Raw genomic sequence first — 72,089 nt, forward strand, 5'->3', positions numbered from 1 at the left:
AGGGAGAAGGAAAAAATATATACAAGATTACATAGATAACACACAACTAGTGGGTGCAAACAGGGTTACACATATTTAATTGAGGAGTTGAATTAGCGAAGTAACTTGACTGTTCAGTTTTGCAGGAACAGTTTTTTGGTTGTTACAAGAGAGGATGCCATGCGGCAGTACATTTTAAATGTACGCCTAACGCATGGGATACGTCAGAAGCTTCAGCGGCCGAAGTTCACTTGCAGGCTTAGGGGCGAGCAGAGGAGGTGTTCCCACAGTTTACGCACACGGTGTCACCGGCTGGAGGACGGAGGAGATGGTCCAGTTTCCGCACCAAGTCAGACGGTCTAACTTCTTTATATCAACCTCAAAAAAGGTTTTCAGGCTAACTCATTGGTTTTAAGCAAAAGCTTTCGTAGTGGGACCGATGGCATCCTTAAAGAAAAAATAATACATTTCCCCATAAAGCCGTTGGTCAACCAAAAATCTCGGATTGTACCTCTGGGCAGACGGTGCGGGCGTGAAACCGAGATTCCAATGTGCCAAAGCGGTAATTTTGAAATCGCTAAATAGGAATGCTTCCAGATAAGACAATACACGTATCGATCATAAAAAATGAGTACAATAGTATACATTTATCTCACAAACCACGCGTCGGTATACATTTAGATCTTTAGTAGATTCCCTTACTGGTGCGCGAAAAATTGTTGTATGGGTTCGTTTTTCGTTTGCGACTTGGCTCTTTGAAGGTGGGACGATCGATTCGACGCAATTTCAGCGAAGGTTAGGTGCACTTTTAGCGAATGTGTTGACGCACTTTTGGTGCAGTTTTGGTATCAGAAAGCTTTCGGGCTTCTTTCAACTGTATTTAGGAAGAGGTGGGAACATTTTGGTAGCTGCCTTTAATGTCGTTTTTTTTTACATTTTCTTTCAGGGTGCAAAGTTGTTTAAGCGAGTTTGTCCGAATCTTTTTTGTTTGTTTATTTTGCTGCCGGTACGAGTATTATATTTCTTGATAAAACGTCATGGAGAGGACCTCAAATTGCGTCTACATGATCGCTTGGTGCGGTATTAGAAAATGGGTAGGTGCAAATGTGCTTCTTATCAATCAAGTCTTGTGCAGAACCCCCAGTCAGAGTAAATTTATGAATTTTTAGTTTAACGGGGTCACGTTTTCGTTAATGCACTGTCCAGTTACTCGTCCTTTAAGCCAAATAAGTGCATGAGTTTCGCGACACAAGAATTGAAAGACAGCCCCGTTGGCGCCATGCTCGACTTACCAAGCTTCTGTTTATAGGGCAAATACTTTTAAGAAAAACAAAAAACAAAGTGGCTCCAATCCACGCTGGGGAGGTGGCTGGACTGCGGAACTGTAAACATCCACAACGATTAGCCAAGGCGACGTCACTTGAATTCACACACGTGGCTCTACAAAGAGTAAAACCAGAGGCTCTGGTAGCCGTTGCCTGGATTTCGCGACGGCGGCGTCCGCGTAACGGAATGACTGAACACAGTAGGGACGGCAGAAAGAAAACCGAGTGGAGGGCATGGCGAAAGGTGAAGAGGGCGCACGCGTGGTCTCAATGCCTCCGCCTCGCTCTTGTTTCATGCGTCGCCACCAAGGAGCGCCTTCCCCACCCTTCCCTTCCCCAGACGCTGTTCCGTTCGCCGCTAATCCAAACCACGTGAACGCCGCTATCATACGTCATGCGGTTTACACTTCACATGAGGGCTGTGATTGAGCGCAGGTGGTAGACCCGTCTCAGTGCTCGTTGAGTACACCATTTGTCGCCCCGTCTCCTCGTGTGGGCGTTGCTTAGCCTGCAAGATAACGGGCTGTCGCTCCGTTTCTCTATTCGGATCCAGGTTCGATTCCTGGCGGTGCCAGTAATTATTCATTTAGACCGGCGTTTTCTGTTGCCGCGGACACGAAACCGAGCCGCCACCGTCACCGCCAGCCTTCGGCCGGCAGCCACCACCCGTTCCCAGCCAACTTGCTTGAAAATAAAGTGATTTATCTCTCTCTCTCTCTCTCTCTCTCTCCTTGGCTGGTAAAGCTATAGTGCTTCGCAGTAAAACATATATCACTCATCGAACCCGGAAAGTGACCGCCATCGCCAACACGAATGATACCAAAATCGCCGTTCCTGGCGCGAAGCTCTCTATAGCGCGAGGCGTCAGGAAATGAACGCCCTGGTGTGTGTGCTATTAGCACGCAGTCAACAACGTTTCACGCCATTTAAAACGTCACCACGTAATGCGCGGCACCCCAGGTCGGAATACAGCCAGGAGCCGCATTGTAGTCCTCCCCATTTACAGTGGAGCTTATATAGGCTATATACGTTCTGACCAAATCTGTGTGTGTCGACAGAGTGTGTAGAAAAAAAAGTCGCGTCGACAAAAAGTAATCTTGTGGCGAAGAGAACCTTCTGGTGAATGCTCTGTAACTTTCAATCTAATGTAGGTATCTTATGCACAATCACATTGTAATTGGCCGCTTGGACGACTGTGTCGTTGCACTGAGTTCGATTTACTTGCCGTAATTACACTTCACAGTGCATTGCGAACCGTACAGGATTCCCGGCCGCTTTCAATACAAGTCCTTCTACGAGAGGGAAACGGGCAGCCTTATGATTGTCCTCTTTAATAAATCTCTGGTCCATGCAAGATTTTCTCAACGCGTTAACTATATATGCTCCATTGAAGTTACAAACAATGTGTTTGTTCCGTGCACTTCTTGGTATGCGTCCCGGCTCCGCCGGGCGTATTCCTCTTTCCAGAGTGGGGGAGCACTGATTTTTTTTCCCCTCGGTCTTTCTGTTTCAACCCTGCCGCTCCAATGTCCATGTCCTCACTGTGTTTTTTTCCTTTCCTTCCACTTTTGTTGCGTCTTCCCTCCTCTCTTTTTTTCTCGAGAGGAGGTGCTCGGGGGGAGATGTTAGTCCCATTCATTCGCCGAGGTTGCAAAAATCTGACCGCTAACCCCTAATGGGTAGAAATGGTCAAAGCCGTCCAAGAGAAAAAAAAAAAGTGAGAACTCGATGGTTACACACCCACACACACACACACACACACACACACACACACACACACACACACACACACACAAAAAGGGCCGTAAAAGAGGTGAAAGAGGGGGAAGGTACTAAGGGAGGATTGTGGACGCGGAGAGTACATGCAGAACTTTCATCAAATAAAGCGTAAAGGGAAACGAGCGAGACAAAAACCAGTTTGGGACACATTAAGAGTAAGGGCAGGACAGTTGGTTCTACAAAAGCGGACGCTGACGAGGATGTAGAGGAAGGAAGTAGAAGGGCGACAAGTGAAGGACAGAGCAGGCGAAAAGTGCAGGGTAGACAGCGTGGAAGCGAACTGCGGTGGCCACAATGAAGGGATTGAAATAAGGAAGTGTCCTTAATGCGACTTGCAACTTGGGGCACAATGGCGAGCCATTCATGCAGCGCAGATTGCTTGGCCCAGTCGTCATATGACCTAGTACTAACTGCAGAGAGAGAATGGGAAAGGCAAGAAAGAAAGGTGGAGGGGAACTAAGTCGTCAAGCGAGTCTGCGGGCAACTGCGCAAAGCGTCTGGCAGGCGATGTCCGTGAGATTTAAGGACGAAAACTACACAATGAGGGAGGAGTACAAGGCGCGATCTAGGAAGTGAAACGTAGAAAAAAGGCAGCCAAACACACTAGTTTAGCTAAAACGGAGGTCATACAGAATAATAGGGGGCTTGTTCGTCCGAGTTCATTGCGGCTTTTCGCAGCTAAAGTGCTGTAAAGATAATTCTCCTGGGCAGAAGATGAGATGGACGCAGATAAGCGGACTTGATTTCGGTAGGGAGCTCCGGTGTCTCGTTATGCCCCCAATCAATAGGCTACTTGAAAGCAACGAGCGTGCCCCCACCCTTCTTCTCCTGGACTGCGAGGCCAGTAAGTCCAGTTGCGAATACCTTCTTCTTCTTCTTCCTTTCTTCTTTTTCCTTTCCTCATTTTCCTTTCTTCTTCTTCTTCTTCTTCTTCTTCTTCTTCTTCTTCTTCTTCTTCTTCTTCTTCTTCTTCTTCTTCTTCTTCTTCTACTACTACTACTCCTCCTCATCCTCCTCCTCCTCCTCCTCCTTGCCTCCTCCTTGCCTCCTCTTCTCTTGGCTTGGATTCTTTCGGTGGCGTGTCGTTGGCTAGCCGGATCAAGATCTTCTTTTTGAGTTTCGGTTTCGGTTTTCCACACCATCCTCGCTGAAAAACTAGAGCTTCAAAAAATACCAGCTTCAATGCAACTCTCTCTGTAATCTGTTAGCTATAGCAAGACTTGAATTTTTAGCTGTCCATGTTCTCCAACCATTCCTTTAGATTTAAAATAGACAGGGTGGGGGACAGTGATCTGCGGTTCTCGCGCAAAACAAAAGTCCACCGTGGCTAACGGAGTTTAATAGGGCACTGGTTTTAACGCGCCGAAGATACTCCTGGGCCAAGAGGAACGCAGTTGTGGAGAGCTCCGGAATGAATTTTACCACCTTGGGCTCTCTAACGTGCGCCGAAATTTCAACACACGGTCATCTTCGCTTTTCGCTCCAATATGAAAAGTAACCACCACAGCAGAGATCTAATCCGCGTCCTCGTGCTCAGCAGTACAACGCCTTAGCCACTGTGCCGCCTCGGCGGGTGTTAATAGGGTTTAAACCCTGAGCGTATCTAAAAATAACGATTTTTGCAATGCTGGAAAGTCGGCCGTGAAGTGATAACTACAAGCCGGGCGCTATCTATTGTTGCAGTTGGGGTGTCGTCGGTGTCATGCAACAACTTTTGTCAGTATTTGTTTGAAGTATAGTTTCCGCACCACCTGAACGTGTCTCCAGCCTCGACACTAATGCCCCTCCGCCTGTCGCCGCTGCGCAGTAATGTCGACATCTAATAAGTGGAACAGGTGAAGATACAGCCGCAAGCTAACAACTTCCACGCCGATAAGAACACGCGCCCAAATTAATTTACCTCGCACACCCAGTTGTCGTGAAAGTGTTGAACGACGTATCCCTCGCAAACACTGGGCGTTAGGCGAACAGCCGAACTCGGCGGGAAAGCGCCGAGCCCAACCGGGCTGATGACTCCTATCGGGTTACGTTCGCTTCGGCAAGCGCTTGGGGACGAACTATGAGTCGCATAAACAAATTACTCGACGAACATCGTTTCGTCTGCTGGAACTGCCAACACCTTTTCCGGACCTTTTGTTCCCCGCCCACTGGTAACGAGGAATGTCGGCGTCACACGGTGGCGCGCTTTTCCGTAGCGGATAAGCTGATAGGATTATTCATGAGTACGTTTTCCCGACAAAAGATCGCTTGTGCGCATTCGCAACTAGTTAAACCGGGACCGGAAGCAGGTGGACCACAGATCTATGCTACCCACGGCAATATTTACATAAAATAAAGTTGGCATTCCAATCCTACAACCGAAATCGATGGCTTGTTTCATGGTCATACGTTTCAACTAGGGGAAGAATACTAATTGCATATCCACATAACGGTGCTACTCGGCAATTCCCGGTTGTGGCAATACACCACTGGATATTATAATACAGTAGCCGACTGATTTGTCGGACCTGGAGGAGAACAAAAAAATAGTCTGAATAAAAATAGCAGTATGAAAAATGTGAGTCACAAAAACGAACTTTATTTAATTTCGATAGGACTGAATAAATCGCGAATGATTCATTGCGTTAAATTCCTCCTTCGTGTGGGAACGTCTGCTTGCATCTCTGCAAGCGTCCCGTTTTCTTCGTAAACATTGGGTAACCACGCGAAAGTGTTGGCAATGTCTTGTATTGACTGAAGCGCTGCATTACAATCCTTGTGATAGTACGCACAGTTCACAGGCGATGGGGTGAACCCCGTGAGCAGCGATCACCCCAATAGCTCCCGATCAAATAAAAGAACAGTGGGCTACAACTTGCACGACGCGCGAGAAACCTGGTGATGATGTTGGTTATAGCCAGCGTCACTTTGTGCCTAAAAAAAAAGTCTTGTAGAAAAAAAAAAACTGGCCACTTATGACCCGTTTCCGGATTTCAAGATTGCTTTCTCCGCAAACTACATGGAAAATTGCGGCCTCCAAGATGGATGTTTGCTACCCCGCAAAAGTCAGGCCAACACCCCCTTCCAATCCGAAGTTAGCCAGGTGGCTTGGTATTCGAAATGGCGTCGTTTTGGAGTCACCCCGTGGCTCGGTCGCGGAAAATTGTGTGCAAAAAATGAAACTTTTGGATTTATTTACTCCAATGCAACAACTGGGGGTTCCTCGAGAAAGTCCAGAATGTCCAGCCAGTCCGAATTTTTGGAGTCCGAAAAAACAGTCGGCTACTGTATTGAGTTATTCGTTGCTTGTAATGATTAGTTTACCATCGAGTCGTATACAATTTGGCATTTCCGCCTGCAATTAAGGCGTGGGATCGTACCAGTGGTCTGTGCTTATAGAAAATGGCCTGAGCAGGTGTTTTATTACAACGTTTCTGAAACAAACTGTACAGCTTTGGTGTGCTCAAACGACTGTGCTCTCAGTGGGTGTCATGCATAACTTTCTGCCGCAATTTCAACCGGCTCTCAATTTACAGTGGTGATCAATTTGAAGGTGATCGCTCGTGTGGCGAGAAATCAAGAAGCAGCACAAAGATCTGGGTTGTACCATGGTTCTATCATGGAAGAGACTACAAGGGGAAGAAGGCAGTGTTGTCATTATCTACAAATTTTAACACGAAAGTTTTTTATGCCCGGGTACACCAAGATCTGACCGACGTCATATCCGTCACGGAAATGACGTCGCCAGAAAAAGTTCCATTGACGCGGCTGCACCCAGAATCAAACCACCAACTCCCTCGCCACAACGGGAATTACCCCGCGCTCTGCTCACCACGCTACGAATTCAAGCGCAAGTCGGTCTACGAACACGCGTTATATCTTTCCCACTACTTTGTTCATTCAGATGCCGTCTAGGAGCGGCTGCCGTCTAGGAGGAGTGAAGCGAAGTAGTTCATCACGACACTAGTGAGCACCGACAGTTGGCGCCTCGATGCCAGCGTCTTCATTCATGTACGCGGGGCGCGGGTGAATTGAGGGGCCCTACGCCAACTACTGCTTTCGGGTTAGGCTTCGGTTCCGTTTTGTTCGCGCGGTTTTCAAGGGGCTGTGGTTTCAGTAGGATTTACGCAATGTTCCGGCGCGTGCAATCCAGTGTCTAACGCTGATGCGTTCAACGGTGCCACACCGACGTAATATAGCGATGTGCAAGTCCATAGGGATGCACAATAAATGCTCCTGTGAAGGCATATTCCCTTTCGTGTTTTACCGATTCCTATGAAAGAGGCATCAACCAAATTTTTTTGAAAGCTGCCGCTAAGCCGCTTGAAAGGCCCGCTAATGGATACTACCACTTTCACCTTCAAATTGATCGTCACTGTACATTAGAACCTACCTGAGAAGTGCAAAGTTTTCTAAGTAGGTGTCATGGATAACTATCGGTCCCAGTTTTAACGCAAACAACGTGCCACCTTATGGGATGCCTGTGAAAAATATTTCTCCGGATTTTTTATGCTGAGGATGCGACTTGACAGATGAAACACCTCGCGTTAAAGTGTCTATCCCTTTGGGGTACACGTCCAGGCTACATAAGGTGATACCGCCTTGTCTAGTACTACCTATCGGGTTAGTGATTGGCGAGTGTGGAAAATCACCGTCTCCTATGGGAAGCCGGAATCTCATTCAGCCACTAATTTGAAGGGCGTGAATCAGTATCCTCGGTTATTCTTTTGCACTTCAAATATTTCACTGTTTTGTAGTGATCCCATCCGGCCATCAACTGAGCTAGCTGTTGAGCTTATTCACAGCAGAAGCCAACTTAACACAGCAAAGCTAAATAAAAGAAAAAAACGAACCTAAAATGGGCGCAACAACCCCAATTGTAAAAACTAATGTACAAATGTTATTATAGCAGCTAGCTATGGCCTCTTCTGACCTACATGGAGAGTCGAAACCAACCTAAAGCGTACAAAACTGCCTAAATTAAAAAAAAAGCCAAGCAACGTTCACCAAACTCGGAAACAACGATGGCGTAAAAAAATATTTAGCAACAATAGCCGCAACCCAAAGAAAAAGACAAAAAAAATATTTAGCAACAATAGCCGCAACCCAAAGAAAAAGACAACTACAAGAACGTAAAAACATCCCTAGCTGAAACTAACGTAAGTTAAATGAAACTACCAGAAGGCCGATTTACAATGCACGAAAGTGTCAAATTTATTTCACACCTGATAAAAATATCAAACACAACAGAATATCAAAAAATACAAAATACAACGCTCACGAGGGCGGGAAATCGTCATGACAAGTTGGCTATCTAACTAAGTTTTGGGCGAGCGCATTCTGCTCGGACGAACCAGCTTGGGTTGCTTCAGGAGGCCATGAGGCCGACTGGGCTGCAGTGCACGGAGCCTGTGTAGTGTGGCTTGTCGTAGGAGGGGGGAAACGGACACTGCGCTGCTCGGCACATCCCCTCACTGGCTCGTCTTCCAAAACAGTACCACGCACAAAATAAAAATTGGTCACAGCCATGTCCTGCGGAGGTACACGTGAGCCTCTTGTGCCACCTTCGCTTTGGTCACGACAGAACCACGGGCGCCTTGATGGGCGCGTCCTGGTACTTGGCGATCTTGACCATTACGGTCTCGAGCGTCACCTCGCACAGTAGCACGGCGGGGGTGAACCCCTGCAGGCGGGACTTAAGATCGTCCAGGATGCCAGCCACTTCCATCCACGGCGGCATCCGGTCGACTCCGTACTCGAAGAAGCGTGCCAGCTGGCCTGCGAATGCAGCCGTGGGAAAGGCCGCCTTCACCGAGCCGTCCACCGCTGTGCACGCAGCTGGCTTTCCGTAAGCATCGGGCTTGAGCTGCAAAGAGCAGTCGCAGAAGGGCCTTGTTACTTCGATCCCACTTGACCGCTTCAAAGAAAAGGAATCTGGCCTGTGAGGCGTGTCGCAAGAATGCAGACAACTTTAAAACGCGCGAGGATGCAGGGCCTAGAAAAAAAATAGAAAAAAGTGGCTATAATGATTGTTTTTAGATCGTATGCATTTGAACAACTGACAGGGGGCTGCTCCCATGCCACTCATTGTCGCTGAGGGATAAACTAAAGGGATTTATCATAGCACTTGGCTCTGGAGATAGACCATATCACATTGCGGTTGACGAGGCTAGGTGATGGTATGGTTATACATGTGGCGTCCTTTATGTAGTAAACGACTTATGTCACGAAACCCTCGGTTCCAGGTATCTGTACCTTCTTTGTCAAAGGTTCCTAGACATCTGCCACTTGGACAGTGTAGCCCCAAGATTATCACGTTTCCTACAGTAATGAACAGGGCGAGACACTGGCACCGGACACTAGTGACTGTCGCCTGTGGGTACTGATATGCCTCCCAAATTAGGCCTAAGTGCACACACCAGCGGGATTTTATACACACCGTTGTCCTACAGGGCTCAACAATGCACTTAGTTTATTTGTTATCTTAAATAGCAAGATTACAGGCGGCCTGTAAAGCCGACCTCAGTCGCCACCTGTGTACGCGGTATGTTATACGGTTCAAGCGCCAAATAGGCTCGGAATGGCCCTTGTTTTATTGTCCTTTGTTCAGTGATAAAGCAATTAACAAAAAAGAAGGCTTTCGTAAATTGTGTTTAAAAAGCACTAACCAAGCTACTAACTGTGTTTAAAAAGCATGACGCTACAAGAAAACGCATTCGTGATATTCATGGCACTTTGAAATCACCTTGATTCTGATAATGAACCCTCGATAAAACCTTGCCCGTAGCTCGTCGAGGGTGCGAACGCAGCGCAGTCGGCCGCTCACTATGGTGGACATCCGGTCTAACATGACCACCGCGTTGCAGAGGCTTGTGGTCACCAGCAGCACAGCCGACTTGTCCAGGCGCCGCAGAAGGTTCACCGTCTTGTAGATGGTGCGCTTGGCAAGCACCTACAGGCCGGCGGCCGGGTCGTCCATCAGCAGCACGGGAGGCAGCCCAACGATGGCCACGGCCAAGGCAAGATTCCGCCGGCCACTCGCGCTGCACTGACAAGCGAAGAGGTGGCATGTCCGGCTGCGCACCATGCTCACTGCCCGAGGGGACAATAGTTCGTGTGGGACATCAGCGAGACGTTGTAGTGTAAACAGTTATCGAAAATATTAAAATTACATCTACTGTGCATATAGCGGCCACTCATCGCACACCGAGGTGAAACACAAAAACTCAGAAATGGCATCAACCTGTGATGACACTCAGGCGGGAAGTCGCCATGAGTAACTAAGTACCCTGAAAATCTCAAACATACGTCTTAAGCGACTTAAATTTGGGTGTTCACTACAGAGCTCACTGCGGCCTCGCCTAAGCCACACATCTTAAACAAAAACGCAGAATTAAACCTGCTTCAAACAAAATACATTCACATCTACCCCATATACAGCGTATCAAAGTTCCGTACACAGATGTGGTGTAGGGTTAAATAAATGGTATGTAAACCACAAGAGTACATGATTGCGAGCAACGGTATTCAAAGAGTGAGAAACGCGGGGAAATATTAAAAAAAAAAGAGCGTGATGAGAACAACTAGCGCGAATGAATGGATGACAGCGATGCCAGCGTGTGACTCAAGCGCACCTTAATATCTGTAGTCGTCGAAATTCAAGGAGTAAAATCCCCCTGAAAGATTTTTGAAAAAGCAGACGCAATCAGTTTTATGCGAGTATGACACAACGTTAGTGTTCGTCGCGTTCACATTAGCGGGCTCTTTCGCTACGGTGAATAAGAGATAAAGTTTCTCTGCAGGTACCTACAGACAATAAGACCGGGCAATTCCTTGAAGATGTTGTCATCAGTATTAAGAAAATAAATGCTTTAAAGCGGACGACACATCATTACAAGTGGCTCATGTTTAACAGCGCACCTTGCGCTGGTATGGCACCACAGATTGTTACTATAATCGCATGCTGGGAATCGTAATTCATCAAATCCGCACGTGTGGCCATGCTGATTGCTCATTCTGAAGCGTTGTGGTGAAGCCCACCTGTGGCGATTTCTTAGAGGGAAGAATGTACAGGTGCAGTTAGAAGTGATTGGAACACGGTCTAGTAAATTTACAGGAATTTATCCTTCCGAAAACTGCCCTGCTGCATTGGTGTGCGTTTAAAGGAGTCCTTCCCTTAAAAAAGCCTCTTGTAAACCGGTATTGCTGTCATAAAGCCAGTAAGACAAATAATAAAAAATATTGTGTGATATTCACGCATCCTTGTACCAGCTATGACAACACCTGTACGGTCCTGCAAATAGCCAGAGCCGACAGGCTTACACGATACAGTGCGTATTGCAATATTAAATAGGTTTATTGCGCTTCTGTGCGTTGTTTTTTTTTTTCCAGCCAACGTCGCGCTGACAAACATACCCTAAATTTCCCTCGACAGATTACCGTACAATGTGCATGCCCCTTCATCACAGGGGAGCACATCAGGAGAATCCAATTAAAAAAGATTCGCAAATCAAGATTTCAAGAACATTGGGGACGAAACGAGAAGCTTGAAATCCGTGCATTAAATTTCACCTGTCGATCCAGTTAGATGGTACATATCAAGGAAATAGTATGCCGCTTGAAACCATGTCTTGTTTCAAGCAAAAACAACGCCAGAGGTGCCACGGCAATTTGTTTTCATTCGTTTTTTGTAAAAACTGTTAGATTGTACAGCTTGCTCACTTTTAGGGAGCTAACTTCAGATATATCGATTTAGCTATGCCAATGTTAACTGTTGTAGGATACCGTGCCGTTGCCTACAGTTGCGAATGGTTTCAGATTCAAGTGGAGCATCCGCCCGAGCAGAGTAGTCCCGAACGTGCGACAATGCTTAATGCTAAATATTTGTATATTATCTAGACGAAAATATAGAAGTTAAACTCATCTGGCACATTTTCAAAGAGCAGATTCGAACAGCTTCAGACACGTGACTTCATCTGCTCACTGTTCAAATAAGCGGTTGTGGCTAAATAGACGTCAGTCGCAGAAAACAATTTTTTATGCCGAGGTACCGTCACAGTACGAAAGTAATGGTGCAATGCGCTGGACCCTTTCCCCTTCCTCATGGGTGAAGATAATTAGTTGCACCCCCCCCCCCCCCCCGGGTTCCCTCCCCACCTCGTCCCGTATTCCTCCAGAGCGGTTTTCACATTTTACGCCATTCCATACTAGCCCCCCCAAGGAACGTTCCCTGTGTTTGTCGCTGGTTAAAGCGCAGAACCACGCCCAGCTCACCTGTGGTTCGCAGCGAATTCTTCTCTGGAGGATCGGACACGGCTTGGAGAGTTCGGGTGCAGAGCTAATGGCGTCGGCGGTCGTTCTTTGCGTGGCGCGTGGCACCGATGCTCGAGACCAACTGACCGTGCTGGCACGGGATGAGAGCGTGACATAACCACGCGGCTCGTGCTGCGCGGAATGCGGCAGTAGCTCGTGTTGTTCCTCGTCTTACGGCTCATACCCACGTCGTGGATTGGCCAGGAATTAGGTAGAGAGGGTTAATGATCCCGCCTAAAGCAACTGAAATTGAGAAAACTAACCATTATGCCCAGAAAAAGCGCATGATTCCAAGATAGAACTAACTAAAAATTGAAAGTAGAGGTTCGAAGATAGAAATGAGCTTTTTGGGCCAGAAAACTTATACGCAAAAGTCAATGCTAACAGGGCAAACGCCTGGTCTCGGACACGTAGGCATGAATGGCTGCAGCGACATCTCTGTAGCAATATCCCAGTGATGTGGCCCCAAGCGAAAGTAGTACGGGAACGGAAATAGGAAGTTTAATTTGTTGTAATGCCATGGCAAGGTGACGTTGCTTATCATTGAGAAACCACGGTAATGCAAGAGGAAGTGCTCTAATGTCTCAAATTCACCTCAAACAGCACCTAGGGCAGTGGTGGCGAGGCCAGACCGGTGGCAATAGCGATACTAATCACGATCCTGCCAATATGCGACATACGCATTTGGGAAGATTGGACCAGAGAACACTATGCAGACAGTGTGTATCAAACAGTCTGTGGCTAGGAAACCAACAGTTGGGATTCAAAGACAGCAGCGCAACAAAGGACAGGGACGGAGACAAGACGACGAGGACTGCGCTGAACTCCCAAACGATTTTATTGTGGATGAAATACAATATATTCATGCCGTCCAACTGGATGCTACAAAATGGAAGGAGTCTTTGTTCAGTGAATTATCTAGTAACGGCCCATCACGAGCACAAACATGCACGAAAACAATCCCAAAAGCCAAACGAGAACAAACCACCAAGTATAAAGATAGAATCGCAGGTATGATTTGCGAAAGATGGGTAATCTAGCACCGAAGACGACAGAAGGTCCGAAAGCCGATGAAAAAAAATGAAGGAAGGTCACACTAACGCGCAAGACTTGAAGTACAGCGAAGCTGTACGCAACATTCACGGCCATAACAAAGGCTTAAGTTAACGATTGCAGCCGTTTTGCTTCTTCGCTGCCGCAACGACCTTTACTCCATCATTGTTGCTACAAGTTTGGGCTTGCTTCATTTTTTTGGAAGTGGTAATCGATGGGCATCACCTTGTAGAAGCGTACCCTGTGACCTGTTTTTCTCGTTCCGAGCAAGTGTTCCCACAATTACAGCCCCACGCCGTAATCGTGGAAACGTGCGCCGGGAACGCTGGGCGAGCGCCACGAGAGCGCTCAGCATTTTTTTTTTGGTTTTGTTAACTGCCGAGTGGTCGCCGCAATCTTGGCCAATCTTCCTAAGAGGGTATGCTTGGCTTGACGAACGTGCGCAGGGGACGCTGAGCGGTCTCCGCGAGGCCCGCATCCACGTGCGCACGCTCGGTAATTTTAGGTGCGGAGTACCCTAGGACTGCATAATGTCCGTCCGCGTCCGTGCGCATAGCATTTACAATCGCAAAAATCACACAGGCACCGGCAGAATTCGAGCCTGTGTCTGGTAGACCAGACAGAGTTAGTGTCAGTCGTCTTACCCATTGGGCTACGACCGGGAATTAGTGTACCCGAGAGTCAAACGGCTTACTCCCTCGCCTGTAACGGTGCGGAGTACCTTAGGACCTCTCAATCTCCGTCCGCGCCTATCCGTGTGCACACCACCATCAAGTGAAAATCAAGCGAAATTCGATTTGAGCCATGGGTTGCAGTTTCATTTAGGGAATAATCAAGGTGCAACTCACCGCTCAAATCGAATGACGGTCGGGGCGCAAATCGTATGTCACTCGGGGCTCAACTTGGATGCCATTTCGAGTCCCCGTACTCCGCACCTTCGCCATCATCCACGGAGTGGAGATGCTGCCATTTTTTTGGTATGTTTAACTGCGGACATGACAAATTACGATTTGCTTAGCAGCTTCCGTGTTAAAAAAATCCAACGCGTATTTTTGTTGATAACGATGAGTCGCAGTAATATGTTATTGTACTTAGTATGAACTCTTCTGTAACTCTTTCAGATAATTTTAAGCTAGGGACAAAAAGACGTTCTTGATCTGCCGTTTATTTCGGCTTCGGCATCGCAGGTATCACTCTGCATATTACAGGTGGCGTCATACTTCTAAATTGTTCCAAAATGACAACTGTGGCCTCCACTTTCCCATAGGCGAAGATCATTATTATTTTGTTTTTATATAACCAAATAAGTGCCGTCGTCATTCTTAATCTTAAAAGAAATAGACTAAGGATAGAATAGTGTAAAGAAATAGACTTAGTCTCGGAGACTAAGGAAAAATGTTTTAAAAAGCCTATTTATCGCCTCAGCACACTGTACAGACATATTTAATGAAAACGATAGTTGGATGGCATGCTGTCTAGGTCAGGTAACATAATATCGAAGATAAAACGCAGGCCATTGACCAATTCAAAAATAAGTGAAATGTTTGATGGTTACGGCTATTATTAGTTTAACTCACCGCGAATACACCAGGCTATTCTCCTTGGATATGGTCCTCGCCTTAGTGCTTTTCTTTCGCAATATGTGGTTCAACAGCCATCTGTCTCGCATTATTTTTTCCCAGTGAACTCCCACTCGGAGAGAAATACCATTTGCATTATACCATATTCACCTTCGAGGCATGCCGGGAACTGAACAAGAAGGCATGTATCGCAGACTTGAAGAGGTCGGTGCATAGAATAAGAAAAAAAAACAAAACGAAATAAATAGGAGAGGACAATAATGTAGATGAAATAAAAAAAAGGCAAGAATTGGCAGGCCGCTAGGAGGGTGCCCAGCGCCGCAATGGGCAAAAGCTATTTCCGCAAGACCGTCAAGAATTCCCACGGGTTGCCTTTTCGATGCGCAGGACGGCCGTTCTCTTGAGACCGAAAGTCAGGTCGTTCACTTCGCTGCCAAAAAGCCGGACTCTCTGCGGCCCAGGCCTGGATGAACTCCGGATACTTCGATTCCTGAGGCACGTAGCATGCGGCTGCTTTTTGCTCGCATTGCTTCCGCTACTGGCGCCACTTCTGCTGTCTGCTCTCGGAACTCATCCCGCTGTTCTTCCAGGATTAGAACAGGGAAATGGAAGCAGACAGGTGTTGAGGGCCAAACTTCCTCATGAAGCAACGTGAAAATGACGATCGAGTTACTATCACGTACGTGCAGACGCTATCACGGCGCTGAGATGATTTCCTAAAAGCGCCCCTAAACCCGCCCATCACGCTCGCCCGAGCATGTGTCTCCCCTTGGAGCCGATTGAGCGAGCGTTCGTGCGGCAATGATGGCCAGCCCGTAAAAATGAACCAGATTGGAACGATGTGTCGAAACCGATTTCGCTTACCTTTCGTACCGCACTGCTCGTGTTGCGACGCTTCTTTTTCTTACTTCTGCTCAGCATTGCTGCTTTTACTAACTCTGATTGGGTCGTTCTCATACCATCTTTGTGGTGCGGTGTAGCCAGGCACAAATTAAAATAGAAGGAAAGGTGTAATTCGCAAACCGCGCTCTAAACTTAAGCTTAATACCGAGTATCAGTGTATGCAGAATTCTCCTGAGATGAATATGGGAGTTTACACGGCCATCTGTGTTGCCCATAGACCAGCCTGCGAACTTTCCTCCCAAGGCTTGGCTTCTCGTTACCTACAAAACCAGCGCCTGCATACTTACCTGCTGAAGAACATGCATTCTCCGTGTAATACGAAGCTAGGAGCGATGCCTTGGTATGTTAATTGTTCCCTCCCAGAAAGATAAGACTTAAAACATGTCAGCTTAGCCTTTAATGGCCAAGGGAACTTAACCTTCTGTAGAAAAAGTGACAGAGTTGTCTCGCCGTCATCGTGGCTTCCCTTTCTTGTCTTCCGCCAGTGCCATGCATACCGACCTTCATCTTCGGATTGGAGAATTACTGTACCTCGGTCGATTGGTGAGTTTATTTGTTCAATTTTATGTGGCTGGTTCCCCGTCGTCCCATGGCTGTAACCAGAGTGACTGACATTCTCTCAGGAAGTCGCTGGACCGATTCACGGCCACTGAGGCGGTCTAAACCATAGAGGCGAATCACCCGTTTTCGCGAAATTTCAGCACGTTGGAAATTTATTCCAGCTGGTATTTTTAACCTGAAGCCCTCTAACACAGGGCATACTTAAAAGCCGGATTAATTATAAATTATTTTTAATTAACTAGTTATTGATCGATCTGCCAATGTACCAATTGCTTGCTTGATTGAGTGGTTGATTGATGGATTGATTGATCGATCGATTGATTAAATACTTATTTTATTATTGATTGATTGATTGATTGATTGATTGATTGATTGATTGATTGATTGATTGATCCAGCGATCGATTCATCAATCGATTTTTTTACACAGAACGTCACATCAAGGTATTTCCGCAAAAATAGACAGTAATTAGTATAGGGGGGGGCAGTGACCTCGATGCCACATGCTAATAAAAGAGGAGACACATCGCACTCTGCCGGTACTATGGCGGTCCGACAAAACGATAGGGTCCTGAAAGCCGCTTATCTGTTGCGCTCGTATGAAGTCGGGAAAATCCAATCTTGGTTGGGGCGGATTTCGGGAAGCAGACCGTACTGAAACATATACAGGATATATTTACCTACTTTAGAACTTTTTTACCTCTCTCAATGGTGTTCGATTAACACATCGTCAATCTAAGAGTGAGAGCAAGCAAGTGTCGTTTTGAACAGGTGTATAACTCTTGTTTGATCCCTGTTTCTTCATCCTACCACAACCAAAATGTTCTCCTCGCAGCACTCTGAAGTCCCCGTACTTTACGCTCCAGGGCAAACATGAGTCGTATAGGTATCATCATCTGAATCCTCTTAGAATCGTTTATTTTATGAGCGTGCCCATACGCCTTGTTGTGGTGGTGTTTCATTACGTTTAAACATGTTTAAGCCAGCCCAAGTAATCCTGTTCCCAAGAGGTGGAGTCCTCCCTCCTCCTTTTTTCGTCGAAGGAGCTTTTTTGCGACGCAGCAATGCTGAATATCGCCTCTGTATATCGCTTGAGCGATGCGTTCACTAAGCCTTTTCATTCGAATGGGGGCAATCGATTTGAATCCGATGTAGTCAGGTCTCCTCATTCTGGTTCATCTTATACTCATAGTCGGTTCATTTCGTTGGACGTTGCCTTTTTTTAATCACTGCCACGAAACGCCGTATGTTCTTTAGCTTCCTTTTTTAGGCTTTTCTGTAGTACCTGCGCCGCCTGTTTTACTTTGGTGAAATGATAAAATGAAGGTTCGAACAAGTAGATTCCTGGCTGGAGCAGCGAAACGTGGGTGGGAATGTTGTGAGCAGCAGGGCTAAGGGCTGTATTCTAGCGCTTGATGCTGGGCTCCATTTCATTGCTCCCTTTGTGGACATATGATACGAACGGAGGCTGGCTTCAGAGTGTGCGATAAAAGACGTGGCTGGGATGGTCAACCTAACAACTACCAGATAAAAAGGCTATAAACCTGAAGCCCACCGCCTTACTTTTCCTCTAAGGTATTTATCGGCTAGGCGCGTTTCTTTCCTTGCGGGCTGGCGTCAAACCAACAAATGTAATATTGGCCTGGTCCTAATAAAAGAATACATTCACACAAACCTACGAAAAAAAAACGACTCTTCCACAAGTCACTCTTGCTGCTGATAATATGCCCTCGTCAAAGCTTAGAAGTCTTGCTTCTTGTTTCAGATCATAACGACAAGCCGGAAAGACCCCTGATCCTCGACATGTCCGTGAAGGAGACGCTTATAAACAGTTCGCATAAAATGTGGTCCTGTCCTGCCTGCTGCTGCTGTGCTCAACGTAAAAATAGGGGCCGTTTTGCTGCTAGGGTGTGCAGGGGAAGTTATCGGCTTGGGTATGAGCTCCAGAGATCGTCTTTAGCTTGTCGACAACCACCGGGCAGCAAAGCGGGCTCTACACTTGGTAAACCTACCAGTCTTTCCTTTCGTTTTGTAGCGAGAGCTACAATGGCCGTATTCTCGCCGTTTCGCTATGGCCGGTGGCGGCACCGTGAGCTGAGCAGTTGCCTAGCAACCGCCGCAGATGGCACCGCCTATCGCCGCGCCATCTCGCATGACGTCAGAGGAGGAAGGATTCGTCATCAGATGTAAAAAATGAGTCAGAGAAATTGAAAGAAACCAAGCTTCTTTCGAAATCAAGAAAAGGCAGCGAGCCGAGGAGACGGAGCAAGAGCGAGCCGCACGCCTCTAGAAGAGTCGTAAGTACGAAGCGGCCAGGCCAGTGGATTCAGATGAGGATGGTTCGTCGTCTAGTTCACCATCTCGTTCTAGGGCCGCGGATCAACGACGGAATGAAACCAGGAGGAGGCAACGAGCTGCGGGGACAGAAGAAGAACGTGCTCAGCGTATCGAACAGTAACTTAACGAGAGGTAACAACCAAACCTAAACACTCAGACGTACGAAGGTAAACGATACAGATGTAACCGTACAAAGAACTAAGCTAAACAATAACATTAACCTTACCTCTGGCGACGAACACCAGACATAACTGAGTTAAGCCACCGCCATTTTTTTCCCTCTCTATCCGTCATATCAATTGTCAAGACGCTCATATAGTGTGGGTGAACGTGCCGATCCGTTGATCAAGTGTGGATGAACTGACTGAAGTGGGTTTTCACAGCAGACCTCTTTATGCTTTTAGTTCCGCCGTCGAGCACTAGCAGAAAAAAATACCAAGAAAAAATAGGGAGCGCATGTGAGCGTGCGCCTCGCGAGGAGCCCCCTACGTCGGCCAGCTCCACTTTCGAGAACACTCTGCCCAGCATTTGTGGTGTGATTTGACGCGCGCTGTTCTCCTCGCCAGTTCAAGTGCGTTCGCACCTGAAGTGGGGAGCATGAAACGCCCCATTAGTGTTAAGACTCTGAGTTCGCGAAGCCAGTTGCCGCGTGTTCTATCGCGTTCTAACGCGGTCCATATTGGGAGCGATATCAAAGGCTGCGGCCAAATGGATCCGCGCCTGCCAGTTATGGAGAACCTTGAGCGGCAAGTTCGGGAAAACCCGCCGCGGTGGCTCACTCGCTAAGGCGTAGCGCTGCTAAGAACGAGGTCGCGGGTTCGATTCCCGGCCGTAGCGGCCGCTTTCCTGATGGAGGCGAAAAGCAAAAACGCCCGTGTGTACGAGAATTTCGGCGCACGTTAAAGACCCCCGGTGGTGAAAATTAATCCGGCGCCCTCCACTACGGCGCGCCTCATCGCCTGCGTTGCGTCGGCGCGTTAAACCCCACAATCAATCAGTCAAGTTCGGAAATCCATGTGAGGTGCAACAGGCGGATCTCCGACGAAGGGAGGGGGGGCCATAAGCTTTGCTGCGCCAAGTTGTTTTTTTTTTTTTTTAGCAAAAACTCCATTACTCCAGGTACGAACCCAGAAAACGCTTCGCTGTTCCATGACAGCGTCAATCTGAATTTCAAGGTCAGCCAGGGTTAGGCCAGCTCCTAGAGCGGTTGCCAAAGGAAAACGCCTAAACTGTGGTTCTTTCCGAGAGGAGGGAAGCGAGAGGGGAATAATGGGAAAAAATTAAAAATCTCCAGAAAGTTGTCTACTAATGCGTGGCACCCTTATGCCGCTTGACTTGGGTGTGAGTTTTTTACAGCCAAATTTTTCGTTTTTATAAATCCTGTCTGACCAATTATCTTCATTTATGCTATTATAACGATTGCAGGTAGAAGTTCCGCGAAATCTGCATTTTCGTGGAAATGCAGGGCGTTACACGGTTCGCCGTCTCCCGTAATTTTTTATATTTTTCTTTCTTCCTTTTATTTTTAGTTTTGCGAAATTTCGTTCTGCCAATTATCTACATTTACGCTATTGTAAGGGTTACAGGTGGAACTTCCGTAATGATTACAGGTGGACCTTCCGCAAAATCTCATTATTGTGGAAAGAAGGACAATGACACTACGGCCGAGAAAAAAAAATACGCGATTTCAGCAGAAGCCGCGCCTGCACAGTGATGTTCTTTCTACGCACCGTGTGTGTAGTCTCATGTTCAGCAATCATAGACGTCAGCTGTGCTCGCAACTTACGCCGCCACCAAAGCGCCTCTGCGCTGACCAAAAAAGAGGCCGGCGCAAAGGCCCGGATCGACATGCACGCCAACTACAGGCATGCGCCCTACGTGGACGTGGCCCAGTACGCCAATGTAAAGAACTGCTTCACGGCAGCCAAGGGAATGAATCCTTTTGGAGGTTGGCGTCCGTTGCCTATCACGCTGGCGCCGTCTACAAGGCAGGCCGGTGTGGAGATCGTCCGAGTTAGTGGCCCATACGCACAACCGTAATCCACAAGGTATTGCTATCGGCAATAGCTCTAAGAATTCTCATGCAAGCAGGGGATTGGGCGCGAAACTTGAATAGTTCAACCATATGCAAACGCCAGAGTTGAGTTATGGCCCAAGAAACCGTCAACCTTCGTATTCGCAGTGGGTATGAAGCAACATGAACCTCCACCAGTGTCATTACTGGCTCTGACAATGCAGCAGTTCTTGCAAGCAAGGGGTGCAGAACCTAAAACTACCCTCCAGAATATCGGAGACTTTCGGTCATCAGGATTGCGCAAGAAGACACAATTCAAAGAGACTATTGTATGTGACGCCCAACCGGGTCACCTTACGTTGCAGAGAGATGCGGATGCCACCTCGTACCCACGGAAAAGGGGCCTTTATTGTTATTACACGCTATTTACAACCCGACTGCGGTTACCGATGATGACAATGGAAATTGGCCACCTTAGCAATGTGCGCCACCTAATGGCATGAACATAACTAAATTACGGCAAGCGTAGTAGTTTATAGTTTATATAGTTTAGCGCGTACAGGAGCAACATCCTTGCGCATCCTGACTTTATGGACGAAATCCTTTGCAAGACCGAAATTCCCGTCAAACAGATGAATGTTGTGTTGCATAATTAAGTCATCTTCATGCCACCAGGTAGCATGAACATAACTAAATTACACAACACAACAGAGACTATGTGCAAGAGTGGCAACGATAAATTGGGGCCGGATTTTAAAAAGCTCTTCACGTTACGCGGTTTACCGTACTCAAATGAAGAGGCGTTTATGCTTCTTTGATTCAGTAAACCGTAGAGCTCGGTTCCTGGTTATAGGAAGAGGCAGCCCCGTATACCTGGCAGCAGCAAAGGGAGTAATCTAATTTTAATATCACCTTTAGCCCATACTTAAGTAAAGAGGCTCTCAGAGCGGCGAGGGCTGCGTTCGAGCATCTGGAGTCGAAGATTTGTTACTAAAAGCAGCAACGTGTTCGTTAAAATCAGATCAAAACAAACACATCTAAAACCCCGCTTGTGCTTTGAGCTTCGCATGCCTGTACGCGCTGGTTTCGCGATTTAAGCATATTGTTTGAATGCTTTATTCAGCTTGGTAGGTTGGTTTGACAACAGCCCATTGTTTACAACAGAATGCCAGTGAAACGGTATAAATTTCGGTTCAAATTTCCGCGCTTCGCACTGGCGCTAGGCAGTCGTGTGTTTGTGCAACGTGCCCTGAAAATTGGCCTGGTAGAAAGCGATTAAACAAAGTTTGCCTTTGCGCCGAGAGCGCGCAGGAAAGGCGTACCTCGTTCGGCGCAGTCGCCGCTGTCACCTAAACACGTAAAAAATGATTCTAAATCACTTTCACCACAAGCACTACGAACGTCGACCAGAAGAAATCTGCGCCCGTAGTCCGAGTCCTGTGTCCGTACAATGAAGTCTTGCGAAGTGTTGCCGACCCTTAGCGTAGCACATACCCGCTGTGGGGTAATGGACAGAGCGCGATCAGCTATAATGTCGGCTGCTCTCGCGTGTTCCGCGGATGGTGCATCTAAACCGCACGTGAGTTCTTCTTTCTGGGAAAGAAGGTCAGCTGCAATTTCGTCGTTTAAACATATCAAAACCTTGAATACTTATACGTGCGTATTTCCTTCAGCTTCACTGCATTCATCGTGTGTTCTACTCGCCAAGGTGCACAAAACTTTTCATTTTGTGTAGTTTTATGTTGTGTTACGATTTGTGCAGCACACGCAAGCACACCGCGTAGTCATGTTGCTTTGCGAAGGATAAGAAGAAGAAGAAAAGGAGGAGAAAAACACCGACGGCGGCCTTCAGCAGCGAGACAAAACCGGTTCTTCAAGCAAATATTAGTCCAGACAGTTGGAAAATCGGTCTGCGGAACCTACCAGCAAGAAATTTAACATCTTTACAAAGGTGACAGGACGACGGTGAGACTTCATCTTCGTCATGCTCAGAGCTCGGCTCCCCAACCGGCATCGCGGCTAGCTCGGTGACAGCGCACGGCGAGGCGAGGTCCGCGAGAAGACCTGCATACCAGCACCGCCGGGGCCGGACAGAACGGAGTTTGCTGCGCAGCTGCGACAGCCGGGGACGACTTAGCCATCAAGGTAAGTCAAGAGGGCAAACATTTCGGGCCCCGAGTGAAGATTTTGTTGCAGTGAAGATTTCGTGGCGTGCTGCCAGCCAGTCGGTGGCTGGCAGCACACTAATTTCGCAAGAGTGTGCCTCCCTACCAAAAACAGAAGTTCCCTTGAGAACCAATAACCACATTGTCGGGTCTCGATGCGATTTATTGCGGAAGCGAACGAGAGTCCAACCGCTGGCTTGGGCTAAAACATGGCGTTAGAACAAGCTGCTAGCTCTCGCGCCAGGAACGTGAGCGCGTGAACGTCTAGCCGCATTGGACGCTAGCTTTTCTCCAAGAAGTGCTCACAGCTGGTGAGCTGTCTTCAGCATCAAGACTCTCGTTCCGGGTTCGCTCCGGACCCGATGTGTCCAGGGAAAACGACATCGGTAAAGACAACAGCTGATCTGTGTACTCCGTCCGCCTCACGTAATTGGTTCCTAGTTCTGCGAATGTGTACCGTAGACGTCTCGTCTAACCACGAGCGAACGCCTTTCCTCTCGAGGAGCACGACAGAAATTCATCGAGGACTGTTGCCGAAGTTTCTAGTCAAAACTTGTTGTTGGGGGAACAGTCCTTTTTCAAAGTGTCGGAGTGTTCTGGATGAAGGTGGAGCTGCTCAACACTAGCCACTGTAGATTTGTCCGTAATTCCTGACCGAACATCAGGTGTGCTGGGATTTTCCCTGTTGACGAGCTAACAGTGGAGTGCTGTTTAAAAAAAAAATCGCGCCAATCCACCCCGTGAATGTGGTTGGAAAGCAAAGCTGTAAACGGCACCCACAACGATTACTCATGCGACGTCACTTAAAATCACTCACATCGCTTTACAAATAGTAAAACAAGAGAGAAGTGGAATGCACTTAACCACACCATTTATTACTTCAAAGAGATATTCTTGGTAAGGTTATATCAATGCATGATGCATGAACGGTGTTTGGTTGAGTTGTATTGGTGTAGCAAGAGTGGAAACTTTTTTTTATAAAATCAAAGTAAGCTCCAACCCGGTGTTAGACGATCTGACTTCTCCGTCTCTGCGCCGCGGACGGAGGCGACGAGACTTGCGGTTGAGAAGGAGGAGGGAGAAATACTTCTGTTAAGATTTCTGAACGGCCCAGAGTGCATCCTTGGGGAGTGATTCCTTCTTCTGTGGGGCCCATATGCAGTCCGCACGGCCTGTGTTCTGTCCACCCGCTGAAACTGGGTAGGTAGAGAGGGCCTGGACAGCAGCAACTCCCATTGCTCTTGTTGCGTAGTTGACGGAAAGAGAGAAGGGTGCTCAGGGTTAAAGTCGCACACCCGGATTACGGGGCGGAGTATTCCCACTTCTGAGAAAAATTTACATTCAGCGTCGTAGCGATTCGGATGCGTTACGTGAAGACACGTAGGCTGTGAGAAGGAGCCTGGATTGTATGAGCCGTAGGGTAGTTTGTAGTTCTCTGGAAAGGTCAGGGTAAGGCGAACGTACGGTCTGTCTCAGAAGGCGATAATGCTGGATTATCTCCCTGGACGTGACAAGCGGATGGCTGTCCTCGTGCAGCTCCATAGCACGGGAGGTAAAAGCGCAGGCTTGTTGGGTGGGCGTATTTGTTGCCCTCCATTGAAGCGTGAGGCGGTGTCCAGATGAGCTGAATGGAACCGTTTGGGGAGTGGTTTTTTAGCACGCACAGTGCAGGTCAGGACACCCAATGCGACTGGTAATTCCAGTAGGCTTGCAGGGAATCGGTGACTACCCTCCGAACCCCTGGTTGAGTGAGAACCAAGGTGATGGCTGCCTCTTCTGCTGCGGTCATTTGTTGGGTCCTATGCGAGGTACACGCAAGGAGGTTAGTTCTGGAGGTAGCCACGATGATGGCGTGTTGCTGCCCTCGATGTTAGGAGAAGTCTGTGTAGATAACTGCATGAGCCCCACCGAGGGTGGTGTTTAGCGCTTGAGCCCGTGCTTTTCGTTGACCCTAGTCATGTGAGGGGTTCATATTTCTAAGCAAAGGGAGCATCTTTAGGTTTAGTCGCCAAGAGTCTGGGAGTATGTCAAGCGGAGTGAAATTCTGGGCTGCCCAGCCAATCTGGTGAAGCATGCGGTTACTCATCGCAGTTCTCAGTCGGACCTTCTGGTTAGAAAGATGGCCTTCTATCAGCTCTTCCACCGTGTTGTGGAGCCCGTGCTAAGCAGCCTCAGTGTGGACGCACTGATGAGAAGACCAATGGCCTGCTCAACCACCTTTCTAATCATTATATAAACCATCTGTATGTCTTCCTCGTCGACAAGAAGATAGGGTTTTGTCGTAAGTACCTCTCGAGAGGACAAAAGCTTCAATTAATCGAAAGGTACCGGATTCTTTTAGGCCTCGCTTCTTGGTGGCAACTCGCCTGATCATGTGTATGATTAGATTAATGCTGTTTTTGAGACGCTGCAAGGAGACGTCACTCTTGGTGTTGGCCTGGAAATGTAGGCCCAGGATCTTGAAGCTGGGGTTTGGAGTGATGGCCTGGTCATCAAGGAGTATTTGAATGTATTCCTTGATTTGGCGTGAGGGTGGACGACAAGGAGCTGTGATTTTTTACGTGAACACTGTAGGCCACAGGCTTTAGCACATTGGCGTACTAAAAGTGAGATTCCATGGATTGGTGTGAGCTTCCTTTAATTTTTGTAACTCTTAGCAAATGAGCAAGGTGCGCACAGGGCCGCCAGACGGGCGTGAGTTGTCGTGTGACGCTTTCACGTGGCATTCAGCAACAAGGCAGGGGGTACACCCGTAGATGTGCTTGGTGAGTACACCATTTGTCTTCCCGTGTTCGCGTGGGCTCGTAGCTGAATCGGTAAGACATCGGGCTCTCGCTTTGTTAGTCTATTAGTTCCAGGTTCGATTCCCGGCGGTGCCAGTGATTTCTTTTATTTGTTCGCTGGAGTTTTCTGGTGACACCAACGGTCGCGAAAGAACCCTTGGGGGGTAGAGGTAGAAAGCTTTGCTTTAAAAGAATCTGGCCAAGCGCAGATTGATGTCCGTACCTCTCTCTTTCGCCAGAGCCAGTTTAAGTTCATACACCTTGCGTTCCGCTTGACCGTCAGTTGCCGTATGGTAAGGAGTACTTGTGATGGACATGAGCGCGTGAAGTAGGCTAGTCCGGTACACAACGGTATGTAACAAGCACGAAGCGGTCAACAATTATAATTTCCTCGTGACGTGGCTTCGTCTTGAAAACAAGCTGATCTGAGCAGCGGGTACGTTTTTTAACACGAAGGTGTTTTATGCCGGGGCCCACCAAGATCTGACTGACGTCATTTCCGTCACGAAAAATGACATCGCCAGAAAAAAATATTGACGCGGCAGCGCCGGGATTTGAACCAGGAACTCTGTCGCCTCAACGGGAGGAACGCAGCGCGCTCCCGACTTCGCTATGAACAGACGGGTAAAGAGGACGACAAACGAGCCTGCCTTATATCCTTTCCTTCAGATGGTGCTGCCGTCTAGGAGAGGCGAAGCTTAGTAGTGCATCATGACGCTAATGAGCGCCTACGGGTACGGGGGACGCGCAGCGTAACCTGCGGAGAAGACTGTAAGGCGACCACGGAGTGAGATCGACACCGACTTGCGAATGCCGCGCTCGTGGCACGACCGCTGCTCGTTTGGCTGCAGTGGACCGTGTGTTCACGAAACGATTAGCTGACAACCCGTTTTGGTTTCGCTCTCACGGACGGTTTGCGAGCGCTTGTGGTTTCAGTCGGATTTACGCAATGCTCCGGCGCGTCCAATCCCGTGTCTAACATTGATGCGTATAACGGTGCCATAACGACGAAATATAAATAGCGATGTGCAACTTCATATCGATGCACAATAAACATTCAACTGCTCCTTTGAAGGCACATTTCACTTTCGTGTTTTACCAGTTCCAATGGAAGAAGGATCAACCATTTTCTCACACCGTACGATACACTAGGAGGAGGAGTGAAAGGGGATATAACGAAGGGAAACCGTTGCTTTCACAGCGCTGCTTAAAATAGCTTTCATGTAGAGAAGTTTTCGGGGCGATTTTGTCCTCCCACGAGAAAACGCTGTTGCAGGGAAAGCCAACCTTTGAGCAAGGCCAGTAATTCCCTCCTTTGCTGATGATTCAGGAGCGACGGTTATCTCGCCTTCTTGCGCCGTAATAACAAGTGTAGAGTAGATTATCTGAAGCCGCAGTTCAATCCGTATTAGCACTGGAAATCAGCGTCGCATGTGCTGCCACATTGGATCTTTTTCTGCTATAGCCACGAATTTTAGTGCTTTTGCGGCGAATAATTAATAAACAATGACCCCACAGCGCCAAGCTCTAGGCGTACATTCAAACGTGTTTTTCACCGTAAAGTTCGTCGGCGCTTACATGCTGGCTTTAAAGTTTTCGCGCTCAAACACAAGAGTATTTCCACCCGTTGACACTAGAGCATGCTTACCTGATTAGCATAAGGTAATGTGTATTGATTTTCACGTTTCTAGATTTTCTGTCCCAGTATAATCGGCCCAGGGGCGAAAGCTAAATGAAATTTTTCCGTGAAAGGAATTGGCAGGGCCGCAATGAAATCCCGCATTTTTTTTTCGCAGCTCTCCCCGTCCACACGAGGGAAGATCACCTCACCCGCCATGACAGCCCGGGGCCCGCAAATTGTCATCTACGCTTGCCTGGTACGTCTTCTGTTGTGCGCCAGTACACTGGCTGAGACACCTCGCGGGCGGAGGCGTGTCACCGGTTGAACTTCTGGCACATACAAACGCCTTCGCATCGAAACTTGAAATGTTCGCATCGACTTTTTCTTTTGTTCTTGTAGTTTACTGCCAGTTCACTCGAAGACATTATCAGAGCCCATCCCCGATCTACGTTGCTGCCAGTCAACTTACCTCGTTCGATGGCAGGAAACACGCGACAAATCCTACAGCCAATCTGAAAAGACGGCCGGCCACAATCTCAATAGCTCTACTAAATCGTCATGTCAAGAACTGCCCCTCTGCTCTGTGTAACTTAGACGTCAGGATGTTGGAAGTAAGCCGCATTGAAAAGTCAGCTTTACAGTTTTGCACTCTAACACACGACAAACGAAGATAATCGGATCCTCTCACGTGCCATAAGGGAGAACAAGAGGAATATAACTAAATCCATGTTTTTTGGTGCGGAATACCTTAGGACCGCACAATGTCCGTCCGCGTCCGTACGCATAGCATTTACAATCGCAAAAAAGATCACACAGGCGCCGGCAGGATTCGAGCCTCCGTCCGGTAGACCAGACACAGTTAGTGTTAGTCGTCTTACCCATTGGGCTACGACCGTTTTTTTTTTTTTTTACCGGCTTGGTACAGTGAACACACACACAAAAAAACAATGACAGATGCCTCAACACAACATAACGATAAAAAAAACCTCCAAACAATGGCACATTCCTCAACAAAACATAATGATAAAAACCCCTCCCGCTGTTACGGGTGGCGCGTGTTAAAAGCGTTTCAGGTTAATTAGTTTATCCAAGATGTTAGCCCACTCAGGTTGCTCGTCTTGCATTTTCATTACATCTCTGATATAAGCAATGCTGTCAATAAAGTACTCCCTTGCCGGTTGCGTATCCAGGTCTGCATGTCGCACGGCCATTCGAGGTTTCCAGAGACTGTGCAGGCTCAAGGCCATAAACATGTCAAGTGGCATGTCTCCATCATTATGCGTTGGAAGGAAACGTATTCCATGCGGAGATACCGGCAGTTCTTTCTGTAGTGTCCGCTGGAGAATGTCCCAGTGGAACACGGTGTCAGAACAGTCCAAGAAAATGTGCTGTATGGTCTCCAGTTTACCGCAATGTCGACAAATTACTGATCCCGCTACAAATATTCCTTTCTCCCGCAGCCAATGACTGACGGGTAGCGTTCCGGTATGTAATTGAAAGAAGAAGCTTTTGACTGTTAACTTCACAGGCATTTGTTTAACTCTCCCCGACCCTGCACAGTATAAAGAGCGATAAACAGGTAGCGGTAATGCCATATTGATCACATCCTTGTACAGTTGCTGTCTAGCTACTAGAGCAAGGTATTGGTAGGAAAACCTTGCCTTCATGAACTGAAAGGCCATATAGACCTCCTTCAAGTAGCCTCATGGGGCTCTTGGTTTTAGTGCATTGGAAGACACAGCAAAATCTGGCAAATAATTCACCAACCTCGTCTGCACAACTGTTCATAGTAAAGGGTTTGTCTGGTCTCTCAGGAAAATAAACCTATGGACAACCTGCCTAAGAAATAGGTGTACCAGTCCGAGACCTACTTTTTTAACGGAAATGAAGCGGTTCGTACGACTCATGTGCTCCCACCCTGAGCGCCAAATAAACACAGCAAAGACCCTGTGAATTTTTTGCACGTTGACCCTTCACATGCCCAACACCCGAAGCACATAGCATATTTTTGCAGCCAAAAATACATTACTGACAGAAGCGCACGAAATTATTCACATATCATGACCCCCCCCCCCATTTTAGCGTTTAACTCCGGACCCTTTCAGTTTCTTCAGGCCAGAACTCAGCGGGTTTCTCGTACCATTGTAATGGCACGCCAAGGTATCTAGTGGGGGAGGTGTTCCAGTTGACGTTTGCGAATTCCTCTGGCGTGCCCTCCCAGTTTCACGGCCAAGTGCGTAGGCACTTGCTACAATTGATAGCGCTTCCTGTCTGCTCAGAAAATTCCGCCGCTTCTCGAACCGCTCTACTGACGCTCTCTTTGTCACAGCAAACGACCGCAACATCATCAGCATAGCAAATAATCTTTACCTCACTCTCGTGCAACGTGAAACCTCTTACCTGATTACTATTTAACAACTTCAGACAAAATGGTTCCAAGTAAATAGCAAACAGAAGGGCACTTAAAGGACATCCCTGCTTCACGCCCGACACAACCTTAAAGCTCTCGCTAACTTTTTATTTACTATCAGGCTCGTGAAACTGTTTGTGTAACTCATCTTTACCCCATCTAAAATAATCGAGCCGACATTCACCTGTTCCAATACTGCAAATAGAATATCGTGTGTTACACGATCAAAGGCCTTAGCCAGATCTAACTGCAAGATAGCAACTCGGCCTCCCGATGAGTCAACGATTTCTAAAAGACTGTGAAACAGATGGAGGTCTGTCGTGATTGAGCGACCTTTTATGCCGCAGGTTTGGTGTTGGCCAACAAGACACTGAATGCCACATTGTAAACGTTTTGCCAGAACTTTCATTAATACCTTATAATCTACATTTGCAAGTGTAATTGGTCTATATGCTTCGACGGATAACAATTTTGTTTCATCATCTATTTTGGGGATAAAGATTACACGTTTTCAACGGAATGACGGGGGCAGCGTCTTTTCCTTACACGCGAGCCATATAACGTTGCAAAGAGCCTTTGCAAGTTCACATTTAAACGCTTTGTAAAAAGCAGCGCTGAGGCCATCAGGCCCAGGCGCTTTTCCTAAACTTAGCTCATCTATGGCCTGCTCAATTTCCCGAACACTGATAGGAGCCTCCAAATTTGTAGGAGCCTCCAAGTTTGCTTTAACTTCTTCGTCCAGCTTCGGCATGAGTGGTAAAAACTGCTCCTTAAATCCATATTTGTATGGCTGACGTTAGCCCAGTACAAGTACATGTCTATAGTAGTCCACGAATGCACGCTCAATTTTTTGTTTATCTCAAGTGACAGCACCAGCATATGAAATCGCCGCTATACTGTTCTTCGCTGCGTATCGCTTTTCATCTCCGAGAGCGCGTTTCGTGGGCGTTTCTCCTAACCACAATCTTTCAGCCCGGGCCCATGTTACCGCTCCCTTATATCTTTCTATTTCAAACGTCTCGAGTTGTGTCTTTACCTCTTGCGTTAGTACCCGAGAGTCAAACGGCTTAATACCTCGCCTGTAACGGTGCGGAGTACCTTAGGACCTCCCAATGTCCGTCCGTGTCCATCCGTGCGCACACCACCATCAAGCGAAAATCAAGCGAAATTCAATTTGAGCCGTGAGTTGCAGTTTCATTTAGGCAATAATCAAGGTGCAAATCACGGCTCAAATCGAATGATGGTCGGGGCGCAAATCGGATGTCACTCGGGGCGCAACTTGGATGTCATTTCCAGTCCCCGTACTCCGCGCCCTCGCCATCATCCACGGACTGGAGATGCTGCCATTTTTCATCCACATGCAAGAGATAAGACGGTTAGGACTAGCAATACGTTTTCTTGTTATTCGAAGCTCCAATTCTGGCGAAAACCACAACTAGCAAGCGTGTGTTTCCATCACTGGTGCATGCAAAGTGAAGGAGGGTAGGGTTTTCGTTATCGAATTTTTGGTTTCTAGGTGGGGAGGGTACCGAAAGGACCACTGATTTTGGATATCATTAGATTCCCTGTAGTCGCAAGTGACGCACAATATAAGCTTACGCGGTTCAGCGGCTGCACTTTCCGCAATTCCGCTGAGAAAAAATAAAAGTTACACATAATCCATAGGTAACTTCGCTTACTTCACCAGGAAGTTTGTTTCTTTTTTTTTTCTGTGATCTGTCGCTCATGGTATTTTTTTTCTCACTGTGTGCGTCCTCTCCCTTTTCTCCAGTCTAGCACGCCACAAAACGGGATCCTGCGAACGCCACTAGTTTCCATAGTCATTTGTTCCGTAAAAATTGGTTCTATCTAAAACTTAAACACCACACTGGTGTAGCAACTTGCGAATCGAAACTAAGTGTTTCCCTTGGCAAAATTACCAGGCCGATTCGTCGCTGATGACACGATACCGAGTTGTGCTTCTGGTGACTAGATTTCGATTGGTCGTCCTGGTGTGTACTAGGCATGTGTTTCCTCGCTTGTCTAGCCTTACTGTTAACGTTATTGGAGACTGTGTTTACCCAGCTCACCAAGTGTAATGCTTGGCTTAAGGTGGAGGATTCTTCTGCCTGTCAGTCTGTCCCTAGTAGCTGGACTGCGTTGGCGTTTACATTGTCCACTCGCTTGGATTGGGCCGTCTTGGTCCTGGTGTCTTGGTGGTCCATACCCGGTGGTTAGATGTTAGAGGATTGTGGTCCTTACTTCTGCCTCTTTCGCCAGGTTTTTTTTTTTTTTAGGGGCGAAGCTCCTTAAGTCATGGGTCTGTCCATCCCTTGTGACTCGTGGTACGTGACCGCCGCATGCTTTCGGAGATGTCGCAAAGTGGGCCGCGTTGCACGCGCAAGAACCGGCTGCAACCGGCAGCTCAAACTCGGCACCGGGAGCTCGAGCTTGTCTGTGTTCGCCAACAGAGGCGCGAGCGCACGTGCACTGCGAGGGGGAGATCACGCAAGAGATCACGCCACGAACGCAGGCAGTCGTTCTCGGAGATCGAACGAGACACAAGGACCTTTGCTCGTTTCCTCTCGTCTTGTTCGGGCACAAGTTCGCCCTAAATAAAAGTTCTTTCTTTACCGTTGTGTCCCATCCTACGTGACAAATTGTGGTGGAGGTGCGGGGTAGTCCTCGATGGCGCGGGGTCTTTCACCAGGTCTGGGCCTGGGAGCATTGACTCCGAAAATAAAAGTTGATTTGTACAATGTACGCACACAGTCTTACGTCTTTCTTAATGATGTAATGGGCGAACTTTCACGGGAGAGTTACGGTTACCGATGATCTCCCCCTCTCGAGCTTCGCCCCACTTATCATCATTAATTCCGTGAATATGGCGTGATTTTTTTTGGGGGGGGGGGGGTGGCGGCGGGTAAAGCAGAGTTTTCCTCCTCGTTGCCGATGGGCTTCGTCCTTTCTTTCCGAAGGGGCTGCGTAACGGGCGTTCCTTCGAGCTGCTTTCTTGCTAGCAGAGTTTGTTCTCCCATTGGTGTCTCTTCAGAAGGTAGGGGGCTTGGAATCGTTTGTGGCATTTCTTGTCGTAGGTAGGGTGCCCTTTCCACAAAGTCCGCAGGTGGAGGAGGGGGGGGAGGGGGGGGTCGCAAGTATGATTTTCGAACGGTTGTTCCAACCCGCATCTTTTGCAGCGCGCTTCTTGTGGATTCGGGCATAAGTCCATACAAGGATCTACTTTGCCAGAAACGTTGCATACCCCGTACGTTTTGACCTAAGAAAGCAGCGGTATTGAGCCTCGCGGTAGTAGACGTAGTGTGGGACTTTTCTTCCTTCGAAGACTATTCGAATTTACGAATAATAGAGCAGAGAAAGTTTACCTTACGACATGCAACATGCCCTTGGAAGTTGGCTTTTTTGCACGAGGCCAAAGCCCTGCAAAAAAGCCAAACACATGTAAGTCTTTCGCGAAACAAGTGTCTACTAACTCTGGTGTTTGGTGGCTGAAGTGAAATGCTACCTCTTTAAAGATTATACAGCGAAAAAAAAAGTTTCCTGAAAATGTAACGTAATTACTAAGGATTTCTGATAGTTACTAGTTGATGGCTCACCGTTCGGATAAAACGCACCAGGAACGGCTCGACGAACAGAAAGAAGACACCACACAGCACAGACTTAGTGTGCGCTGTTTTCTGTTCTGTGTGTTAGTTCCATCCTTTTTTGAGCATTTTATGTAATCATGGCAAAGCACTAAGCAGCGCCACAGACCTGTTTGCAAGTAAGGTCATACGAGGTATTAGCATGCCGAGCAAGGGCCTCTTTACAATGACTGGACAGACTGCAGCCAGCAAATGATGGTGATGGTTGGATTTTTTATTCCGCAAGGCCAGCTGGGGAAATAGCGCCAAACGGAAGTGATTTAAAGAGTGGTTAAAGTTGTTGCAGCCAGTAAAATGTACTTTCTGAGTTCACAGAATGTTACGAAACCACCATGTATTCATAACAATGTATGTCAAAACCTTGTTCGACTGCATTGCAATCTTGTCCTCATACTTTATTTTTAATTTTTTGCACCCTTTTTTGTATAAGGTCCTGACTACCTAGTTTATATTTTGCAGCCATGTTTTTGAACTGGAGCATGGAAAGATATTCGTATTCAAGAACATTCGGTTCAATTAGCAGTCTGTTTTTACCATTAGTATTCGATTCGCAGTGCCATTTTTGATATTCGCACACCCATACCAACAATCTCACGCACCTCGTAACTTTTGCACCAATGACATTTACGTGGGCATTTAACATGAACCAAGTGGCAGTCAGTTGTGTGGACGCTGCTCCAGATTAACACTTTTCCCTACACCGTGGCCTACAGCCATGCTACCCACGAGGGATGCAGGGTTTTTGGATGCAGGTGGATCTGCAACGCGTTAGTTTGGTCGTGCCTACATAAAAACAAGAGTGAAGACAGAAAGATATATTACTGTTTATTTCAAATTAGAACCACGGAGGTGCTGGATACCGCGCTGCTCCGTTCTGACCCGGACGTGCAAGTCCAACTGGTTCAAATGGCTGAAGTCCTCGACATGGTCCAAGGACTCCTGGCAGGCGCCCAAAGGGGGAAGAATACAGAAGAGAATCTCCCCGCTCTTCTTCTCTCCTCTTCACTTTTCTTTTTTTCCCCACTCTTCATCCTAGGCACACACACAAAACATTGGCACAACTTGCACTAGTGGTGCAAGGCTGGAGAAACAGCAGAGCTGGCGGCCCCTGTTCCTTCATCGGAGACTCGGATGTTGTACCTCGCATGGATTTGCGAACTTGCCGCTGGAAGTTCTCCATGACTGGCATGCCGGGATCGTTTTGGCCGCAGTATTTCACATCTCTCCCAAAGTGGACCGTGGTAACACGCGCTAGAACACGCGGAAACCATCTTCACCAACTCGGCTTCTGTAGTGCGCGCTCGGCGTCTGTGCCCCCCAATTCAGGCGCGAACGCATGTGAACTGGCGAGTAGAAGAGCAGGCGAGAGATCATGCCGTGATCGAACGCTGGGCGGCAGTGTGTCCTCAAGGCCGAGCTGGCCGACGCCAGGTGCTCCTCGCGAAGTGCACGGTGACGTGCGCTCAGTATTTTATCTTTTGCGATCTCCTCACGTGGCGCAAGCACACCGGGGCTCCTCACGAGGCACACGCTCACGTGCGCTCGGCCTGTTTTCTTGGCACTTTTTTCTCTTAAATCTACATAGCGGAACTGAAAGCCTAAACGCTGTGTTGTTACCAGAGTTTTTTCTAGTACTACTATCTCGCTGAAGTGGCCGTCGTAACTATTCACCCTCATCGTATGCGCAGGCAGCTCTCCAAGTCCGTGTGTCCCTGGGCGTGCGTGTATCTCAAATCTGGGCAAACACGACGTCGTTCAAGGTACGTCTCCGGTCTTCTACGCCCATTGACGTTTGGTGAAATAATTAAAGCTCAAAATGACAGATAAGAGTAGTGGGTTTTGTGGCCCAGAAAAAGAAGCGCACGAGTATAAACTAGAAGTTGTAAGGAGACTGTTATAGCAACGCGTAATATACATCGCCTTCCAAATGTCAATCTGGGGGAACATAAATGACCGTAAAACGGTCACGAACAGCAACCAAAAAAGGAATACGTGGCGTAAGGACGTCGCATGGACTTGCCTGGGAGGTCGGCGGAGAGCCATCGCCAAGAAACGTGACTGGGCCTCCAGTTCTGGTTGGACGTGTACTTGAATAATAACTGAATGATAACATGGAGGTAACGCATTTATGATTGTTATGAGCATTTCTGCTACGTTTTGTGACTGCTGGCATTGTGTAGCGCGAATGTAGTTTTTCGATACTTAAAAATAGCTTCCTTCAGGACGCAGAAGAGTTAAGCCAGTTACCATTGGCTGCTTCCTTCAATTGAAACAAGGCTCTATTTTGTTGTCATGGTCCCTTTGCGGTTACAGAAGTTCCCAATTAGTGTAGCTGTAAACCAGTTTGTGAACTCCCCGTAATTAATAGTGGGTATTGCGGGAAATAATGACCTATGGTTGGGGCAAGTCTACTAGAGATGCTATAAAGCAGACCGTTCGGGCTAAATACCTTACAGGCTAAAATCCTTGATACAGATTTACTCAATATGAAAAACTACGAATGAGTATAACCGTTCTCTTATGTTCTTTTTAAATGCGGTCACGAGCATCACTTCTCCCCGAGTATCGCCACTGAGTTTATTATCGCTGAGTTTTAGACTACCCTATTTTAGTGTCGCAAAGTGTGCAACGTCTGGAAACAGGAAAGACGACAAATGAGCCTGAAGATGTGCCACGCAACGTCAAACTTATAGTCCGCCCAGCTGCTGCTGCACGTTGACCTCAACATGACGCTAAGTCTGGTCGCCGAATTTCCACGTCCCCGCTCCCTGTACTGCGCCATCAGTTGGGCTGGTTGTTGTTACCTTTTAATTATCTCCTCTTAAACAGAGGAGCTGTTGTAGGTTGAGCCTATTCGTCCGTCTGCTGTATGCTGTGCGTCAAGCAAGGGTAGGAGCAGGATCCCAGACCATTCAGCGGCCTCGCAGAAATCAGTTCCCAGACCCACCGACAGAGGGCGCAGTGGTCTCACAGGGGCGGGCTCCTCTTCCACCCGCTAGGGGAGGAAGAGGGGAGGCAGCCTCTCGCTGCTGAAGTTTAGTTGCTTATTCCCTTGCGCGAAATGTAGAATTTGCGCGTCGAAGGCGCTACCGTTCTCGGGCGAGCGCCCGTTGACGGTCGAACCGACACAGGAGAACCACAGCTCCGCTGCGTCAGTAGATTTCACACTAGGGGGGCGGGGGGGACTGGTTTTAGTATTTTTCCATCATCCAGATGACACGTCACAGCCAGTGGGTTAGAACAGGCGGCGTTGAGAAGAATTTTATTGTAGAAGTATGGTGGCACAAGCGGGCGTTATCTCGGTCTTGAGGCATCTCCATGATTTCTATGATTTCTACGGGAAACGCAATCGCAGGCTGCGGTGTAACAAAAATTAAAAGCCATTCCAGTCTCTTAGATGAGCAGCAAAGCTTTGTAAAATGTACGCCATAACTGAAGGCTAGAGAATGTACACGTCTTTAGTTTTTCTTTATTTGGCTTTGGGATTACTGGAAACTTCCAAGGACTAGAGTTTTACTCAGCAGACAAACACGGGGCTGTCCGTTGCCTTTCCGTAGAAGCCCATGTGCTGACAGCAAACGTAAATTGTGTTACGTTTGCAGTTAACTTCGCTGTAAACAAAGCATTGTAAAATGTACGCCATAACTGAAGGCTAGAGGATGTACACGTTTTTAGTTTTTCTTTATTTGGCTTTGGGATTACTGGAAACTTCCAAGGACTAGAGTTTTACTCAGCAGACAAACACGGGGCTGTCCGTTGCCTTTCCGTAGAAGCCCATGTGCTGACAGCAAACGTAAATTGTGTTACGTTTGCAGTTAACTTCGCTGTAAAGAAAGCAATCGGGCCAAGTATATGAAGCCCGGTGTGATAACAGAACCGCACTGGCTGCCATGCTATTTTTGCTGGGAACGTGTTGGTACAATGCCAGTTACAGCCATTTCCTGCTAAACCTTCCCAATAAAGTTGGCTCTGCGCAAAGCTTTTTTCGCCCCAGATTTGCTGATGAACACAAGATATCCTCAGAACCCCGTCCATAAACAAAAAGGGCAGTTCTAAAAAAAAGCGGCAAAAAAGCACGTTCGCTGTGAGCGCCCTCGTCTTGACACGCACTCCAGATCGACTGGCAGCCGGAGAGCGGCAACCGCTTCTGCCTCTGCCACGCGACGGCCGAGCACTTCCAGAAGGGCACCAGCTTCTTCGACTGCATCCCGTACGGCCGCGAGACCCGGTGCGACCTGTCCGACTTCGGCAACTGCACGGCGCCCGCAAACTCGGGCCTCCGCTGCAGCAGAGAGGTGGCCGCTCGGCCCTCGTACGTCACCGAGCTGCGGCCAGGCGTCACGTACGCCTTCTGCGCCGTCGACGAGAACCCGCTCTCCTCGTCCGGCTACGACAGCTTCGCACTCTGCACGCGGTCCTGGACGCTCGACTCCGGTGAGCTGGGCAACAATCGAGCCCGCACTTCCCGCTTCATTCCACAAGTGCGCACTTTCCAGATTCTTAGGCTGAGCATGTGCATCATCCTAGCACGCCTCTAGAGATCATTAGCGCTAAAACCTCTATTGTGCTAATTGCCCCTCATGATATTCAGATGTTGAGCACATACTTTTCTCCTCTCCCGTCGCCCTACAGTCCCCTCCTTAATCTAATGCTCCTCCTCCTCCAGCTTTCCTGTGTGGTTAACGTTCGCGGCCCTCACCAACCGCCTGGCCAAGGTTCTTGTTCTGAGGGATAGCTATACATAAGATGGGTCTCAGTTCGACCATAGATAGTCTCTCTCCCCCTCTCTTTCCCCCTCTCTCTCCCTCATTTTAGTTCCCTCATGCACGCAATGACGACTCCGACAAGGACATCATTGAAAATCAGCGCGGAAAAAACACCGCACAAAAAAGGAACGAGAAGTGTACAGGACTACTGTCTGCTTCTCGTTCCTTTTTTGTGCTGTGTTTTTTCCGCGCTGATTTTCAATGATGAACGTTCATTAACTCGCCCAAATCACAGTCCTCTTGAACTATATGTCCGACAAGGACATCCAGCCGCCTTCAGTGGTCTAAACTTATCTTGAACTGCAGCCTATTCCTTTCCTAAGATTGAGTCTGTGCGCCGGCCAGTTTGATGGGCGGCAACAAATATTAGGTAGTGGGAGGACTGGTATATCCATGTTCGTTGGCGTGGGTACCCGTCCTAATTGGCGTGTGGAAGAACAGGTAGCTTAAAGAATATACGACGCGGTGTCTTCAGCGGGCGCACCTAGGAGTGATGAAACTCTAATTCCATTCGTTCCGTTACCGCGTCATTACATTCACCTCTCGGAAGGGGTAAATGTAATAATTTCTACCCTGTCCGGAAGAGACAGGGTAGAAATTATCGCGGGATCAACTAATCAGCATGGCGTTGCATAAGGCCGCCCACAGTGGTCACATTCTCCATGTGGGGAACCTGCCGTTCTGATGACCTGCCGTCTACCGGTGTCCCTGGACAAAATTTCTAAAAAAGAGGTGCCTGAAAGTGGGGAGTAGCCGTATCCTTGCTGAAACACAACTCAATATGTGAAATAACTTGGCAGCGCACAGGCATTGCAGCCGAGGCTGACCCCCTGGCAGGGATGCCCATCGATAATTGCTTCCATTGACAACCTCCTCAGCATACATTCTTGATCGTGCGAACGGCAAAAGTTGTAGGTTTGGGGTCCCACATTGCACAGTTTCAATGCTGCATGCCATTGTCGGGCATGATCTGCGCGGAATTATGCCTTTTGGGGTGTGCGCCAGTGGGAGAGATTATCGTCATGGGTAAACCAAAACAATCGAACAGCTGAGTTTACTGGGGGTCACCTTAATAGTCGATGTGCGCACTGGAATGGCTTCTTTCATATACAATGAATCAATGACGATGATGAGCACTTCACCGAGTTGTCAATATCAAACTGATACCACATTTGAATCGTCTGTGGTGGCATTCGTTGGCCTTGAATTCATGAGAAAAAGTAACATGCGGATCTTGAGATCTCGCCTTGGGATTCTTGAGTGGTCATACGCCCACCATGTTCCCTTGATGCGAATGCTATCGCGTTTAGGACTGGACTGACAATCGCCGACAGGAGTGTTGTTAGTGCTTTCTCGCTGAAGTTTCACATCTCGAGACACTTATAGTTACCTTAAACTAAACGAGTCCCCAGTTCAACTCAGCGAACGATGAGTACTCCTTCCTTGTCTTATGCGCACGCCCTTAAACGCACCGGCAGAGCTTCGCTTCCGGGCGTCGGCTTACTCGGCCTTCATGGTGGGCCTCGAGTGGCGGATGGGCAACGAGTCGGAGCAACTGCTCAACGTGCGGATGTGCAGCTCGACCGACGGCTGCCAGACGTCGTGCCGCGACAACCTGCTCGACCTGCGCCGGGAGAAGTTCGTCGCCTGGACAGACCTCACCCGCCAGAGGCTTAAGGTGCAGGTGCGCCGAACGGACGGCGTACTCCTCTACGAGACCAGCTTCAATGCGCAGAAGCAGAGTGAGCCAATGTTTTTTTTTTTCTTATGGCGCAGCCAGCCCCGTTCGACCCATGCTGTTTTGGATGATGTTTACGAATAGACTACGGTCCAGACCGACAGACATGGCTTTGTCACTTCTGTGTGTGTGCATATATGCACGACTTTTAATCTCCTCTGTTATACCTATTTTATACACGTCACTTTTCCAAGGCGAAAGACTTATATCTCCCTGTTTCATGAAACCCTTGTGGTACAAAAAATCTATGTAGGGTACACATAATCGCCGACAAAATGGGTGCGCGAACCAGGGATTGCGCGCTGTGTAAGGAAAGCAGCAATGCCAGAACCGGGTCGGGCGTTGCGAGTGAAACGAGCTTCCGAAGGTGCTGTCCATTCGGGTCAAGTGGTTGCAAGCGTGGCCGAAACATTCACCAGAAATATCGACAGAAAATCAACAGATGGCATAACTAAGGTTTCGCCTTGTCTTTCTTGAAAGGCTCTCTTCATCAACGGTACTTTTTTTTTCGTTTACTATGCATGCCATACCCCCCGAGCCTTAGCGCCCTAATCAACCTACGACTGTTAACCCAGTGTTCCTAAATACCGTAACTGAGGCATGCAAGTGAGCAACGGCGGCAATTTTGGTGTTTATCAGTGTTGCCAGACTCTGCTTCTGCGAGCTCACCACTAACTATGACTCAGGTCATTTGTAAACAACACTGCCGAAGACACAGAAACACGGCATCTTCGGACACACTTCTGCAGCTGAAATGCTGCGAAGCGTATTATTTGATTTTGCGTTCGGGTGGCTAAGGCGTTGCGCTGCTGAGCACGAGGTCGCGGGTTCGATTCCCGGCCGCGGCGGCCGCTTTTCTGATGGAGGCGAAAAGCAAAAACGCCCGTGTGTACGAGATTTCGGCGCACGTTAAAGATCCCCAGGTGGTCAAAATTAATCCGGAGCCCTCCACTACGGCGCGCCTCATCGCCTGCGTTGCGTCGGCGCGTTAACCCCCCACAATCACGATTTTGCGTTCGGAACCACGCCAGTCTCAAGCAGCCGCAGAGCAAGGAGGACAAGCTGAGAGTAACACAATTGAGCGACAGAAAACGCACAAACGACATAATGGCGGTGCCCATGAACCGTCGCAGTGTAAACAAGTGTCATGTGATGCGAAATGACCAGTGATCTCCGCGGCGACACGGAACAATAGGAGAAAAGAGTGCCGATACTCTCTAACCCTATCTAGTGACACCATGTCCACGCCTTCTCGCGTATAACTCGGCAGTCAGTGAAGAACCATTGTACGTATTGCTTGATGACTCTTATCAATAAATTTCCTCGTTTTTCAGTCGTTTAATATTTTTTATCTCTTTAGGTGAAAAAAAAGGTTCTTACGGGAATAGAGTGACGTTGAGTGATTTGCCAGAAGATAGTTCTTCCAATCTAAACAACTCTTTTTTGTGGCCCTTCCAAAGAGTTACATGTAATCTAAATTCATCCACAGCCCTCCACAACGATGCGCCTGATAGCCCAGGTGTAACGCTGGCGTGTAAAACTCCCAAAATTTAATTTTAAGCGACAGGCATATTCGCCAATGCACTCCTGCTGTTAGCAATGTTCCAGCGGGGACCTTGTTCTCTTTTCGTTATTAGACATTCATCTTAATCTCTTTCCTTGGCTCATGGGGGCTATTTTGTAAATCTCTCTCAACACCCCGTTTGCCAAAGGCCATTTAGCTCACTGATTATCATCGAACGTGTGTCCACTTGCGAGACGAGGGCCTCGCAAAATAGCGTTGCGCTGCTCGTGTCTTGCGCCAGCCTGGCTTCTTAATTAAATTGGTCAGCCCATGGCCAGTCTTATAAGTACTACTCTTGATTGTCCTTATCTCTTTAACCCAGATAATCTCCGGCTTCCCTTTCCTGATAGTCTCAGTCCTCAGTTTCCGTTTATCTCAAGTACCTTGTTGCTAAATCTATCAAAGCTGCCCGCCGCTCTTTCGGCGTCTTTACTCTGATATGAACCGAGAAAATTTCACCGTCACCACCCGCGTAGTGGGACTTACCCCGTATTCAGAAAGCAAACATCTTTTGCCTTAAGGACGCGTTTCGTAAGTGTCCGAAAAAGATCACAATGTGAAAAGGCCACCGCGCGTTTCAGAAACCTTCCTTGAGACGCCCTTATGACAGGCGCCCTTTTCGGAGCACGCTAGGCTCCTGCGAACGAGGTTAGCGCGACGGGCCAATCCGCTTACGGAGTGTGGGCGGGACTCGACTCCTGCACCAATAGGGAAGGACGCTCCCGTGGCGCCAGCTTCCAAGCGCTCGGATCAGTCAGCTCCGTCGGCGGCCGGTACCCGTACAGAAGTTTAGGCTTAACATCGCAGCTGATACTTGCTCGCCGCTTAAACTACGGCCGCGCATGACTATCCTTTGCGTAAAATTTCACCACAGTATCATCCCCTTTCTCGTATGTGTAACTTTGTTTGCTCGATTGGTTGCATGCTGGCAAGCGGCGACGAACTGTAGCCTTACGTGCAGGCTCTTTCAATGCACGGAGGCAGCGCCATGCTGCCGACGCTGGCCGCATCGCTCGCCCGCCAGCTCTGACGTGCCGGGCCGGTGTGCAGGTGTAAACACGGCCACGTCCGAGCGGCAGGCGTGTGCACTGCGTGTGCACAGAATGATCCTTTTTGCTTGCAGAAATGATCATTCCTTACTGCCTTATCAATTTCTCGCGAATGACGCTCGAAAACTGACACCTCAGCTAAGCTATCGTCGTAGTCCGCGATGTTCGTCGGGAAAAGTCGCACATAAGGTAGGTTGGGAGCTACCTTAAATAGAGCTTACTTTTCGGGGCGATTAGTTCGCGAAAAGGCGTCCTCGCAGCACAAGTTCAGTTCTTAAAACGCGGCAAGGCGCCGGAGTGCCGCGAGGTCAAAGTGATACTTAAGTTAGGTCTGTGAATACGAAGGTTAGAGGCCTAACCAGAGCCTGTTAGATGCAAGTCTGAGCAAGCGCGGCTGTTCTCGACTGTAGAGATTCTGTACGATATATATACGGCGGGGCTGTTATTTATGCTGCTTGATGAGCGTTTCCCACTATATTAAGTGGTGGACTGCAGACGATCGTTGAAAGCGAGTCGCAGGGGCGTGATTGTCGGTACAGTTTTTAAAGATACCGGCTACTACCTTCTCTACGGCGAGAAATCTTTGTCCTTTGCAGATTCTATAAAATTGACAAGGAGAAAGGTGGAACCAGGAAAAACGCTACACTCAAGATTTATTTCTTTGAAAGAAAAGAACGTGCACATTTATGCATTTATGTTCCCAACATTTGTCAGTTTCGCCCGTTAGGCTGAAGGAAGTGTCACTTGGACATGTCTAACCATAGTGCGTGATGCCAGCTAAATGTCATCTGAGTAAAATTCACCGCTTTTGATGGATTAATTCTGGAGCCCATTGGTCAGCACTGACATCAGAAAACTAATTTGGGATAATCTTCAAACAGACCTGCCATAAAATTTGATGATTGTTTGATTGTAGGGCTTAACGCGCCGACGCAACGCAGGCGATGAGGCGCGCCGTCGTGGAGGGCTCCGGATTATTTTGACCACCTGGGGATCTTTATCGTGCGCCGAAATCTCGTACACACGGGCGTTTTTGCTTTTCGCCTCCATCAGAAAAGCGGCCGCCGCGGCCGGGAATCGAACCCGCGACCTCGTGCTCAGCAGCGCAACGCCTTAGCCACTGAGCCACCGCGGCGGGTTGCAATAAAATTTACGGAAGCACCTAAGCCTTCCTCGGGATGCACTCGATGAAACAGCCCATTATCATAGTTAGTCATTTTTTTTTTGCGCCTTTCCTTCTCCGCTTAGTTAGTCTGACAGCACTGGTCAATAGCCTTCGTTGGGCCCATTTCTCCGCTCAGCTTTACGTAATTAACGCTTACCTTTACGACGTGTCAAGCAACGTCAAATTCATTGTACTATCGTGGTACATTACGAACAACGGAGCGCGTGGCCTTGAGTATACGCCGTGCATCCTATAGACGAGCCGCTTATGCACAGTACGAACAAGTTGCGAGAGTTCGTGTCAAACCTTGGTATGGAAAGACCATCGTTCGGCGTGTGAGCCTTTTAGATGCGAAGGCACCTCATTCACTCGCCTTGTCCCTGCATCTGGCCACTCTAATCTGGCGTCGTCGTCGGCGTCCGCCCCTCCCCCATTCTCCTCGTCGCGCCAGCTGCGCTCTCCGCCGCTCACCCCCTCTCCTCTCCGATAGCGAACACTCTCTCGCGAGGGGCATTGGATTGGATTCGATTGGCTTGGCTTGGCATGGATTGGATTGGATTTGGATTGGATTGGATTAAAGTGGATTGTGTTGGAGTGTTGCGTCATAGCCGCGGCAGACGCACTGGCGCCGGCGCGTCCCCTCACCGTCATGCGCGCTATAAAACGCGGTGCCTGCGCCGCTCCCCTCCATCGTTCCAGCGCCGTTCCTCCGCTGTCCAACGCTGCAACGTGATCCCCTATGCGTCGCATCTACACAGGGGTTCCCGCGAGGGGAGGTGGTAGTTTTTAAAGACGATAGTCTTTCTTGGGCTACTTAAAGCCAGAAATTTTGGTCTGTCTGTATGTCTGTCTGTCCGTCTGTCTGTCTGTGACCCGATTCAGCCACCCGGCCAAAGCAAAAAGATGCCTGCGCAATAGTCTTATATAGTCACAGCTAAATCTACCCGTCTATGTCCGGTGTAATGTTCATACTTGTCAACATTGTTGAAGAAGAACAAGACATTACGCAAATATGGGACAACAAATCAATACAGAAGTGATATTTGCAGTGTTCCTTTATAAAAAAATCAAACATGCTTGAATTTGCGAAATTGAATACTTCATCAACTGCAGAAAAAGAATTCACTCCGCCGTCGCCTGCTGTCGCCCGCGCCACTATAGCTTCTGGCGCCATTATAAGAAATCAACCGGCAACAGTTACGCAAGGTTCCACTAGATAGGTTCCACGTTCTGCTTGCAACGCACGTGGAGTAGGGAAACGCGGTTCTATAAACGCTGAAGTAGGGCGCCTCGATTAACGCGCGTCTTCGCCGTACGGCAGCGTTCGCATCGAGACACCCGGTTTGGAGCAGTGGAACGCGGAAAATTTTAAATGATTTTTAAGCAAACCTTTGGCGTCTTAACCTTGGGAGGAGCGCGACGCACTGAGAGGAACAACATGAGAGGTGAGCGGGAAAGCGAAGGGAGGCATTTACTTCGCAAAAGCCGATAAAGACTATCGTCTTTTGACGGAATTTGCAACGATAGGAGCAGATACGCGGCCAATTTTTTTGGTTTGTCTTTCCGCCGCGTTCGGCTCGCCCTCACGCGAGCGTTATCTCACGTCGTCCCAATGCTGATGAAAACGGCACACGCAGTTTTATTCCTCTATTTTTATTTCGTGCTGAGCGCCCCACAAACGATGGAAAGACGATGGTCATTGCATATCAAGGTTGGTCACGAACTCCCGTAACTTGTTCCTACTGCGCATATTCGGCTCATCGCCAGGATGCGCGGCGTATACTCAAGGCCACGCGCTCTTTTGTTCGTGTTTCAATGTACCACGATAGTACATCAAGCTGCGAGAACCCGCTGACAACGGCATGAGCTCAAAGCGTAACGTTAGGCTAACGTAAGGCCAGCAAATAGCGGCGCTAACATTGACTTTTACGAGCTCAAATCGTAACGTTAGGCTTATGTAAGGGCCGAAAATTCCCCTGCTAACATTGCATTTTACTTAACGCAGCTCGCACTCGACTAGTTCTGTTCTTGTTCTGTTCTGTATGTTGTGTTTTGTTCTTGGCTTGTTCTGTAACTAACATGCCAAAATTACTCATGTAGGCCTCAGTTCACGTCTAACACACGCCTATATGTATCAGGTCACGACGGATTCTCTAGGTCCTCTTTTAGTCAGCTACAGCCATGTAGCTATAGGGGCTTAGGGGATGCGTGCTCGTTTAGCTTTTGGGGGCCTCGGGTTCGATTCCCGTACAGACCCATAGTTTCCCTTTTTCTTTGCAGCTCAATTACTTTACTTTTATTCTCTTCATGCCATCGGCCATTGTCTAACATTTCTCGGAAACGGCACAGACGATGCCGGATTTTGTTCTGTGGAGTCGACTAATGCTGTCTTCTTAATTGATACCGCACCTCATGTGTCTTACTTTCTCTTAAAGTTCACCAGTCTGTTCAGCTAACGCGTTTGATATAATTCTGCTATACTTTCTTACATTAGCTACGGGAAGTGCAGTCGAAGCTGCGAAGAATGAGGGCATAGAGGCGCGGACAACAATGATCACGAAAAAAATGACCGCGTATCTGCTCCTTTAGTTGCAAATGTCGACGAAAGACGAAAGTCTTTCTCGATGCATTTTCCAAGTAAATGCCTCCCTTTGCTTTCCCGCTCACCTCTTATGCTGCTACTCTTCCGTCGCGCTCCTCTCAAGGTAGACACACTAAAGGTTTGGCGTTCCACTGCTACAGGCCGGGTTCCTCGATGGGCCCAGCGCTGCCGTACGGCGGAGACGCGCGTGAATCGAGGCGCCCTACTTCAACGTTTATAGAACCACGTTGCGCGACTACACGTGTGTTCCAAGCAGAACGTGGGACCTATCTGGTGGAACCTTTCGTTGCCATTGCCGTGTGATTTCTCAAATGCCGCCAGGAGCGCGAGCAGCAGCAGGCGGCTGTTTTCTGCAGTTGATGTAGTATGTAATTTCCTATCGCAGAAACCAAGCATTCATGCATCTTTTAGTAAAGGAACACTGCAAATATCACTTATGTATTGATGTTCCGCCTTATGTTTGCGTAATGTCTTGTTCTTGTTTAACAATGTTGGCAAGTATGAACACTGACACCGGACTAACACGTTTAGATTTGGCTGTAAGTATATAAGGCTATTGCGCAGATTTTGTTTCACTTCAGCCGGGTGGCTGAATCGAGTCACAGACAGACAGACAAACAGACATACAGACAGAGAAAAATTTTTGGTTTTAAGTTGCCCAAGAAAGTCTATTGTCTTTAAACGTAGTCCCAAGGAACGTCAACTACTTCCTGTAGGTGGGGCAGACGACGTTGCCGGGTGCCGCACTGGTCATTGTCGTCGTCCATTGCAGCAATTCTGAGTATTGCCCATTTCATGTGCGTCTCAAAAGTGTCCACTTTGAGGGAGCTCTGATTGGCTTAAAGCAGACAATTGCATGTGACGCAACACAAGCGAGGTCTGTTTCGGTGCAGTGGTACAGGTTAAAGGCCTCGCAAGTGTAACTACGTCATGTCTTTAAACAGACGCGAAATAGTTAATCGACCAGGTTTAGGGGAAATCCCCAAGGTGGAGTAAGTTTCTGTAAAGGAAAGTTTGACGTCCACCTGAATGCAGCCGTACGGCTACAAATGAAAGCTATACAGCTTTCTCTGAAACTTCTTTTTCTTCAAATGAGAAGTTTCCGAGAAAGCTGTATAGCTTTCCTTTGTAGCCTACGCCTGCATTCAAACTTTCCTTCACAGACGCGAAATGGGCGTTTTTTTTAAACGGACCCAACTCAGATTTTTGCCTCATGGGCGCTGCATCTGTTGCCCTCATTGACGAATGCCCCTATTCACTCTCCCTATTTGCTAATGCACACTTCAGCCTCCCCAATGCTGCACAAAGCCCATGAAACAGTATAAATTGCCTGACAATTTTAATACTGGAACATACAGCGTGAACTTTGTGGTACACGGGGTAGGAGACAACGACCCGAGCCAAGTTCACGCGTTTCCATTATTATGAAGGCATAGATTTTTTCATTCTTTAAGTTTTAATAAGATTTTAGCGTATTTTGGGCTGTGGTGCGCATGCGCAGTTAGACGATCCTGTCGACTTCGCGAATTAAATGAGCGCTAGCACAAAGCACTGATAAAACGACTGCTCCCAGGATTAATGAGTTGAAAAGGTCTGTACCAACTGCTCCAGCTCTCCACCCTTCGTGTGCCATTTGTCTCACTGTCTCGTCGTCTGTTCACGCACGCCCTCTGGTACGCATGCGCAGCCCCCGACCGTCCGTGCCAGCTTCGCGCCTCGGCCCTGAGCCCGTCCAGCGTGCGCGTGAGCTGGGTGCTGGACGAGGGCCAGGCGGACGGCTTCGTGGTGGGCTACTGCTGGTTCCGGCTGTGCCACACCAAGGTCTACCCGCAGCCCAGCCTACGGCACGTGTACATCAACGGGCTGTTCCAGTGGATTAAGTACCGCTTCACCGTCACCGCCTTTCGCACCGTGAACAGGACGGGCATCGCCATGGGCGCGCCCAGCCACGCCGAAGTCGTCACCGGAGGCGGTTCGTCCGCTCTGTCTGTCTGTCTGTCTGTCTGTCTGTCTGTCTGTCTGTCTGTGACCAGGGACGCTGAATATGACGCACCTAGGTCGGTGCATGACCGATAGACCCGCATTCTCAAATGAATATTGCTGCAATGAAGATGCAGTTTTATCTTATTACCGCAAGGCATTCGTTATACTTGCGGTCGATCAGGGGCTCTCCCCACGCAAGAAACACGCTACCAAACACCGGTCCCCTAGTAAGATCAAATAACCGACGCCTAGCCACTCATTTCACGCAATGGTATTGGCTACGAGCACAGTATAAAATCGGGCTAGCTAATGTGGACGGTATTTTAGCTACAATCGTATTGATAGGGCGGAACTTCTTTCTGCTCTATTTTCTTTTTGTTGCTTTACAGAGTTTCGGAGCAACGAACTTTCGCGTGCGCAACTGCTCGTGTGCAGAGGAGTCGACGTCAGGCCCTCACGCACTCAATAAATAAACTTGTCTAGCGTGTTCAAGAACTCTGCGCGGAAACACACTCCCATGAGTAACGGGCCCGTGGCCCTTTCTTTCTTGCAAAATGGCTTATCTTGAGTCTCGAGTTGGCCTCCAATTTTTTTAAATTTTCATATTGGCATATGCGGCATTCTTTCGGAGAGAAGGAGGAGGAAGAGGAGGATTAACCATTTTCAAAAGTGAGAAATGGGTGCTAGATGGCAGGTGCACCAGCTACCCTGTGGGAACGTGCTTAGCCCGGGACTCCGTGGTCCTCGCTGGCCGCCAGGTGTCAAACGACAACTTCTTGTTGCGCCGGAAGGTCTGAACCGGTCAGCCGGTCCACCCGCAGCTCGAAGGTAGTGTTTGCAATGGGTGACAAAGACGGGGTAAAATGCACACGCCAATGAATTTTGTGCATGTGTTTTGTACTTATTCCAATTTGGCTCAAATTTGCGGCCCTCAAAGGGCCCAACGCTCACGGATGTTTATAGAAGGCAACTGGACTTTATGTACATAATCTCTTGATCACTGATTACTTCCATCTTTTGTTTTTTACCCTTTCCCCCAGATCTAACAATAGTGACGTGGGTGGTGGCGTTGATGGTGCCTGGCTTCCTCTTAAGCATGCTGCTCTGCCGGCGGAGGGTAAGTCATTGGATTCGTCCCGAATAGCGCTTCTCTAGAAAAGGATATCCAGAAGAATGTTAGCTGACAACTCTGACAGCGTGTGCTTGCGCAATACCCTACCTGATGGCACATGCAGTTCTGTCACAGGCGCAAGCACGATAGTTATACAGCCCAGGGCCACTTCTCAACCATCAGACGATATTGTCCATGACCGCTAACAACCCGGCGTAGTTGCCGCCATTGTTTGGAAGAGAATGGGACGCGCTGAAGAATAGACTGAGGATAAAATGAGAACATTCCGAGAGTACCCCGTCATCATCATCATTATCGTAATCATGATTACACTTGTGTCCTGTGCAGGACAAAGGCCCGTCCCACGGGCTCCTCTAGCCGTGCTGGTGGACTGAGCGTTTTCCTGAGAGTTTTCTGCAGTCTCCAAGGCATGGCCACTCCAACATGCACGTATATGAGACTATACCGCTCTAAAAATACCCCTGACACTTTACCACTCCCCTCCAAATCCGGACTGCACTGGCAATACCTGTTTAACACAGCAAAACATTAGCCAAATGACACACCAAAAACGATAAAGGAGGAGGTTTAAAGAAAGGGGACGCAAGGGAAGGCGTCCCATGTTCTAGCACGTCCGATATGAAGGGAAGTCGTCTCAAAATGTCGCAGGTAAATACTGCGAAGTTTGTGACACCTCGAAAAAAGCAAGCGTAGAAAAAGAAGTAGAGTAATAAATAGAAAGGAGAAGTAGCAGCTCCACAGAACGGCAGCCTCCTCTCTGTGTGTTCTTTTCGCCCGACCGGTTTAAACAGCGTCTATACGGTACACTGAATTTTGTGAGGCACAACAAAAATCGTAAGGGAGGAAAGGCGCCCAACCAGAAGAGTATAGGCATGCTAAGCTTTGGCCTCCTTTTAACCGCTTCACCGACCTCGCCTTAACTCAAGCTCATTTCCTCAACAGGCTGCTACGTTGGGCCACACTTCAACGTCAACACGAGATGCATTTTAAATTCAGTTTATTCTCCCTCTCCATCTACATTAACGGTTTCTTGGGGGCGTAGAGGAAGGGAGGAGGGGTGATTGGACGAGGCCGTGGCTCTGGCTGCAGCAAATAACGTGAAGGAAGGCTTAGGTTAGGGCTAGTCGGTACTCCACGAATGTATTTCCAGCGCACAAGAAGGCACGGACAGATAACACGGGTATGAGCGTTTATCTCTATCTTGCCTGTTCGCGTTCTTTTTGTGTTCTCAAATAACGAAGGTTGGTAGTCGTGTTCTGGTCCAAAGCAATTCCTCATGCTTGCATGAATTCAAAGCTTGCTGTCATTACGACGATCAACCAGTTTGCCGTGCCCCTGACGAAAAACAACACTTGAAGGGAGCAATCGAAATGTTATGTAAATTACGCCAACTGCCCCCCCCCCCAAAAAAAAAATATTCTTTTGAATTTTGAATTCTTTATTTCCTTTTTATTTTCATTTTTCTTTCCTCATGCCTTCTTCCTCCCTTCTTTTTCTTTCAGTTGGAGCAATAAATTTATTCGAAGTGTGTGTTGTGTGTGCGTTTAAGTCTGCAGTATTACACTCATGTCGTCACAACGTGCTCTGTGTTCTTACCAGTTGATTGATTGATTGATCTATTGCTAATATATCCTTCAGTAATGGGGTCAGTACTTGTCATTTCACGAAATAAACTAATATATCTATATTTTATACTCTTTGTTTAATTCTAGCGCTGCTCTAAGGCAGGCTCAAAATTTCTGGTTACAGGTGGTAGCTGTCCTAGGCAAATTCCCTTCTCTGCTTTTCGTCCACCGGCATTCTAATCGTTTTTTAGTGGTCTCTATTGCCTTGATGTGAACTTCCTCCGTGTTACCCTTAAATCTTAGGGTTTCTGGAAGCCGAATATTTCCTTCGCATAGGTTTGAATGGATATACTCGTTTCCAACTCTATGTGCCGCATAATTTGTTTCTGTTCCGCAGGTCATGCATACACCGTAATTTTGTTTATCCTTCCCTACAAAGCTTCCAGTTCTCACGCGACCCGCTCTTGCCTCAAAGAGCAAAGCATTTCCCTTGGAATTATCGTTGAAAATTTCGTTTCTGATTACCAATTTCTCTGCCCTGTACATCTATAACGACGTTTTAGCTTCCATTTTTTGTCTCTCCATTTATTTGTTTCCATCTGCCTTGCTTCTTTTCTGGTTACCCTGACTGCCTTTGATTCTCCACTGTTCTTTCCGTATTTCATCGTTAGCCTTCTAGTCTTTCTTAACCACTCTGTGTCCACACTTTTCCTGTATAGGTACGTAAAAACTTTTGATGCCACCTACGTTGATCCATTGATCTCAACTTCCTCTCAAAACATACTTTACTCTGCGCTTCTCGAACTTCAAACGACGTGCAGCCCATATAGCCCTGCGCTGCCTCGCTGGCTTTTTTGCCATGTGCGCCTAAGGAGAAATGGTTCTCTGGTTCCCTTCAAAGCATGATAGGGAATTTGATTTTAAGTAGAGCACTGCATTCGGAAATGTGAGGCCAGGAACCATTACTCCATTACTCCATTCCACATTCCTCTCACTACTCCGTATTTGCTATACCCCACAGAGCTCTATGCGTCATTATAGCTGCGTTTGCTTTCCTTTATTCTTCAGTTACTCCTCGTGAGTTCTTAAGTAGTTGTCCATGATATTCCTTCACTCTGGGTCATTCGCCATGCTGGATTGAGACTACGTGAGTGCTGGCGTCATTGAAAACCGTTATTCCCAAATTTTCAGTGCTAAAATTTAACCCGAGGTCTGTAGCTTCCTGGCCACTGATATTTATGAGCCGTTGAATTTCGCTCTGGTTATCAGCGAGCTAAGAACGACAATAAGCCTTGATTCTTTTCTTTCTACTTCCAGGTTTTGGTTTAGGCTAACTGAGAAAGCTGTGTACTTAGGTTTTGGGCAGATAACATTTCCCGCCTTCGGATCAACGGTTTCTTCAAGCGTAATATTAACCTTTCCTATTAACTATCCTAATATTAACCGGTCCTTTCGGGCCGGTTTCCTGCTTATTGCGCTGCTGGGTTCTGCTTCTAAGCTGACAAAGTCACCCAGGACTGCAACTTTGTGCTCATTCGATCGGTAGAAACTCACCATTTTGTGCGGTGCAAAACGTTCGCAGCGATATACTGAGCATCATCAGCATTATCAGCCCTTTTATATCCATTGCAGGAGGAAGGCGTATCCCGATATGGCAGGTTTCAACCGAATACTTACATGGTGACTAAATTCTGTGCTTCTATGGTTCTGCATCTAGTTTAGCCTTTCTGGAAACGGATATTATTTCGCTTATGCCAAGCAGTACTGCCAGAAAAAAAAATCCTAAGAAACAAGCTAACAGTTCCTGTTATTGCAAATAAGATATTCATTTTTTTTTCTTTCTCGTATGCAGGTTAGTCGCTGCTGCGGAGGTTCAAGACGCGAAGAAGTGTGGCATGTCCGCCACGGTAGAAACCTCGAAGGCCCCAGCGGGGATGTTCTGGGAATGCAGTGATGAATCAACATTGTGGCTGCCGTACAGCCCAGAATAATATGTTATAACTGCTGTTAAATTCATTGCGTCCCCGTTTTATTCAATTAGAATACCCCAACATCTCAGAAATATGCGATCTTGAATTTTGGATAAAGCGCGCTTTTCATTTCAACACCGAAACACAAATCGCCCTGCATTACATTTAATTGGTTTTCAGTTTTTTTTTAAATTTTTGTGCAGCGTGTGTGTTCACTGCGTGAAATCCGTTTTTATGGTTTGTTAACGTTGCTTCCTGCAGTTGTTAAGGCAGGTCGACGTACCATTAATTTATTTGGTTTCACGAGTCTAATTTTCAAACAAGCTGAATTGTCCTCATTGATGCCGTTTACGTCAATACGCTCTGCAGGAAAGCCAACTTTCTCTGATGATGATGATGATGAATGATCGTGGGCGAAGGGAAAGAAAAAAAGCGGGCCATCTCCACTAACGTGAAACCTGGGGAGGGGAGAAGCATGCCGTGTATAGGTTGTATTCACTGGCGTGGTGCGCATGCCGGAAACCGCGTGTCGCCTTAGCAACGGGGGTCCGCGCCCACCATCATGATGGCACACGCATCAGTCCATACAACGGAGACCAAAAGCATTACCTTGTAGAGAAAACGGGGTTATTCCTTTCACTCTAAGCGACGTACCAAAAAGTCTTCCCCTCCGCGGCGGAATGCGCCCTTGCCTCTCACGTGGTTCCGCCGCGCGTATTCGATTACGGATCCAGCGGGTATCGCGTAGCGTTGTTTTCACCACCGGGTGCTCTCGGAGGGACTTCGCCTACGGTGGCCCGTTATGTATACGGGGGCAGCCACCATGGATTTGGATATTCCTAGGCTTTCGCCCTGCTGGTGTGGGCCGCCAAGTGCCGGCTCCCGCTCCCCAGTGCCCGTCTGTCGGCCGCACTCCATTCCAGCGAACTCCGAAGTGGTTGGAAGCGCCGCAGACTTCGCTCCTCATCACAGCAAGCTCGCTCGCCTCCATGCTTCAACCGTTACCTCCGAGGCTGCTCGTCTCCCGCCCGCAGCATGACGCCATCCAGCAGGGTTCGAGGCGTATTGTGTGCGACGGGATCAACCACAGTGACTCTTCTCTACTTTTTCTGCGAGATTTTGGCGCAAAGCGCATGCGCAGGCACAGTAGCCATGGACATGGCGGTTTTCAGCGTTGCCAAGCAAAGAAATAGCCCGCTAAACTTTTCACTGAATGTCATCTATAAGTGTATTCGTGGCGCCTTAGCGTTTCTGCCCACGGAGATCAAACCATGGGGGTTCAAAGATATACAGCTTTGCTGTAAAAGTCTCGTGTCGTTGCAGCAGGAAGCTTCTATCACGAAGCATTCGAAAACGAGTTTTCCGGTGAGACGCCGACAGCCTAAGCTCCCAAGGGGCTTCGCCCCTAAAAACCGCTTCCCGTGGCCGGAATGGAACCTGGGTCCCTCACCGTGCAGTGTTGCCAATGTAGCTATTTTGTAGCTAGATCTAGCTACTTTTTGACTCAACTGGCTACCAACCACTCTATTCAGCTATCAGTGGCGGTTTTAGCCCTTATCTTTGAAATCTAGGTCCTAATTTAGCTGATTTGGATTTAGTCTACCAAAATTGCGGAATCGCCATTCTGTTGTGGATGAATCATTGCTACATGTGTGCTATACACGACAAAAATGACGGTTGACATTTATTATGGCTCCACAAGAACGTACAAACCAGACCAAGACATTCTGCGTTTAAAGAGAAAATTACACCATCTTCCCGTAGGGGAACCCTGAGTAGTATGCGAAGCAGCCATGGGGACGATTCAAGTGCCCATTAGTTTTCGGTTCATCGCTCCCGTTAGGTTGAGGTACGTAGCTACCGTTATATTTACCGTTTGGTGTCCATGGTAATTACCACACTTTTCACTTACCGCAACTACAAAATGGGAAATTGTGTTGACCCCATGGCTGTTTCGCATACTACTCAGGTTCCCCTGCGGGAAGATGGTGTAATTTTATTGGAGGGGGTGGGGGTGTTGGAGGGGAGAGGCATTAAGGACAGAGAGAGAGAGGGAGACGTTGTACGTGCTATGAGTTTGTCTTTATTTAGGCATATCATCATCATGTTCAACGTAGGTGACGTCGAGCTGTGGTTGGCGTTCCGCTTTGATTATGACCGCCTTATGTTCTGTGAAATGTACAGTCAAGGGCTGTTGTAGTGGATGAACCATAAAGTTGCTGAAGATGAGGTCGATGCACGTTCCCCGGATAGTTGTGGGCTGCTTGTAATCACGGCCCGCCGAGGCTCGCCGACGCACACCGCTGCCGACGACGATGAAACGTCGAAGGCGCGTGAAGCGTGCTAGTCTCGTGCCGGCCCAGGAAGACACCGGCAACACTGTCGCTCCAGGAGCCCTAAAAGCAGAAGCGTGCTCGTCTCGTGCCGGTCCAGGAAGACAGCGGCAACACTGTCGCTCCAGGAGCCATTAAAGGGTAAGACACCACCGGGCGTTCAGCAAGCCGAGCATGCGCAGTGGGGGTGTGAACGGCGCAACAACGACAACGACAAGGGAGGGACATAGCCCCGACCACGAGATGCTTGGCATTCAAAAGAAGGAAACTCAGAAAGAGAGAGGAAAAAGAAATACAGAGAAGCATGCTACCCAGGCTGCCCTCCTGCGTCACTGTAATAGAAAAACAGCACTTCAACAAAACAGGTGACGTGGTGGTGCAGCTTCCTACGAGTGCCGCTAATCGCGTGGGGACACCGTTGAGCATCGAATTAATGCTCGCGTTACAATACTGCACATGTGCGTACCAGTATGCCAGCATTCCTGTAACTCAAACAACACGTGGACACAACGCGAACTCCAGAAACGTTACATTCCTGTGTGGCGGGCGCATGTTTACTGTAAAAGCTCTATAGTCTTATCAAAAGGCTTTTATTGATAAAATCAACATGCAAAAAGCTTCAAAGTGTTTTTTTTTTGGCAATTTGGCGTTCATCAGAATAAAGTTAACATTATAATGTCAACCTTAACATTTTATTTGTGGCGTTATTCAGCCATGGAATATTTGCATATGATGGACTAAACATGTCAACCACCGGTTCAAGCTCATTCCACTGCATATGATAATTATAAGTGGTAACCAGATAATAATCTGCTGATGAGCGGCGACAGGCGAGAAAGATATGTTCGATTGTTTCCGGAACCTGGCACCTGGACCGTACACATAGTTCCGTAGGTCAAAGCCCTGTGCTATACAGATAGAAATTTAGCCTTGGAATCCTGCAGCGCAGCTCGATGAAGGTCACTTCGCAATGCCGAGAACCACAAAAAAATAACATTCCACCCGAACTTTAAATGTTGAAACTCTTCAAAAGATACGAGTCATCTGTGCGAGTAGCGTCTAAATGCGAATATCGTCTTAATCTTGAAGATGCAAAAAGAGCCAGATTAGGTATGGCGAATAAAACGAGAGCTGTGACAGCGAGATTAGCTAAATGGTCCTCCAGCTTGTAGCCCCTGATGTCCGTACGGCCAGAGGCCCAAGCCAATCATACCTCCTCCGCGTGATTTGGAACGAAAAACAATAATTTCCGGTACAATGAAGAGTCGGAAGAGGAAGTTATTGCCGATATAACTGACATCGAGTCGGATAATATGATGTTTCTGATACATGTTGCGGTAGTTTACATGCAGTGAGAGCTATTGCTAAAACTTCTGCCATAAAAATGGGTGTGTGGTTCGGGATTCGTAACGAATAACTCAAATATAGAGATTTGGAAAAATATCGATTCCAGATCTCTCCCCATTTTGAGATGCATTTGTATAAATCACAGAAGAAACAGGATACTTGGATAGATACTCATTCAGAATAGGTGTTAATAGAGAGCGTGTGAGAAGTTCTGCAACCGAAGGGAAGCGGTTTCGAAAGAAAAACTCATGCAGTTTCTCGCTCAATAGCGGATACTGGGATAACGTCATATAGCTTAATAGAATTACAATCAAGGTATGTTTGTTCGAAAGAATTGCGCTTGGGGGGAAATTCGTTTTCGCCACGGCCAAAAAAAAAAAAAAATTGGCCGCGCATCTGCTTCTTTGGTTGCAAATGTCGATAGTCTTTATCGACTTTTGCCAAGTAAATGCCTCCCTTCGCTGTCCCGCTCACCTCTCATGTTGTTCCTCTTGCGTCGCGCTCCTTCCAAGGTAAAGACGCCAAAGGTTTGCTTAAATCATTTTAAATTTCCCGCCTTCCACTGCTCCAAACCGGGTGTCTCGATGCCAACGCTGCCGTACGGCGAAGACGCGCGTGAATCGAGGCGCCCTACTTCAACGTTTATAGAACCGCGTTTCCCTACTCCACGTGCGTTGCAAGCAGAACGTGGAACTTATCTAGTGGAACCTTTCGTAACTGCTGCCAGTTGATTCCTTAAAATGCCGCAAGAAACTATAGTGGCGCGGGCGACAGCAGGCGACGGCGAAGTGAATTTTTTTTCTGGAGTTTATGAAGTATTGAATTTCGCCAAAGTCAACCCTGTATGATTTTTTTATAAAGGAACACTGCCAACATCACTTCTGTATTAATTTGTTGTCTTATATTTGCGTAATGTCTTCTTCTTCTTCAACAATGTTGACAGGTATGAACATTACACCGGGCTTAGACGGGTAGATTTAGCTGTGAATATATAAAACTATTGCGCAGGCATTGTTTTACTTTGGCCGGGTGGCTGAATCGAGTCACAGACAGACAGACAGACAGACAGACGGACAGACAGACAGACCAAAATATCTGGGTTTAAGTAGCCAAAGAAGGACTATCGTCTTTAAAAAAAAAAAAAAAAACTCCCACCTCCCCTCGCGGGAACCCCTGTGTAGATGCGACGCATAGGGGGTTCACGTTGCAGCGTTGGACAGCGGAGGAACGGCGCTGGAACGATGGATCGGAGCGGCGCAGGCACCGCGTTTTATAGCGCGCATAACGGTGAGGGGACACGCCGGCGCCAGTGCGTCTGCCGCGGCTATGACGCAACACAGTCCAACACAATCCACTTTAATCCAAGCCAAGCGAAGCAAGCCAATCCGATCGAATCCAATCCAATGCCCCTCGCGAGAGAGGGGCATTGGAGAGGAGAGGGGGTGAGCGGCGGAGAACGCAGCTCGCGCGGCGAGGAGAATGGGGGAGGGGCGGACGACAACAACGGCGACGACGCTGCATGGACAAGGCGAGTGAATGAGATGCAGTCGCATCTAAAAAATCTCGTAGCACAACTAAACACAGGTTTGGCAACTCCAGGGGGGGTCTTCGTACGTGCGGAGGTACGTTTGAACGGTCAGCAAAAGAAATCGGACCCTGAGTTCTGGAATGCGTGTCTCGAAGTACAAAAGCCGGTTCGCGACGTACCGGGGGAGGCCAAGGAAAAATCGAAGAATGCGCCTCTCCAACAGGTATAACATTCGTACTTTTTTAATAACTAGGGCAATTGCAAAACAAGACGCAGCCAAACTGCACGACTGTCCGGACGTAGGATGGGTACAACAGCAAAAGGGTCTCCCGGTGAATTCCTGCTTATTTTCATGCGACCATTCACAACTGCTTCATGTTCTTCTCCTGGCTGTCCTTCTGACGTCTTAAATTTCCGTGGTCTATCCAAGGTGGCCTGGAATGAACTGAAGAAGGGGCTATACTGGTCTCCCTTTTTTTATATAGAAGCGTGGGGACGTCACTTCAAAATTTCTATGCTGTTGGGTATTTTTGCAGTCGGAGTAGCTTACGCAGCCGTAATCTTTACCCGTATGGCCAGTCCCTCTGGGTAGGTATGTGCCTGCTGTCAGTGAGTATGTGGACGCGTTCTTAATGATGATAGTTTTCTGCTGACATAGGCACGAAAATTTGCTTGGATGTCAGAGAGAGACAGATAAAACTTTATTTTCAGCGGCCCATCTCCGGGCTGCCGAAAATGGTCTTCTGTTTGCCCCGCAGTAAAAACGATTTTCGCCTATATGAAATTGGCGGACGATTTGTGCGTGCAAGCTAATCTTCGAAGGGCGGCACCAGCTGGGCTATGCAAGACGGAACGCGCGATGGCTATTCACGGTAGGAAGAAGCCAGCTGAGGTGGCAGACGATCAGAAAACCTCTTTTGTAGATAGTTTATGATGGCGGAGATAGTTACATAAGATCTCATACGAATCATACTGGTAAAGTATTCCGCGGTTCATCGTTGTCAACACCAGTCAGCTGGTTTCAGATCGTCTGTCGTCTGCTGTGCCAGGTTATTCCGCTTTCCGAAATAATGTTCAAGATTCTCTGTTCACGTTTGTGGCTTTGTTCTCGTTTTGCTTCTATTATTTCGCGCGTGCGTCTCTGTGCTTCTGAGATGGCGTTATGAGATCACCCACTGCAGACGAAAGGGCAGCCTGTTCACCTGCAGTGAATGAAATCATGACGCTATGTCAAAAGCACAGACACGCACGCACAGAATAGTAAAATTAAAACGAGAGCAAAGAAACGAACGTGAGCAAAGAATCGTGAACGTTCTTTCGGCAAGCGGGGTAACCTGGCACAGCAGATGACAGACGATGACTGATGCAGACAACGATGAATTACGGAATACGTTACTATGATTTGTATGAGATCTTAAGTATTTGTGGCCATCATAAACTATCGACAAAAGGTTTTCTTGTCGTCTCCTACCTCATTTGGCTCCTTCCTACCGTGGATCGCCATCGTACGTTTTGTTTTGCATATCCCAGGTGGCGCCGTCGTTACATGATCAGCTTGCACGTCCAAATCGTCCGTCATTTTCCCATAGGCAAAAATCGTTTTTATTTATTTTCATAATGAACAGAGGTCACCACAGTCATTGATCCCGGTGTAAAAACATAGGCCACAAAATTCGACCTTCGAATGAAGTATGAGCGCGAACGAAGCAGCGGTTCGCTCAGGAACAAAATTTGAAGTGTTACATTTATCAATGTAACACCCTGTACTAGGGATCGCGTGGTACAAACAAGCCTGATCAACGCTTATATCCGCGCGTGTGTGGGACCACGCAATCTTGCGCAAAAGAGTAGTGCCTGAATAAATCAGTTTTCGAGGATATCACCGCATAAATATGAGCAGTCTCCGAGTGTGCTAAGTGTCGCCATCGCGCCCCGGAGAACGACGGCACGATAAACAAAGATAAATCCTTGGAGTGCATTCTTATGCACATTACGTGACGCAGAGTGTATGCCCTAGACTGTCTGCTGTGCAGCACAAGAAGTTCTGTGAAATGAGAAGAATCGGGAAGCCCAGGGGCCGTATCAAGTCGGTCGGCGAAGAGGCTGTGTGATGTTCACAATGCTCTGTCCTGCAAAATAATACCACAAGTGCGGAGTGCATGCTGGACGGCGAAAGCATTGGGAGTGAAGTGGCGAAGGACAATACTGTCTATTCTTTTTTGTTGAACGCTGATCTAAGCCAAGCATGCAGAATTGTAGCGTAATTCAAAACCCACACGTTACGGAACTGCTGTTGAGTTATGTCGGGTCGCTGGTATCGCAATAATTAGTTTCCAGAGCTGCCTGCTCATGCAGATCGGCAGTTTTGTGGAGGGCTGCCGGATGACTTATTGCATGAATGGCCAGGAGTGGATTGCAATGTGCGAAGTGCAAGAAAGCAAAACCACAGGGCTGCCCTTCGCACGTTTTGTGGCGCCATCGACGCTTGTACCACCCTAATTACTTCCGGGAAAATTGAGAGGGAGAAAGTTCTTCGTTCGTTCCTGAACAGCGAGGGCAGCAGCACGTCACTGCGCTAACAACACTGGCGGAAACAAATAAACCAAAGGCGAACAAGAAGTAAACAAGGAAGTGGTACGCTTCAGCGCAGAAACTGAATCCCGTAGAACGCTGCCCTGGTAGGGTGACTCCTCCTTCCTCGTCGATTTCCCTCAGAAGAAAGCGCGAAGAAAGAGGCGAGTAGTCAAGGAGATACAGGGAGAAGAATAAAAGCGACGACACAGAGCAAAGAAAACAAAAAGCGTAAGAAACGGCGCCGCTTGCCTTTTCTTTTCGTTGCTTGAAATTGAACAATTTTTTCTCATAGATTTGTGCCCTTCTACTTCTAACCTTATTTTGTCCTTATTTTTGATTTCTGATGTGTCTGTGTGCACCTGTATGTTCTTTTTCTTCTGCAAGTGTGACTGCAAAGCGGAGGTCGCGTGACTCCCTCTCTCTGATGCGGCTAAATGTCCGCGTCGATCTGGTTGGGGATATAAAGTGGTTTTGGAAGAAGCTTCGGATGCGGCGAGGACGAACCCCTCTAGGAAAATACGGCGGTCTCAGCTTTTTGCGTACAGCTTGCGTGGCTTTGGCGGCAGTGTTTTGTGATGAAGGAATTCTCCACAAAAGAAACAAGCATAAATTCTATAGATCAGTACAAAAACAGAGATAGTGAAGACAGGGAGCGGAGGAAATGAGGAACGCACAGTTTTGCTGCTGTCTTTTTTTTTTCCGGTTTGCATGCCGTTACACGCCCGCGATTCGCGAATTTGTGTTTGCAGGTGCCATTGTATTCTCTGTTCGTTCTTCGTTCGCATTTTGAGGGGTTTAATCGGGGAATAGATTTATTGCCGCTAGTTCCCCAAGTATCGACGTTTATACTTTTCTTCGCGTCTCCCTCCCTCGTGTAGACACACGAAGAGCGGCGATCAATCTTTCTCCGGGAGACGGTTCATCCACAGACGCGACGTCTCCATACTTCTTCGTGGTGGATACCTCGCCGTTGTTACTCTACGGGGCGTGTGATTTATTGTGTGAGATGTCACAGCATGATGTTCCCGTTGTTTCTGCGCCTAACCAAATCCTTAATTTATTTGCACGTACTTTGTTTTCTTTTAATCCAACGTTCGTGATTTATTTCAGATGATGTCTTTTGGACATGCCGAGTACAGCGGTAGCTCTACACACTGAACGTCATGGGAACCAGGAGTTGAACAAGGAGTCATCGGAACAAGGAGTTGAAAGACGTTCGCCCAGTGGGGGCGATATGTCCGGCGTGCTGACTTAGTCGTGACCAAACGGGTACAGTATAGTAAGCTGTGCTTGTTTTTTTTTTTTTTTAATATGAGGTGTAAGGCAATTTGAAACTGGCGCGAGTACTGTAGTGAAACCACAGAGCAAGCACCGTGTTGGGGGCTGCCACTCGTTCCGTAATGGGACTAACACTACTTAATTTCCGCGTTCAACTCTACACGATAGTCCGTGGATCACTACCGTTGCACGCGTGCACTATGGCTGCGCGGTTATGGAAGCTTTTATTTCTTGAGACTAAATTACCCTCCATGTTTATCTACACACGAATTGATCTATTCCTTTTTATTTGGCCAGTTACTCAAGGCTCGGCGTTTGTGTGTGAGTGTTCCGGCATTATCCCGTATTACACTGGATGGGGTTACAGATCTATAAAACTATAGGCCATTTTTTAAGCGTTTTTGTTTCCTGTTGAAGCAAATATCTATAAAACTCGTGATGAATTACTATTCTGGCTGCTGGATTTATAACCGCCTATATAACGTTTGTGCGCTACCCTATTTTTATAACAGTGAGGTGCTGTGCCTGAACTGTTTCGGTGCCGATTTAAGAAACAATGTGCGTGGTGGTTGGATGCCAATAATGACGAATGGTTTTTTTTTATTACAGCGCAAGCACTGGGAAAGGTCGTCCACAGGAAACCAGTGCGCGTGTCTAAAGTACGAAGCATGTGCGGACGTTCTGATGCGATAGCGAGGTGAGCGAGTGTCTCTTTCATTTTCCTTCTCAGTTCTGAGCAGCTCCAAGCAGCTCCGTATTTTATTTGCGAGAGCAGCTCCACGCTGGCTTATCCCACCAGTTCTGGACCTGCTCAATCCTATTTACTTTTCTTCAGGGAGCAGCTCAAAGCTGCCCAAGCTCCTCTCCGGGTTCGGGAGGAGCAGCTAGCAGACGACAGAAAGACGAGCAGACGACGCGCGAGCAGACGACATATGCAAAAGGACACTCGGGGTCTTGTTGTCATTTTCGCCTGTTCCGGCGTCACTTTATCGTCTGCTGAGTACGAGAATGGCGGTTTCTTCTGGTGCTCCTTCGCGATTTTAATGACGTTGAGACGGCGGTGTATTCGGTCTTCTACGAAGACGGGGCACCCGTGTTTAAAGAAGGGCACCGGGTATTCGCGTCTAAAGGTACCTATTTTCAAATTGCGACGTTTGGACACCGTCATGCAATGTGTATATGAACGCTCACTGAAGCAAATGTGGTGGGATTTTGTATCGGTTTGCATACCCAGGCGTATAAGTTTCGCAGCAAATTTGTTGTTGTTGTTGTTGTTGCTGCTGCATCGGTTTATTTTAGACAATTCGATACAAACTGCCTTGGATTGCATGGCTAAAGGCAAACAAAACTTGCTAACGGGGCCCCGCCACCCGTAACAATCTGGGGAGAAGCGGTATCACAAGGATCAACAACTAGAGGAAGAAGATAACAAAAATAAACAAAAAACAAAAAAAAAATACAAAAAGCGAGTTCCATACGTTCACCCAAATAAAAGGTGCACACTGCGGTAATCATACCAGTACAAAAATATGAACAGAGATCTGATATCCTAACAAACAAAACAAGAAACAAAGAAATCAGAATGCACAGATTCTTCTGGCCCTGGATAGTGACAAAAATTAGAGCGCAAACAACTGCTGTCACCGGTAATTTTTATTTGCCTTCAACAATTTTTCTTTCATAACTTTAGATACTTTGTTAGAGCTACGACATCGAATGAGATCCAGAATATCAGGATACTGATTGAGGAGGTGAGGAATTTGGCATTTTAACCTTTGATCCCCTAGCCTGTCCGAGATCGGAACTTTTCAACCAAGGACGTTTCTCAGTTGGTACGGGCTTCTACGAGTTCATGCAGGTTCTGCGTCCTAGTCACCATGGGAATCAAGTATCTGAAAAATTGCAGCTGGGGCACCGGCTATGTGAGGCAAGTAGTTAATTTTTACCGGCCCGTGCACACCTCACAGAACTTGTTCAGCCACAACCAGCGTACGCGTGAAAACGGAGTCCCGTCTGCTGCCTCATAACGGACGACTCGAAACACACCTACAAGGCGCGTTTGGTTGCGTGGACAACAGTTCTCTACGCAGCCGAGAAATCTTGTAATTCGTTGAACGACGTTTTAAAGAATAATTTGTTGTAACAATTATCAGAGTTCTGACTTCGCGTTGCTTTTGGGCGTCCACTCTCGGCGCCGACACGAGCAGACGAAAAATAGGCTGCTCCTCCGCAGTTCGCCTTCCGCTCAGGATCTCGGGTAGCTCGAAGCCGCTCTGAGCTGCTTCTTTACGTGACCCATTACGTCACTCCCTGTCCAACAGCTGCTTCGTCGCTGCTCACAGCTGCTTTGAGCGGGCAAGTAAACGAGACCTACAAGTACAGTGCGAGCTCTGAAGGGGGAGGATGGGTTATATGTAGTACAGCGTAGAAGGAAGAGGACAGCGGATGTCAGCACTTCCAAAGCCTGCGCAGTAGAGGAGCCTGGTTGATTTTTCGTGCCTGGCTCAGCACGCGCGAGCTTGAGTTAGTTTGTGTGGACGACCTCCGCGATCAGCAATGGTACGGGAGAAGACACCCCGCGTCGATGCAAGGCAACAGCGATAGGCGCTGAAAAAAAAAAGGAGAGGGGGAGTAAATAAGGCGATGCAGTGTGAAAAACGCCAGGAACGCGTTGAATGACGTCCTTAGGTGCCTCTTTAATAGAGTGCATACCTACACCAAACAAAATTCCATTGCTGGAATCTAGGCTGGAGCTGATGCACACAGGCAAAACACTAAAGGAAGATCCGTTTGGGCCCGCTTTGAGGCGCCAATGAACCAAAGTTGATAATCTGGGGCAAACAGAATAATTCTGTATCGGATCGTGCCGGAATTTTCTAATCCAATACGCGAGAAATCTCACCTACACCTAAATATTATAACAACAGCACCGTACGCCCGTCACAAATGTCCTTTCGCTGTAAAATGCAAGCATCAAAAATGTCATCCTGAAACGGCCTGAAGCGTCCATTTAGGCTTCTGTTATTGTGGTTCTGTTTTGTTTTTATCGAACCAATTAAACATAGCGTCAACAAGAACAGTTTCCAGTGCATTGAATAGCACGCCTATCTTCCCGCAAGTCAGCTTTGTGAAGTTCAGTGCACGCGCTGTTGCGCAGTGATTCCGACTAACTTAGCTCGCGGCAATGTCGCTTTCTTTCCGCCGTAAAAAAACGGCGGTTTTTCGCGCTGTCTTTTTATCGCATCTGTGTAACGGTTCCAATGAAAATATTTTCCCTTTGCCGGCTCTTATTTCCGTCTATTGCTCGAACAATGTCCCAGCTGCCCGGGTTATTGTTATTCCTTTCTTCTCGTCTTTCCTCGCGCTCAGGTCGGCCCGTGCCCTCGGGTGCACCAGGCCCTCGAGCTGTTTGGCGGTGTTGACGAAAGGCTATTTTGTTTCGCAGCGCCACAAAAAGCGCTGCTGCTTTTGTCTATATCTTTAGTGTTTCTCTTTAATGTTAATTTTCTTAATGTGTAACTCCTTTTTTTCTTATTCCTTTTTTTCTCTTTTGTGTTTTATAGTTACCCTTGTGCGTGTTAAATACATTGTAATGCCAACCTTCTCCCCTATCCTCCTATTCCTATGTATTCTTTTAGTGACCAATAGTACACCTGGTCAAAAATCAAGAACATTATCTTCTCGGCTTAAAATGGCCATTGTTACGCTGCCGCAACTGGCACATGAACATTATGAATTTTTCCTCCATCCATCCATCCATCCATCCATCCATCCATCCATCCATTCATCCATCCATCCATCCATCCATCCCATCCATCCATCCATCCATCCATCCATCCATCCATCCATCCATCCATCCATCCATCCATCTCTCTCTCTCTCTCTCTCTCTCTCTCTCTCTCTCTCTCTCTCTCTCTCTCTCTCTCTCTCTCTCTCTCTCTCTCTCTCTCTCTCTCTCTCTCTCTCTCTCTCTCTCTCTCTCTCTCTCTCTCTCTCTCTCTCTCTCTCTCTACTGACACTGTTTCCGGGGTAGTGGTTTCAGATAATTCAATCTAGAAACCCGCTGAAAACACCCATTGCAAATATTGCCTCAAGATGTTGCCTACCTCCGTCATAAAAGCTCATTAGCGGCCATGTAAATTGCGGCGTCGTTTCTGAATGTTTACGAGGGGGCCTGTTCCATAGAAATCAGCCCGCTGCAAGCATAATTCCTGTTTGTTTGTTTTTGCCGAAGTTTTTAACGGTGTCACTCCGCCGTAATCGTGCGTAGACGACGACACCGATGTGCAGTGGTCTGGTGGAATGGAGTAAAGCGAACGTTCTCTATCCATACATGCAAGTAACAAAAAACAACAAAAGTAATGATGTGCAAGCGTAAGGTCCTAATAAATGCATGGGAGAGATAGAGGGACAATGTGGCGGAAACGTAGTTTATTGCCTCGTTTAACGGGGTTATGACCTTGCCCGGAACAGCCTCCGGATACAAGGGAATAAGAATGCAGAAACGGTGCTGTGTTCGCTGCAGCCCATAGAGTTTCTCAATACTACCTAGAGTGGAAACTGTCGCTGCGATCGCACACCGCCGTGGGAACTGTGGATACTCGGAGAGTCGCATCGGCAGTAAGTGGATAGTGCAAAGTGCTATGAATTTGACTTGTCGGCTCTGGAGCGTTTGTTAGTTTTGTTTCAGCATGCTTTTCCGGTTTGGGCTTGCCACCTCTTGGCATTCAGCGGATATGACAAATATGTCTAAATAACAGCGTGATTACCACTTGGCGCATGCGCTCGCGTTAGCGAGAGAGAGAGAGAGAGAGAGAGAGAGAGAGAGAGAGAGAGAGAGAGAGAGAGAGAGAGAGAGAGAGAGAGAGAGAGAGAGAGAGAGAGAGAGAGAACCACTTTATTTTACGGTTGGGTCAGAGGGAGGAGGTGGAGGGGGCCCAGAGGGTCTCCGCGACCTGTTGGGCCCTGGAGGCAAGGGTGGTCTGGGTCTCCAGGGTCGAGCTCCGCGGGGCCTGCTCCAAGTGAGTGAGTGTAGGGAAAGGGGGAAAAAGATGAGCGCGGGCAGTCACAGAGAGAGTGTAGTTGAGAGTCCCTGGCACCGCAGAGTGAGCAGAGTGGGGAGGGGAACAGGGAAGGGCGTGGGTGGGAGAGGGAGGCTCTGCAGTGGAAGGAGTGCGCTTGGAGGAGGCGCCAGGTTCTGGCCTCCTCCTGTGTGAGGTTGGGGTGCGAGGGGGGATAGTGGTGGCGGAGGAGGCTGTAATGTTGTGTGATCTCCCGGTACGAGATGAGAATGTCCCGGGAGCTGGAAGGCCGTAGCTGGTCTCCAACAAAGGGCCTGCTCGGGTAGTCATAGCTCGAGCTTCTCGGTTGGCCGCCTCGTTGGCACCTATTCCCATATGGGCGGGGACCCACAACAAGACCACGAGGTGGGGAGGTGGTTTTCGGGGTAGAATTTGGAGGGCAATTTTGGATATCCTGCTAGCTTGGAAATTTCTGATTGCGGATTGCGAATCTGGCAGGATGGTTTCTGGACAGGGGTCTTGGGTCTGGACAGGGGTCTTGAGGTGTGCTATCCTCTGAGAGAGCGCTACTATGGAGAATGCAGCTCGGGAATGGTAGCTAGCAGCGTCTACGTAGATGGTATGAGGTGAGGGGGGTGGGGGGTGCAGGAGTTGCAGGTTCGCTGCGCGTGCAGCACGTCTAGCCGCATGTAATGTGGGGCGAGAGTTGCGAGGCAGTGGCTTAATTCTTATGAGTTGGCGAAATTCTCGGGGGATGGGTACGGAGGATGGCGGGAAGATAGGGGTTGAGATAGAGAGTCGAGCGAGTATGGAACGCCCAGTGTGGGTGCGGGACAGTCGGTGGATTTGGGCCGTGCGGTCTGCTTCGATGAGTTCAGAAGCGGTGTATGTCCGCTTTTTAAGGTGAAGGGGTGACCACGTGCAGCGACGGCGACAAGCGACGCGGTAAACGTTACTCAATAGGTACAACAAAGGGATAGTGGGGGCGACAGCAACCAGCGAAAAAAAAATTAATACACTGCCGCCAATGTCCTCAGTCGTTGTCGCTCGTCGCTACAGTTCACGGTATCGTCGCTACCACCTGCCTGTGGGCGGCTTCTGCCCGAAAAAAATTGAGCGAGGGTCCCGGCGGCGTGTGTATGTGGTTTGCCGCTGACGCCCACACTATCCGTTCGCTGCACCAAAAAGGTTACGATTTTTGCATCGCTCGTCGCCGTCGCTGCATGTGGTTACCCCTTGAAGCACGCACTGACAGGCGCAATCGGGCAACATACATGGCGACTCGGCAAGCCGGTGTTTACTTGCCATTTGAAGCATTAATACAATTTCATAATGCTTTGCGCGCATGCTTGAAGACTTACTCGAGGTAATAGACTTAGCTTTATTTATATATGCTTGGATAAGACAAATAAATACAACGTGACTAAACCGCTTTTGCGCCTCGCTGTTGGATCTGCTTCGCCTGCCAAGAGCGAAGCAGACGATAATAATACAGCATTGAGGGGAAGCATGAACGCAGTTTGAGACAATCTAAATAATTAATTTTCAGCTAAATATCACAAAAAAAACGAAGAATACAGCGTCTAGTTTGGAGTGTGTAATATATTTATAAATTATTGCATATATAAATCTATTACATATATAAATGACGGCCCGCTGTATCTGGCGGCGTAATCAAAATGCAGGGTTCCTGCGTTATTTTCTCTTTCTAACCCCCAGAATTATTTCTAAAACTACGCACTCTAACACGACAGTTTTTTAAAAAGGTAAAATTTATCAATCACGACACTTTTGGCAGCATTGTTTTAAACAAACACTTCATTTGCATATCCACAAAGTCGTTGCCGGCCATGCCAAACTTCCGCCGAGCTACCGGGTATGGCGGCACCCATGGAGACACGTTGCGCGTTCGCAGTACCACGTGGACACTAGTGGCAGATTCCACTCTAAGTAAGCTATTGAGAACTATGCTGCTGCCCACATGGTGGTGCTCCATTTGGCACACTGCGGCCTGAGCAGGGCTCGCTCAGCGTTTCCTTCGAAACAGGCCCATTTGTAGTTTCGCGCTTTCGGCTGCAGCAACGCGTGAAACCTAGAGCCGTGTGTTGTGAAGGTACTGGGAAAGAAAGGTAGGGCGGTGTCCGTGCAATAATTGCAAGTTTCTTTTCTTTTTTTGCTTTTTCCCCTCTCCTCGTGTTTGGCCCTTTTGACCCTCTCTGGGCGCGCCCTCCTCCCCACGTACGCTGGGGACTAGAGAGAGGGGCAGGGGGAGGCAATTTCACCTTAAAACCGAACAGGGTGAATAAAGTAGAAATGGCAGTTAGCGGGAAGGGGGTCGAGAGAATGAGATATAACTCATATCATTTGCACAACAGCGAGATTGCTGATGACATCATATGGACAGTCGCCCGATATTGCTTTTGCGGGACGTATTTTTAAACACTGGATGAGCTTCCTGTCATGCACGGATTGTTGTGAATTGGAGGATGCAACGGAAGCAGAGAAAGAGAATTATTCCAGTGAGTTTGCTTAAATGCGCTAATGGCAATAAACTTTACTATAAGCTTGCTGATTTAAGGTAGCTATGTTTAAAGTATGTATAATGCACTGCTCGTTTTTTTTATTTAGAAAAGCAAGATAAGCTACACTTTTTTTCAACTGTCTGTTTCTGAACTTCGAAGCTTTTGTAGACGGGAGAGCAAAGAAATGATAGCGCCGTATTGAATACGTAACTTTCGTTCTCGGCGGGGCGGGTCGGGTGGGTGCCGTTATATCCTCCTCGTGAAGAGGTCGCACTGCTTGCCGAAAAAGAAAAAAAAAAAAGAAGATATTGCTATCGGCTCCCAAACACGGCAGATTTGCTGCCAACGAAAGCGTTGAAATGTTCTGGTATCTAGCCAAAGACGCCTTCTCACAAACGCTACACGCGCCGGAATGGCATGATTATCTGCGTTCCCAACAAGCGAATCGGAAATAGGTGCATTGTATGGTTCTAGTTCACAAAAAAGGGTCGCCAAACAACTTGTTCAACTGCAACTGCCCTATCACGCGGACTGCTCACGACGCATTCTGTGCTCCCATCCTCGTTGCCACGGTAGTGCATTGAAAGATGAACGAATTTTTATGGCGTGTCCTGGCAGAAGTGCTGAGTGTCCACAGAAAAAGAAACAAGCAGGCCGGAATGATAAAAAACACCCGCATGCCTGAATCCAGAAGAGAGACTCTGAACGCGTTTGAAAACTCACTCTCTGGAGTGCATTGTATGCTCCTCATGGCCGAGACATCACGCACGTGCGTGAATTACTTAGTGTCCTTCTCCTTTCGCGTGAATTATTGTATCCTTAATGTTTTTCATGTTCCTTTTTTTTCTCTTTCTTTGCCCACTTCGCGAAAGGGGCCCGCGCGTTGACCCCGCCTTGATGCCTGTTCAGCGAGGAGATGACTCCCTCCTTTCTGCGCATGTTTTCACCCACTTAAATGCATGCTTTGTCCATCACCCTTGCCAAATAAAGGATAAACAAGAGAAACCGACTGCGAGAAAGGAAGAAAACTTGACTGCTCTGGTGTTGTTTGGGCCCTCACTCTGGAACTGTGCGGGAACGTGCACGCGTTGTGCAATGGGCGAAGTGTAATCTATGCGCACATGGTTTTCGGCGCGCGTACTTCCGGACGGGTGTATCATGCTTGCATACGTGTTCGTTTGTGTCGGTGTCGTATACCTGTGCGTCTTCCTGCATTCTTCTTTTAAACCTTTATTTCGTTTTATATGCAACCGACTAGCATTGCAGAGTCGTCGCGTGAAACAACGTCGTTTCTGCTTCCACGGCGAGTGAGCATACAAGAGTTTCCCGTTTCTTGTCTCCATCGCCTCATATGCGTCTGGATGGTTGGCCCTGAAGCCTTTTCTTTCTTTTTTTACTATGGAGGCAATATGTTTTAAAGTGCAGAATTTGATACTGGATCCGAATGCTGTATTCTTTTCGTGGGTAATATACTTCCGCCTACCTACCAAAAGACAGCAAAGCAGCCGGAGAACTTTGGTCCACGTACTTGTTTATTATTTTCATCCATTTACTGATCCGCCTGTTCACCTCCAATCGATTCCCATTTTATGACATTCACCCTGAAGTAGTTTTTTTTAGTTTACAAACCACTTGATTGTTTCTTTCGCCTTCGGTTGTTGGAGCAGTGGTTTGCGTTGGGTTTCTATTCTCAAAGGCAGCAAGGACCATTTCAAGAAATAAGGAATGTGCTGCTGAACACATCCTCTATCAAATTTGGTTGCTATCGAAATAATATTAACTAGTGTGCCTTATCGTTTGGCACTCCATTTCTCTACTCATGATGCTTGTAAAGCCATCAACACATGCAACACAGCAGCTGTTACGAAAGAAGACTGGAGAACGGGCATAATTTATTTCCCCGCACCACGAACAAGGTAAGAGACACACGGACGCAAGATGTCAAGAAGAAGAAGAAAAAAGGAAATCCTCGGCCGAATGCGATTCTCTACGGGTACGGCAGCCCTGACAAAGGAGGCCCCACACTGCCTTCTCCTTTCGACCATACCAGCGATGAAAGTTGAAAGATGGAGTCGCAAGCTATCGAGAACGCGAGTGGTCAACCAGATTTCCGGAGTTGTCCCTGGGAGATGCGCAGTCGCGCCCTTATCACGTCGCCAGTGCTTCCGTAGCGGTGGCCTCAAAGCAGTTCATCGTCCCCTGGGTGCAGCCGCTGCCTGCCGCTGACGTGGGCTGCCGGAGATGCGCATCCGTGGCTCCGAAAGATTGCGGGGCCATTCGCTGCCAGCGCTTGGTGCTGCCGCCGCTGCTTTTACGAATCATTCTGGTGCCAGAGGAGCGAACTGCGTGTCATCAGGAATCACGCAAATGTTCCTAAACACTGCGTGCACGTGCGTTTGGGGCAAAGGGGGGTGACAGGTCACATGTATCATTAGCAGTTACCTGTCACTCACCACGTGACACCGACTTTCCTTCGACATGTCAAGATGCTGAACGGTCAAGATTGAACGG

At 48.0% G+C, this 72,089-nt stretch overlaps 1 protein-coding gene across 1 annotated transcript; it reads left to right on the top strand.

Moving 5' to 3' along the window:
* Nucleotides 1-27,604: 27,604 nt before the first annotated feature.
* LOC144167716 (uncharacterized) lies at nucleotides 27,605-53,047 on the top strand. Its single transcript, XM_077696902.1, has 7 exons — nucleotides 27,605-27,650; nucleotides 35,134-35,201; nucleotides 37,557-37,875; nucleotides 39,686-39,949; nucleotides 48,013-48,297; nucleotides 49,349-49,425; nucleotides 52,858-53,047. Exons 1-7 carry the CDS (start codon nucleotides 27,605-27,607, stop codon nucleotides 52,957-52,959), a joined length of 1,161 nt encoding a protein of 386 aa, XP_077553028.1. The 3' UTR covers nucleotides 52,960-53,047.
* Nucleotides 53,048-72,089: the final 19,042 nt, after the last annotated feature.

The sequence above is a fragment of the Haemaphysalis longicornis genome, unplaced genomic scaffold, assembly GCF_048455015.1.
Source record: "Haemaphysalis longicornis isolate Haplotype H1 unplaced genomic scaffold, Haemaphysalis longicornis Haplotype H1 scaffold_2, whole genome shotgun sequence".
Classification (NCBI taxonomy): Eukaryota; Metazoa; Arthropoda; class Arachnida; order Ixodida; family Ixodidae; genus Haemaphysalis; species Haemaphysalis longicornis.

Bases quoted from the DNA above. Each gene is read 5' to 3' on its own strand.
- LOC144167716 (XM_077696902.1), top strand. From the start codon at position 27,605: ATGACAGCCCGGGGCCCGCAAATTGTCATCTACGCTTGCCTGGTAC. The intron at 27,651-35,133 runs GTCTTCTGTTGT...ATGCGCAGGCAG, and splicing joins CATCTACGCTTGCCTGGTAC to CTCTCCAAGTCCGTGTGTCC. The intron at 39,950-48,012 runs GTGAGCCAATGT...ACGCATGCGCAG, and splicing joins CTTCAATGCGCAGAAGCAGA to CCCCCGACCGTCCGTGCCAG.